The sequence below is a fragment of the Myotis lucifugus genome, unplaced genomic scaffold (assembly GCF_000147115.1).
Source record: "Myotis lucifugus unplaced genomic scaffold, Myoluc2.0 scaffold_541, whole genome shotgun sequence".
Lineage (NCBI taxonomy): Eukaryota > Metazoa > Chordata > Mammalia > Chiroptera > Vespertilionidae > Myotis > Myotis lucifugus.
The window spans coordinates 193,364-250,849 of record NW_005871589.1 but is presented as its reverse complement, the minus strand read 5'-3'; the positions used below and the strand labels follow the sequence as shown (position 1 = coordinate 250,849).

Sequence of the window (57,486 nt, the reverse complement as noted above, 5' to 3'; positions counted from 1 at the left end):
TTTGAAAGAAAACTGAGGAGGGAAAGAATTCACAACTTGCTTGGGGCTTTACAGGGTTTGATTTCCCCCTCCGGTCTCTCTGATGGTTATGTCCTGGAATTACCTTATTTGCTTACCAATACTATCCCTGTCCCTTTCTTTGTTTTCTTTGATATTTTTCATTTGAGCAAAGGAGAGGGTAGAAGTTAGAAACATCTGGATCCAGCTGCCTTCCTCAAAACTTCTTTAAGCCGGTGCAGGAGGCAGCTGACCCATGATACTCTCTCATCACTGATGTTTCTCTCTCTCAAATCAATAAAAATATATTTAAAAAAAGAAACTTCTTTAAAATCCTCTAGATTCTCGTAGTCACTTTCTTCAGCAGACTCATTCAAAGCTGGGCTCGGAAGGAGAGTTAACAGAAATGCAGAACGATTTTGTTCATTTTTTTCCTGAGTTTTTATTTTAACGAAGGGAAGACATGGGAAGGGTGTGTTCGAGGCATGGAGAGAAGAACTGATCTGCAAGCGATCGGAACAGTGTCTGTTTTAGGATTGTTTTAGGTTACCAGTTGTAGAAAGATTTTGGTCTAGGGAACTGAAACAGGAGATAGGTATAGAAACCCCAGAATATCGTAAAAGTCTCAGTTACTCTGGGTGGCAGATAGAGTATTCAGAGGGGCAGAGAGTGTAGGAAGGAAGCTGAAATAAGAGAAAGAGTGGAAGGCAGCATTGAGAAGGGGCGTGGGGGTCAGAGATTAGTGTTAACATTGTTTACTGAGCTAGGAATAGGAAGGAATTTCCATAAACTCAAAAACAGTATATCTACTAAAAAATCTAAAAAAAATGTTATCCTTAATGGTGAAACCTTAGAAGTAGCATTAAATTTAGAGTCTGATAAGGATACTATCAGTAATGGTTTCTTTTCAGTATTGTACTGGAGGTCCTAGTCAATACCATAAAACAAGAAAAATGAGGTGTATGAGTTAGAGAGGAAGAGAGCAATGCTTAATGCCCTGCTTACTATTTAACCATTAAATTAGGAGAGGCCCGGCTGGTGTGGCTCAGTGGTTGAGCCTTGACCTATGAACCAGGAGGTCACAGTTAGATTCCTGGTCAGGGCATATGCCGGGATTGTGGGCTTGATCCCCAGTAGGGGTCCTGCAGGAGGCAGCTGATCAGTGATTCTCATCATTGATGTTTCTATTTCTCTCTCCCTCTTCCTCTCTGAAATCAATAAAAATATTTTTTTTAAATAAAGGAGAGGATCGTGACTTCCCAAATTTGAGTCATTTGCATACTTCTTCCCAGCTTTCCGTATTTGTGTTAGATCAGTATTATGATATTATTGTTTACTAGATACAATTCACTTTTAAAAAAATTCTCACCTGAGGATATGGCTTTTGATTTTAGAGAGAGGAAGGGGGGGAGAGAGAAACATGGGTGGGAGAGAGAACCATCCATTGGTTGCCTTCTGCAGGTGCCCTGATTGGGGATCAAACCCGCAACCTAGGTATGTGCTCTGACCGGGAATCGAACCTGCAACTTTTGGTGTACGGGATGACACTCTAACCAACTGAGCCACTTGGCCAGAGCTCTACAACTCACTTTTTAAAAAACAGCTTATCCTTAAGTAATAATTCCTGTGAAACTATGGGTTAGGTGTGATGATTATATTATAAAGATAGAAAAGTTTGTGAACCAGCTAAAAGCATCCTGTTTATCATTAGTTGTAAGCCTTTCTCACTGGCCTAGTGGCAGAGAATCAGGGTTCAAGTCAGATTCCTTTCGTTAATCTTCACCCAAGGATATTTTTCCACTGATTTTTAGGGAGAGTGGAAGAGACAGGGAAAGACAGGGATATATCGATGTGAGAGAAACACATCGGTTGGTTGCCTCTGAACGCCAGGGCCGGAGGAGATTGCAAGCAAGTTACATGCCCTTGATCGGGATCGAACCTGGGACTCTTTGGTCCTCAGGCCAACGCTCTATCCACTGAGCCAAACCCTCAGGGCTCAAGTCACATTTCTTTACTCACTGGCTTGGTTACTCTGGGCAAGTTGTTTGCCCTCTCAGAGACTTATTTTCGTTTCTGAAGTAAAAGGCGACATGTTTTCTGTTGCCCGGTGGTGATTCAATATAGGCAAAACTTTGTACTGATGTAAACCAGGATAGTTGTTTCAAAGGAGAGAAAAGGTAAGGGGGCAGATAAATTGTGGTAAAGAGTATTTTTCATTTCTGCACCTATGTGCAGAAAATGCAAATGGGGGAAAATACCTTTGTAAATATAGTTATTTTGAAAGCAGTGAGGGGGCAGAGGCCATGGTTGTCCAAAGTGGTATTTTAAACCGTATTAATTATTCTGCCAAAAGGTTTCTGTAGCAGAAAACTGTTATCTAACCCTAGCCGGTTTGGGTCAGAGGATAGAGTGTCGGCCTGCGGACTAAAGGGTCCAGGGTTCAATCCCGGTCAAGGGCACGTAACTTGGTTGCAGCCTCCATCCCCAGTAAGGGGCATGCAGGAGGCAGCCAGTCAATGATTCTCTCATCGTTGATATTTCTATCTCCCTCTTCTTCTCTGAAATCAATATGAAAAATAAATAAAAAGAAAAAACTATTATCTAAACTTAAAGCTCAAGTGAAAAGCGTTGAGCCTACCTAAATTTAGATAACTTTAAATTTAAGAGAAATAGGCTAGGATCTTCCCAACTAGTGTGACTGCATTTCGCTTCCTGGGGAATATTGTTTTTTGGAATCATTTACCCATGAGCCCAGTGACTCGCCATCCCCTGTATAACAGTTGTCTAATAGCAGTTGTCTATTTTTGTGTGTTTACCTCAACACTGATAGGACCGGATCCTTCCCAGGAGTAAAGAGGCTTACAGAGGCAGTCCTCCTCAACAGTGAGGATGCCCACTTCCACCACGTGTAGGTGTATATATTTTGATAACGCCAGCCCCAGTTGGGATCCACCAACCAAGAGGGTGAAGTTCAACTCTTTAGCAAGGTCTTATCTGACTGCTATCTGGGTTTCTAATCCAATTTGTTCACTTATTGTGTGTTTCAAGACATGTTGCTTAAGCCTTTCTGTGCCTCATCTGCACAGTTGAGTTATTAATAGGCCAAACTCATGGGATTAAATTAGTGAATATATATGGCATAGAACAGCGACCAGTACACAGTAAGCAAGCAAATGCTCATTGTGTGTTATTTTGAACCCGGTACCCTTCAGTCCGCGGTCTGATGCTCTGTCCACTGAGCCAAACTGGCTAGGGCTTGTGTGTCATTTTGTATGTACATATTTAGTTACAGATCCTCCTATTAGATAGTAAGGAATTGGGGTGGTGGTTGTTAAAAAGAAAGAAAGAAATCTTGTGCAGAGTGGCTTAACACATAAGAATAGCTGTTTCTTTGAGATATCTGGCAGGGTTTCTAATGTGCTTGGACCCTGGGGCAAGACTGCTTGGCTTGGATCTGGCTTCCAGGAGTGTCAGGCAAATTTTACACGTACTCAGTACCTTATTTTCCTGATCTCTCATATCAGGATATAATAATGACAATTTTATAGGGTTCCTGAAGGGATAAACTGGTAATCTGTGTTATTTTTTTTTCCTGTTAATCCTCACCCGAGGACATTTTTCCATTGGTTTTTAGAGAGAGTGGAAGGGATGGGGAGAGACAGAGAGAAACATAGATGTGAGAGAGAGACACATAGATTGGTTGCCTCCCGCACACACCCCGACCTGGGCCAGGGGTCAAGCCTGCAACCAAGATACGTGCTCTTGACCGGTAATGGAATCCATGACCCTTCAGTCCCAGGGTCAACGCTCTAACCACTGAAATAACTGGCCTTCACCTGGTCGGGTTGCTCAGTTGGTTGAGCCTCATCCCATACACCAAAAAGGTTTTGGGTTAAATTCCAGGTCAGGGCACATACCTAGGTTGCAGGTTTGATCAGGTTGGGGTGCTATGGGAGGCAACCAATTGATGTTTCCCTCTCCCTCTCTTTCTCTCTCTCTCTGAAAAAAAAAAATATCTTCAGGTGAGGATTACAAAATAATGTGGGCTTCATTACTGTAATAGGATTCAGGGATTCTGTAAATCCTTGAAATTACATAGAAGATTCTCTGAATTTTTTTCCTCACTGCAGATTCCTAACCCAAGGATTAAGAACCATTTTTCTAAAAAAAGTACATGGTGGCATTCTGATTGTCAAGCATAATTCATATAAGTAAGGTATAGAAGGGTTTGGGCTAGATGATCACTAAAGTCACTTCCATCTGATTATCTGTGACTTTTACTGGCATGAGCTAAGTGCCTAATACTGCGTTAAGTACTGTGGGAGTTATAAAAGCTATTAAATATTTCCTATCTTTAGGTATAAACATTTTATTGGAAAGAAAACAATACAAGATGGTTTGGAGTCAAGTATGGTTCACATTAAGTTGGGCTAGGTCACAGTGGTCGGCAAACTCATTAGTCAACAGAGCCAAATATCAACAGCACAACGACTGAAATTTCTTTTGAGATCCAAACTTTTTAAACTTAAACTATATAGGTAGGTACATTGTTATTAACTTAATTAGGGTACTCCTAAGGCTTAGGAAGAGCCACACTCAAGGGGCCAAAGAGCCGCATGGGGCTCGCGAGCCGCAGTTTGCCGACCATGGGGCTAGGAGATGGTTCAGAAAGCTGAAAGTAAGGTTGAACTTGCTCCTGAAAAAGTGGGTGACGTAGGTGGATTGGGAATAGCCAAGAATAGCAATGTCAGTTATGACATCATTTGTAAACTCCTTATGCAGGAAACAATGGATAGACTGAAACTTGAAAGAAGAAGGAACTAGGAATAAAATTAAGTCCATAGTGCCAGGGAGACAAATTATTTAAAAGTTGAGTATGAGACTTTTAAAACCTAACTTAGATTTTTGCTAATACATTTTGCTAGCCTCGTTTATTCTCCCAACTCTTTCCTGTTCAACTACTATATATTCAACAACTTCCCAGTGGATTTGGGAAGGTATGAATGGATCAGACAGATGGGCAAACTCTTAGCTGTTTTGCCAGTATAAAGTGGGGGTTCTCTGTTTTGTTTCAAGAGCAGGCTTCCAACCTCTTTTTAAAAAGCACGGACAAATGAAATAAATTTTCTACAGGAAATGATGCTGAGAACTTTGTTCTAGTAATTGAACAAAAACTAACTCAGCATCAATAGAGTGCTACCTTGGATGTAAATTGATTTATCGTTCATTTGAGGGTTTCAGAAGGGACAATTCAGGAGATAAAAATGAATGTAAAAAAGTGAAGTGTTCCTGCTAAGTTTTGTCTGTTACTGACGATCTAACAATGCTACTCTTAATAAAGGTAATAATTCCGGTTAAATGTAAAAACTTTGAGAGAAAGGGACCCAAAATGGAAAAGAAACAGGAGACTTCTGAGCCAAGGGGACTGAACACAGGAAAAACCTAACACAATATGAATAACATTAGAAAAGAGGGCCTGGCTGTCACTGAAAGTCACATGTGGTTTGGAGGGATGCTTGCAGAGTTGCTTGGAAGTAAGTTAAAGGATGATGAGCAAGACTTTCCCCCTTCCTGTTTCATTAGAGCTGTGGAGGCTCACTGGTGTCTCCTAAATAGGGAATCAGTGAGTCCATAAAAGGGAAATGTGTTAGGCAGGATGGCAAGTGTGATTAAGACAGGAATTAAGATTTCGATCAAGTAAGGGAGTAAGTTGGGATGGGTGTGCCTGTTTTAGAGGCTGTTGTACAGAGTGGAAAGGGAGTTTCTGGAGGAAAATGACATTTAGGCCATGATTACAAATCATCCAACTATGACTTAACAGAAATCTAAATTTAATTTAGGGCATTGGTTTGTGAATTCTCTTGGAACCTTTATTTTTTTAAATATGTTTTTATTGATTTGAGAGAGAGAGAGGGAGAGAGGGAGGGAATGAAACATCAATCAGCTGTCTTGAGCCCACAACCTGGGCATGTGCCCTGACCGGGAATTGAACCAGCCACCTTTTGGTGGGACGATGCTCAACCAACTGAGCCACACTGGCCAGGGCTCTCTTGGAACTTTTAATCCTGTTGTCCTTTTTTTGAGACTTGGCTTTTATCCCTCAGTGCTCAGTACCAAGTATTGGTACAAAGGATATCCATTTGCCTTATTTGGTTTGTTACTTTCCTTTATTTAAAATATAAAGCCAGGAGACTATATTAGTCTAAATTTATGAAAATAACAACTTAGTGTAGATAAATAAGACTATATCTGATAGTTATGCCAAAGATGGACTAAGAGGATCTTAAATTTTAACGGTAATGTTTTGAAGAAGTAACGATTTTAGAAGCAAGGCCATGTTCATCAAACATATATTTTGTCTCAATAGATTCCCCCCCTTTTTTTGTAATAAATTTATTACTTCTAACTTTACATGTGAAATAATTCCTTTTCATGAAAAAGATTTAGTTTTCACTATAATAGAATTGTAAAAATGTCAGTTATCTGTAATAATCTAAGTATTGAAATTTACCACCATCTAGCATAGCTATTTATTGGTTGTATGAGAGAAGAAAAAAAGAATCTGAGCAAACTTTGGAGAATACAATATCAAACAATTCATTGAAAGCAGAGGTAATTAACTTATAAAACTGTGTGAGTTCTGTGCATGTTTTCCTTCTTTAACTACTTTATTTTGGACATGGAGACCAGATGGTAGATTACCAGGGTGAAAGTTCATTAAAAACTAAAGACAGCCAAATCAGTCTGTTGTGCTACTTGGGAAAATGGAGGAGTGGTAGCTGTGAGACCAGACTACATAGACTAATCGGGAGAAAAAGAAGGTGGTGCCCTGGCTGGTGTGGCTCAGTTGTTTGGAGCATCATCCCGTGCACCAGAAGATCTCAGCTTGATTCCCAGTCAGGGCGCATGACGAGGTTGTGGATTTGATCCCCTCCCATCCATGTATCTCTCTCATGTCAATGTTTCTCTCTCTCAAATTAAAAAAAAAAAAGAAAAAAGAAGCTTGCTATTTAAATGAAAATTTGGCTTTGAACATATATATATCCAAGACTAAATTGAAAAATTGTTAGCCCTGGAGGGGTGCTCAGTTGGTTCAAGTATTGTCCTGATATGCCAAGGTTGCAGGTTCGATCCCCCTTGCTCCCCCAATCAGGGCACATACAAGAATTAACCAATGAATGCATAAATAAGTAGAACAACAAAATTGATGTTCCTTTCCCTCCCTTCCTCCCTCCCTGAAATCAATAAATTAAAAAAATAATTTAAAAAATTTTTAAACAGCCCTAGCTGGTTTGGCTCAGTGGATAGAGCGTTGGCCTGTGGACTGAAGGGTCCCAGGTTTGATTCTGGTGAAGGGCACATGCCCTTGTTGCGGGCTCGATCCCCAGTGGGGGGCGTGCAGAAGGCAGCCGATCAGTGATTCTCTTCATTGATGTTTCTATCTTTCTCGCCCTCTCCCTTCCTCTCTGAAATCAGTAAAAATATATTTAAAAAATTTCAGACATAAACTTGAAGACTGTGAAGTTTTATATTATTTGATGTTCTAGGTCACAGCATATTTTAGTTAACACAGGAATCTAAAATTTTGGTTTAAAAATTAGGGGTTGTTGATTCTTCATTAAATCATGTAGAAATTGTTGTTAATCCTGAATAACAGCCTTCATTTACATTTTGTAATTGTCAGGAGGAGTCTTGATTACAAATATACTTAAAAAAATGGCTTAGCATAAGTGGTAGCTAACCTAAGTCTGTCTTAGCTTAAATATTGGCCCTAAATTTGAAAAACAATTTTGTTTCCTTTTGCTTCCTAGTATATTCATTTGCATGTATTATGCTCTTTTAAAAATGTTTTTTTTCCAATTAAAAAAGTTATACGTTCACTGTAGACAGCTTAGGAAACACAGAAAAGCACAAATATAATAAAAATCACTTAAAACCTTCCTTCTAGAAGTGGCTGCTGTTACCATTTTGTTATATATCCTTGTCTTCTTTATAAACTTGCATGAATTATTATTTTTTAAATATTTTTATTGATTTCAGACAGGAAGGTAGAGGGAGAGAGATAGAAACATCAATGATGAGAGAGAATCATTGATTGGCTGCCTCCTACATGCCCCACACTGGGGATTGAACCCGCCACCCAGGCATGTGCCCTGTCCAGGAATCGAACTGTGACCTCCCGGTTCATAGGTCGACGCTCAACCACTGAGCCACGCTGACTGGGCCCTGTTTAATCTTTGCTGGAAGAAAGCAAGCTTTTATGTTGTGAAATCTGCCAACACGTAGAATTGCTCATATTATAGATATTTATTAAATGGTTTGAAGGTATGCCCTTCTTTTTTGCTTATAGGAGAAATCTGTTCTGAAAATACAAATTATTTTTTAGTATTAATTGTCCCCTTTAATAGCTATGTAGTAGGTAAGAGATGACCATTTTATAGTTGGTGTATATAAGATACAACCTTGCCTGGGAACAGTTGATTGCAGTATAGGGATCATAATAGAAACAAACATTTAATACTTTCTGCGCACTGAGTGCTGGGAAGAGAAAGGAACAAGAACAGGTCCCTTGTCTTCAAGAAGCTCACAATAGCCTAATGAGTAGCCAGAAAGTAAGTAAATGAGCCATCATGTATGATGGCTTTTTTCCTATATGATACAGTGACTTCGTCTCATGTGCTTTTTAAAATCCAGTTGAATTAAGTCCATAAGAAATTATTTATGTGGCAACCTAAATAAGATAATTGACTTAGAAATGAGCGAAATGTTTACATTGTATGCCAGGGGTCCTCAAACTACGGGCCGCGGGCCACATGCAAATACAAATATTGTATTTGTTCCCGTTTTGTTTTTTTACTTCAAAATAAGATATGTGCAGTGTGCATAGGAATTTGTTCATAGTTTTTTTTTTTAACTATAGTCTGGCCCTCCAACGGCCTGAGGGACAGTGAACTGGCCCCCTGTTTAAAAAGTTTGAGGACCCCTGTTGTATGCTAGCAGATGGAGGGTAGTTTGTATTACCGAATCTATAAGTATGGTGTTTTATCAGTTGTTTAAAGAAACTTTCAAGGCCCTGGTCAGGTAGCTCAGTTGGTTAGAGCATCATCCAAGGTTGCAGGTTCACTCTCTGGTCAGGGTACATATAAGAAGTAACTAATGAATGCATACATAAGTGGAATAACAAATGTTTCTCTCTCTCTCTCTCTCTTCCTCCCCCTTCCTCCCTCCTTTCCTCCTCTCTCTCTCAAATCAATACATATATTTTCAAAAAGAGGATGGCTCTGCACCATCTTTATAAAAACCTTTATTTTTTCCCTCAATAATTGTGTCATATTCTGTAATTTTAATAAATTTTTAATTTATTAAAAATAAGATGGATACTTCTTGTCTCAAATCTTAAATGGATCCTGCTTTCTCTAATTCTTTATTGAATTAGATACAAACTCCTTTATCAGGCATTTAGAGTCTTTCAGATTATGATCCCAAATTATGTTTCCAGGTTTGTCCCCCCCACTGCAGCTACAAATTTACTTCATGCCCTGTATTTTTCTGCCTTCATGGAAGATTGTTGCTGGTGTTTCCGTTATTTGAAATGTTTTTGGCTTCAACCTCTCCCCCCACCTCCAATTTCTGCTTGCTAGAATAATATTTGTACTTCTTTCATGCAATCATTTAACCAATATTGAGGCATTGTTCTAGTGGCTTGGATATATCAATGAACATTATGGTGTTCTTACTGAATTATGGGAGATAAACAATAAATGTATATCTACTAATGATAAGTGCTCTGAAGAAAAATGAAGCAGGATAAGGAGTATAGAGAATGATAGGGGGTGCTGTTTTCTGTTTAACGACATTCTGGTAGCCTTATAGGGAACAGCACATAGGAAGGTAAGGACAGAAGCAGGGAGACTAATTAGGAGGCTATTTATTTTTTTATTTTATTTTTATTTTTTAATATATTTTATTGATTTTTTTACAGAGAGGAAAGGAGAGAGACAGAGAGTTAGAAACATCAATGAGAGAGAAACGTGGATCAGCTGCCTCCTGCACACCCCCTACTGGGGATGTGCCCGCAACCAAGGTACATGCCCTTGACTGGAATCGAACCTGGGACCCTTCAGTCCGCAGGCCGACACTCTATCCACTGAGCCAAACCAGTTGGGGCAGGAGGCTATTTATTAATTCATGCATGAAATGATGGTGGCTTGGACTAAGGTGAAAAGTGGTCTGATTCTGGATGTATTTATAAGATGGAGATATATTTATTTTGATGGATTGAATGTGGAATGTGAGAGAAAGGAGTCAAAAGTGATTCTGAGATTTTTTTGTTCTGAACAACGAGAATAATGGAATTGCCATTAACTGAGATGGGAAGATTGGGAAGAACTAGTTCTAATGGGGGGAGATCAGAAGTTTAGTTTTTGACATGTTAAATTTGAATGTGGTAAGAACGCATGAAACTATCTTTTTCTTGGGGTTGCACTACTGTCCAGTGAGCATGTAGTGAAGCCAGTACTACTAACGCCTAAGTAACACACTCCTATCAACTAGAGCTCTGCTTTACTTTGGTGCAAATTTTTTGCGGGGACAGGGGGAAGAAAAAAGAGCTCCCGGAACCTGTTGTTTAGTAAGAGCGGCTTATGTTAAAGAAATACATAAAGACAGTATATAATTACATTAAGGGCAAGAACAAGGCATCTTGAGAAAGAATGAGAGGAATCTCAATCTAGATGGAAGCTCCGTGGGGGCTTCTGAGAAATTACATGTATGACGAGTAGTATTATAGAAAAATGAGGGGTAGAGCATTCCAGGCTGGAGGAATTGGCATATATAAAGCTGGAGATAAATTCAACAAATTGAGAGTGTGCCTGGAATAGAGAACAAAAGTGAGGTGTATAGTGAGTAAATAGATGGGCTGCATCATGGAGGTCCTTGTATGTCATGTGAATTTTATCCTTAGTATAAAGAGCAGTTCTCAACAAGGTTTAGGGAAGGGAGTGTCATGGTTTGATTTGCATTTTAAGATTAGTCTGACCACTCTGGAAAATGAATTAAAGAGAGGCAAGAATAGAAACATTGAAAACTAATTGAAGGCCATTGCAATCAAGAAAGACGATGGTGGCTTGGATTAGGGTGATGATGGAGAGAAGAGAATGGATTTGAGATAAATTTTGAAGGAGGGGTCACTAGGAATATATTGAAGGAGTTGATTGAGAGAGAGAAGTGTGAGAAATGACTTAGGTTTCTAATTAGAATCACTGGTTGATGAAGATGCTTTTTATTAATATGGAGGGGAGGATAGAATTTTCAGTTTTTGACTTGAGTTTGACATGATGGAGATGTCAGGTGATGTCTCCTAGAAAGTTGGATATACAGATCTCATGGACAAAAAGAAATTTAGGACTTGATATATAGTATTTAAAGTGTGGATGAGTGAAGAGTAGGGAGAATGCCCAGGACCAAATTCTGAGGGACTTTCAATACTTAGGGGTTGGGTAATGGAGGAGAAGCTGACAAAGGAGAACAAGGGGGAATTGCAATAAAGCAGTAATGAATGGGAAGATGAAAACTTATGAGTGAAGTGCCATTCACTCTTATGAGAGAGTTTTAAGAAGGAAGGAGTGACCAGTTGTGTCAAGAAAGATGAGTATCTATTTGATTTATCAGCCTGGAAGCATTGGTAACCTTACTAGTAATAGCTTTGGAGTGGTGTGGGCAAAGCCATAGTAGAGTGTGTGGAAGTGAGAGTAGAGCCACTGTGCAAAACCGACTCTAACAGGAAACTTGGCTAATTAGAAGAGACAGGTTGGTAGCTGGAAGGGGATACCTGTCAAGGGAAGGCATTTTTTTTTTAAAAGTATGAGCCATAAGAACTATAATTTTGGAAGAAACACTATACACCATCATGTTAGAAAGGAAAATATTTTCCACGAGTCATAATTCACTGACTGGAAGATCTGGTTTATGTACGTATATTTAGAATTGATGCTTATTCCCACTGACTTATATTTTTGTTGCATTTCCCAAATGCAGAAGATAGAAGAAATATATAGAAGAGTATTTCATAGTTAATTAAAATAACATAAACATTTATGGAGTGCTTGCTATGTACCAGGCACTGTGTTAAGTGCGATACTTGTATTAACTCATTTGATTGTTCTTTAATAAAATGTTTGCTGAAGGAGTACACAGAAGCTTCCCTCACCCCCTTTTCACAGGGCTGGTTCCAGAGGCGGCTGGTGGGAAAATAAATAAAATATTTGGGGAAAAGCAAATGCTCATTAAATTCATAGAAATATTCATACAAGAAGCCAGAGAAATAGGCTGAGAGTATAATGCAAATCAATGGGTTCAGTTCATAATTGCTGTTTTGATTTAGTGCCTCAAAACGACTCTTATTTTAGATTGAAATGAACATAATTACTTTTTTTCCCCTTGCAAAAAAGATCAAATGGAGAATCCACAACTATGATCTGGCTCTAGGTATGTCGACTGCCGCTAGGATGAAGAGCTGCAGTCTTTGTCCTGAAGACTCAGCAGGGACCCCAATGCTACATTATGGGGTTGCTTTGGTATTGCTTGTAAAAAGATTCAAAAGTCACACCCAGGGAATGGTTGTTGACTTGAAATATCATTTGTGTTCCCCATGGAAGGCACTAAGTGGTCTATTTCAGAGTTGACGATGGTTAGAATTAATATTTCAAGTAGGCAGTTGAGTTGTGATTTGGAAGAGTGGATATTAGTGTCATGTCATAGTGTAATGGTGAAGAGCATGGTTTCTGGAGCCATGTACAGTGTTTCAATCCTGGTTCTACCTTTCCCTAGCTGCTTTCGTGTCTCCACTGGGGTAATAGTAGCTACATGAGAAAAGTTCTTAGCGTTTGACACATAGCGAGCATTGCCTTATTATTCTTCCATGGGCCTTTGGAATGCTGAGTTAAGAATGTATTGGCCCACATTACTTTATATATTCAGTATATGTGGTTCCAATCTCCAGGATGTTACTAAGAGAAGCATCTGCCAGGCTGTCCCTACAATAGGTGGGGTTTCCATTTTTTTTTTTTTATCAGAAGAGCAGGTTTAGTGCAGAAAATTTCCAAGATTAGACTTGAATTTATCCCTGAATTAACGTCAGTGAACCATGATCCAGCTGACATGTACTAGGTAACTAAAGGATAGTTAGATTGGACTCTGCCGTCTTAGACCATCTGCCTCAGCAACTCTTTCTGGACTTGTAGCTAAAGCTGAGAGTTCATTTCAGTAGGAATGTTTTCCTTGTCTCTTTTCTTTCCAACTCCTCCCCCACCCCCAGCATCCCCTGACTTTTTGTGAGAGCCCAAAAGAGGTAAAGAATAATCTATGGCATATAGGTAGGTTTCACAGAAGTTCTTTTGAATTACGGATTTTGGCATATATATTTCACTTATTTCCATGCCTCCCACTGGGGCATGTGCTTTTTTTAAACTACTGGATCGAGCCCATAACCCAGGCATGTGCTTTTTTTTTTTTTTCTCTTCGGGCATGTGCCCTTGACTGGAACCAAACCCGGAGCCCTTCAGTCCGCAGGCTGATGCTCTATCCACTGAGCCAAACCAGCTAGGGCTCTTTAAATATATTTTTATTGATTTCAGAGAGGAAGGGAGAGGGAGAATGAAACATCAATGATGAGGGAGACTCATTGATCAGCTGCCTCACGCACGCTCCCTACTGGGGATCGAGCCCATAACCCGGGCATGTGCCCTTGACTGGAATCGAACTTGGGACCCTCAGGCTGATGCTCTATCCACTGACCCAAACTGTCTAGGACCATAATGTAACTTTAAAAGCCTTCCTTTTATAATAATGTTATAAGCTTTTTGAAACTACTTAATTTATTCCTATATAAGATAGAGTACACTGATATATAAAAATGAGCAGTAGGTTTTTTGCTTTTCTGTTAAAGTTAGAGTAATAATCATAAGGTAATATTAGTAAGTGCACAGTATGGTCCAGGCACCAGAACGTATGTGCCAAGCCCTTTACATATGTTAGCCAATTTAATCCTCATATAAACTCTGAAATAGGTGCTATCAGTACTACATTGAAGCTTGGAGAGGTTGCTTGTGTGTGGTCGTGGGGCTAGTAAGTAGCAGTATTGGAATTCGCACCAAGGTCTTTGTGACTTGGAGCCTAACTCTTAACCACTAAGAGTTGTTGTCTTATCTTGTTTATATTCTTTTTCTCTATTGAAAGTTGAATGTTATCTACCAGAGTTACTATTTGCTCTTTTCAGTCATCCTGCAAAATAAATAAATCAGATTGTTTAAGGATATTTCTAAAACATGCTAACAACCAATGAGTCTTGATGGTTCTTTAAATGAGTTTGGTTGCTTTCAGTTTTTGGTCACATTGGAAAGGAAACTGTAAAATTTCCATTACCTCACCTCTGTGCATTTTTGGGCTTGGTTAATTAGTATTTTATAAAGTCTTTAAAGGGTTATTTATAAACTTGTTAAGGAACTTAACTTGACCATCACATATTTGATTTTAGAAGTTTTTTCCAATTTAGAAGTGTCAAAGCAGTCCAAGTTAAAAAAAAAGTACTAAGTTGTTAATTGTGTGTGTGTGTGTGTGTGTGTGTGTGTGTGTGTGTTTAACCTCTCCCTTCAGAGGAGCCTACACTACTAATCTTTGCATTGTTGATAGAAAAAAAGCAAGGAAGTTTCTTTTTGTGGAGAAAGGAAATGGCTGTTAGTTCGGGACTTTATCCATATTAGGTATAAACTAAATATAGACGTGTAATCCAGGAGTGAAGTCACATCTATAAAGTTTCTTAAGCAGAGCTAATGAGATCAGCCAGTGCTTTGGCATCTGGGTGTTTTTTTGTTGTTGTTGTTTCTTCTTTTTTATTTAACTTTTGGCTCACTTAAACAGTTACCAAACTGTTTAGTCCTGTGGTCTGCCTCCCATTGTCCCTCAAAAAACCCAAATCCTTTATTTACAAGGGATCTTTCTGTAAAACAAACACAAGTAAAAAAAGAAAACCACTTGCTTATTTCTCTTTTTGAAGCAGATTGTTGATGTTTCTTTAGGTTTTTTTTTTTTTTTTGACCTATGGCTATTTTCGAATCACCAGTTCTTTTCTTTTAGTTATTTTTATCCCTAAGTCTTTTTCACATATATTTTTGCTGTGAGGCTAGACTCTTGTTGTCTAGTGTAAGAAACATGTTTTACTTAGTGTTTTCTTGGTTTATTAGTTTTAAGTCAGATCTCAGTGTGTTCAAGTGGTAATAGGATTCTTCTGCTTGATTGGTTATAGATACTATAGAACAGAGTGAAGGACTCAGTCTCCTATTTATGGCCAAAAACTCATGTTCTCAAATAAGGACTTTTAAAAGCATTGCGAAACAGTGCGAAAGCATTGTTAAAATAACTGTTTTCAGCTTTTGTGCTCCTTCTCAGAGAGAGCCCTTTGCAAGCGTGCCAAAAACATTCAGGCACTTAGAAGCGAGCTATGCTTCTGAGGAGAATGATAAACTTTTATGACATATTTTACTAGAAATATTTTGGAACATAATTAAAAAGTTGCCCTCCGAAATTGAGTTCAAATATCTTCAACACCCTTCCTTGACCCTCAGTAGAGCTAATCCTTCCTACTACCTGTCTGGAGCACTTTGTGCTTTTGCATGTTTTGCCACTCCTCTGAATTTTTCATCATCTGTGTTCCAGGCTAGAATGTGAATTCCAGGAAATCAGGGATCAGGGACTATTTTCTTTATCTTTTATATCTCCCACCTAACATACATCTTGTTATATAGGAAATAACTCATTAATTCAATAAGTATCTCTTAGTGTTTGTTTTTGGGCAAATGGTATGCATAGTCTGTGGATAGAAGCATGTAGAGAGAGTATTGTCTGTTTCTGGTGTTGTCTTATACCAGAGGTAAAAATAATTCGTTGTTGAACTTAAGACATATAATTTGCTTACTAGACTGATAGCCATGGATCTAAACGTAATAGATTGGCTTAGAGGTCTATAATCTCCAAATTGCATAATGGAAGAGGAGGTTCAAGTTGTTGTCGCCTGTAAAGTGGGTGTGTGTCTTAGGAGTGATGTTCAGTCTAATCCAGATTTACTTTATGTACTAAAGTAGGTGTTTAGGCTCAGACAGAAAGTTGAGATTTCAGAGTCAGATCCAGATAATTAAATTCTCATAATTAGCAGCAGTTTATTAGACAACAAATATAAATGGAGCCAATAAAAATTCTCAGTGACAATGGGAACAGTTTGCCAGAAAAATGAGAACTATTTCAAGAATGACTTTTTTTTTAGTAGAAAATACAGTTTCCACATGAACAACCTGAAAGGTAAAGGGAAGGTTTTGTTTGTTGTGTCTAAAGTAAAACAGATACAGAACTATTCTCAGTTAGAATTTGCCTTTATCATATTTAAGGCATCTGTGCATTGAAATGGTAAGCAAAAATTTTAATAATAAGCAAGGTATCTAGTACTATTCAGATATTTTAAATTTATTTTAGGCCAGCTAAAAAGAGAGACAAGAATTCTGAATGTTAACTTTTCACAGTTTCAATGTATTGCTGAGTATATAATTTAAAAAAACAAACTTTGTAATAGATTTTAATGAGAATTTTAAACACGGATAATTCAAAATAAAATACCAGCAAAAGATTCATATCTATTGAGTGCTAATATTTTATATTAAAACATTCTGTAGCATTTTCATGACTGCAGTTTTTCATTGTTCATTGTTATCATTATTAATCCACTGTTCGTAGTCATTTAGAGGTCCAAAATTTAGCAAACAGTACTGTGATGTGTACCTTTATAGTCAATATTTTTGTACATAATAATATAATGCAATTCTGTTTTTAAAGTTTCTTACATATCTCATTTATCCTCTGAATTCTTTGTTTTTTTAAAAAAATACAGTGGGGCCTTGACTTACAGTGTCCCGACTAACTAGTTTTTTGAGATACCAGCTGTCTCTCGGCCGATTTTTTGCATTGAGTTGATAGAGTAATTTGAGTTAACGAGCTCCTTAACGAGCTCGGTCTCGGGACGAATTAAACTCGTAAGTCAAGGCCCCACTGTACATGCCCTTGACCGGAATCGAACCTGGGAGCCTTGAGTCCGTAGGCTGACGCTCCATCCACTGAGCCAAACCGGCCAGGGCTGAATTCTTTGTTTTGTTAATGAAATGAAAGGAGGGGTCAGGGAGGAGAGGAGAGAGAGAGAGACATCTATGTGAGAGAGACACACCGACTGGTTGCCTCCTGCGTGTGCCCCCACTGGGGGCAGGAGCAAACCCCTCAACTCAGGTGCATGCCCCTGACTGGGATTCGAACCCATGACCCTTGGGTGTGTGGAATGACTCTAACCATTGCACCGTACTGTCCAGGGCTATCCTCTGAATTCTTTATTTTCTTTTTCTTTTTTTAAATTTTTTTATTGATTAAGTTATTACATATGTGTCCTTATCCCCATGTTACCCCCTATCCCTCCCACTCATGCCCTCACCCTCCTGTTGTCTGTGTCCATTGGTTATGCTTATATGCATGCATATAAGTCCTTTGGTTGCTCTCTCCTCCTTACCCCCACCCTCCCCTACCTTCCTCTGAGGTTTGACGGTCTGATCGATGCTTCTCTGTCTCTGGATCTGTTTTTGTTCATCAGTTTATGTTGTTCATTATATTCCACAAATGAGTGAGATCATGTGGTATTTATCTTTCTCTGACTGGCTTATTTCACTTAGCATAATGCTCTCCAGTTTATTTTCTTTTATTTACCAAAAGTGTAATCTCTTAAAAACAAACAACTTTCTGGAGAATTTAGATTTTTTTTTTTTACAAAAGGACAAATTGGATTTTTTACTCTACTGCTGAATTCTTTGTGGAATTTCTAGGTCTGGGAACTTGCTTATAAAGAGAAATAGCCCTTACCCACTAAAGTTAGGTAGCAGCCATAGCACAGGTCTGGGAAGAGTGTTTTTGAATACTTAATTGTTTTCTTTCACTCCCAGGACTCTTTCTGGGACTAGTTTGTACTACTGCATGTGCATTTTTAAACTGCTCTTGGGGAAAGTGGGCTGCTGGATTCTGACTTACTAAGAATTTTACCCACCCACAATGTATTTGGCTTCTGCTGATAAACAAGGGAAGACTGGCAGTGAATTTATCTTTGGTTAGAAGATGTTTAAAGAATAAGGCTTTGAGTGAAAAAAATTAAGGTAAAAATTTTTTTGTATGTGACCAAAGTGAGAATAAGTAATTTTAAAGGGCACATGTTTATTTTTAATAGTAGAATCATTCCTTAATATAATGAACACATTGGTTTTCTACATTCCTGAAATTAACTCTTTTAAATGCCAAGCATTTACATTCTACTGAGTTTTATCTGAAATTGTCTTGATTTGACTTGATTTTCAGCTAAACTCAAACTTGGGGTTTTAGGACTCCCTCTCTTTGGCTCTCTTTTTTATGGTGTTCTACCTTCTTTTCCAGTGCTGATGGTGGCTCTTCACTCTGTCCTTTGTTCTTCAAGCCAGCAACATTGTGAATTTTCCATTGGAGTCTTAGCTGCCCTGCATGGTACAAGGTTAAAAGAAAAAAATTGGGGCAACTTGTCTACTCTATTTCCCTTTTTCCAAGTGTCCCCTCCCACATCTGCCTGCTTTTTGTTCATTCTCCAGTGCTGTCAAGTGGGCTATTTTTGTCTGGAAGCTGTCACTGCTCTGGGGCAGAGGGTTGATCCTATGGGACCTACCTAGTCATACTCAAAGCTTGAAATTGTGTTTTTTTTTTAAAATTGATTTTCAGAGAGGAAGGGAGAGGGGGAGAGAGATAGAAACATCAATGATGAGAGAGGAACCATTGATCAGCTGCCTCCTGCACACCCCAAACTGGGGATTGAGCCCACAACCGGGGCATGTGCCCTCAACCAGAATCGAACCCGGGACTCTTCAGTCTGCAGGCTGATGCTCTATCCACTGAGCCAAACCGGCCAGGGCTGAAATTGATTTTTTAAAATTAACTTTATAATTTTAGAATAGTTTTATATTTATAGAAACATTTCAAAGATAGCAGAGTTCTCAAATTGATTTTAAAAGAAAATGTTTCTAAAACATATTGTTTCCGTGACTTCTTAAAATGCTGAATTTAACTGCCAGTTAATGTCAGCATTCTGAATACTAATTCAGTCCTGCAGCAGTGGCCTCGGGAACTCTGGCCTGGGTAAGACTACTTTTGCCTTTCTGCTAAAGTGGCCTCCGTTGTTACGCTTTTTGAATCTAGATCTCCTTTGTGTGAGTTCATGGGTGCGTGTATGTTTATATGTGTTTTCTATTTTTTCCTTTGCCAACTTAGTTCTATTGATGCAGCCCACTTCCTTTCATTTTCTATTGTAATCTGTTGTGGTTGGCTAAGCCAGATAAGCAAACTTGTTAAAATTTGTTTGAAATAAGAATAAATAATTTCTGAGAGCTTGAATGTTGAGTTGATGGGTCAGGTACATGACCATTGGTTTTTCAGAGGTTTTTTCCTCTGTTTAATATGATAGCCACCAGCCATATGTGGCTATTGAGAGCTTGAAATGTGTCTAGTTTGAATTGAAGTGTACTATAAGTCTAAAATATACACCAGATTTCAAATATTTACTACAAGAAAAGAATGTAATAACATTTTTTGTTGATTACATGTTGAAATGATATTTTAGATAATATAGAATAAAATATTACTTAAATTAATTTTGCCTGTTTCTTTTTTATTTTTTAAAAAATAGAGCCACTAGAGTCTTTTTCGCTCCTCCTGTTTTAGGCTTTTGAGGAGTGAATGTAAACTTCTCAGAACTTGTTTTCATTATGGTTCTGTTGTGCTTAGATGGAAAGTCTGGTCATTGTATATCTGACACTTTGTTTTAATAAAGTATTCCTGCTGAAACATTTCAGATTTTTAAAAAATATATATTTTATTGATTTTTTACAGAGAGGAAGGGAGAGGGATAGAGAATTAGAAACATCAATGAGAGAGAAACATCAATCAGCTGCCTCCTATACACCTACTGGGGATGTGCCTGCAACCTAGGTACATGCCCTTGACCGGAATCGAACCTGGGACCTTTGAGTCCGCAGGCTGACGCTCTATCCACTGAGCCAAACCGGTCAGGGCTCAGGTTTGATTTTAATACAGATAGAGCCATTGTTTTCATTTTCAGCATATGCTTCAGATATGTAGCAGGCAAAAGTACTCAGTAGGATCTTTTTTTTTTTTTAAATATATTTTATTGATTTTTTACAGAGAGGAAGGGAGAGAGATAGCAAGTTAGAAACATCGATGAGAGAGAAACATCGATCAGCTGCCTCCTGCACATCTCCTACTGGGGATGTGCCCGCAACCCAGGTACATGCCCTTGACCGGAATAGAACCTGGGACCTTTCAGTCCGCAGGCCGACGCTCTATCCACTGAGCCAAACCGCTCTATCCACTGAGCCAAACCGGTTTCGGCGGTAGGATCTTTTTTAACTCATTGTTAGTTCAGTTAGTGGTTTTTGACTATTTTGCATTCAGCATTTTTTAAAGCAATATGAAGGAAAAAGCAGGTCTGTATTTAAGCAGTTGACTATTTTGGCAGTGATTAGGGACAAGAAGATTAGCATGTGTAAACATTTGCAATATTTTCTTTACATTTTTTTCTTAAATCAAACAAGATAAAACAGTGCAGAGGTGTATAAAGTTAACATCCCTGTCCCTTCCTCTCCCCAAATGTGTCCTGAGATATAGACAGTGTTAATTTTGGATTATAGCCTTTCACACCTAAAAATATTTTCAAGCCAAGGCTAGTACAGCTCTATGGTTGTTACCTCCTGACGGGATTTTCTTTTTAACTTGCAACAAAGTGTAGACACATTCACCCCTGTCTTGAGGCTTTCCTCTACCAAGTTGTTCAAACCAGAAACCTAAGAGTTATTTGATTTCTTTCTTACCCTCACTTCCCACATCCAAACCATCCACAAGTCTTTAGGGTGTACCTTCTGAATTCAGTTTAATCTATGCATTTTTTTTCACCTCCATTGCCTCTACCTAATCCAGGCCACATTTTGCTGGGACTACTGCAGTAAGTCTCCCAGCTTCCATTCTTCATCAGCTCCATGCCCCCAACCTGTTTTCCATATGGTAGGAAGTGTTATTTATTGCCTGAAAATGGAAATTGGATTTCATGCTCACGTCCCTACCCACCAAAACCCATCAGTGGTACCCCATTCCCCCATTCTGTAGTACCCCCTCCCCCAAGCTCCATGAAATCAGGAATATGTTTTTCACTTGGCATATACTTTGTTACTGAGCACTTAACCACATGCTGGGCTATATTTTAAGAGATTTTCATATATTAACTCATTTAGGCTAATAATAACTCTATGGCCCTAACCGGTTTTGCTCAGTGGATAGAGCCTCCTCCTGCAGACTGAAGGGTCCCAGGTTCGATTCCAGTCAAGGGCATGTACCTGGGTTGCGGGCACATCCCCGGTAGGAGGTGTGCAAGAGGCAGCTGATCAATGTTTCTCTCTCATCGATGTTTCTAACTCTCTATCCCTCTCCCTTCCTCTCTGTAAAAAATCAATAAAATATATTTAAAAAAAATAACTCCATGATGTAGATATTATTCCCCATTTTACATGTAAGGAAACTGAGTACATGCCCAGCATCACACAAGTGGTTAAGTAGGAGAACCCCTGTATTAAACCAGGGACTCTGCTTCCAGAGTCCTTGCTGTTAATCATTGTGTCCAATGATTTCTTTCTATACAGTAGGTACCTGGTAAACGTTTGTTCAGTGAATGAATAAATTGTTCCCCCAGGAAGCATCAACGGTTATTTCACATAGGTAAGGGCTTCAACTGAAGAACAGGTTGTTAGGCTGAGTTCTGTGCAAGAAGTATCTTTAAAGTTAGGTAACCTTTACTAAACTCTTATCATGTGCCAGGAACTGTGTGTGTACCCTAACTAATTGGATCCCCATAATAAGAGGTATATGAAGTCGAGTTTCACAGATGTTAAGTAATGTTAAAATGAAGATTACATAGCTAATAAGTAGTGAAATCAAGTTCAACTCCAGGTTTGTCTGATTCTAAACCTTGTTATTTCCCACATACTCTGCAGACCCTGTAGAAGGATAACAGCTTATTAAACAAACCTTTAGACTCTAGACCTTGGTTTCAGCATGTGTGTAGCAAAAACCAAAGAAATAGATAATAGAAGCCAGGTGACTGCCCATTTATCATGTTGTTTTGTGACTTTTAAGTTAATCTAAATCAAAGCAAGCCCTTTTGTGTATTTAGATAGCTAATTTAGATAGAATCCACACTAAAAGTTAAATGAGGTCTTTAAATTTTGAGTGCATTTTTTTTTTGGCAACACGTTGTTTTATACATTTCCTAGAAAATGTGTCAAAGGAAATGATTTAATGGTCAGGAGCCCATTCTTACCCTCAGAGGCAGCCTCTCTTTTCCCTACTCATCATCACCCCTCACCCCCAGTCCCATAAGCACAAAGAAATAGAGAAGAATGAAGTTGAAGATCTTTGGTGTTTTAAGGTCTGACTTTCTATAAACTGCTTACGCTGGGTTTTCTAAGTGAGCAGTTCCTTAACTTTGAACTAGTAAAACATTAAAATATTTATGGCATCTACCACTGACCCCTTTTCTGCAATGTGGGAGTTAATCCAGCAGTTTCTGATTAAATAGTGGTATTAGGCAACTCAAGAATTACAACAGAGGCCCTGATGGAGGAGGGTGAGGAGGAGTTGAGTGTGTGAGAGGAACCCCAGACAGCAAGTTAGTCACAACGACCCCCTTTATAAGAACAAAACCCAAATGAATGCTAATTCATCTTTTATCTGGAAATTGGTGATTATTTCTGGGCCAGTGGGATTATTCAAGTTTTTGCTTTGATTATTTGGGTTTTCTGATTTTTAAGAAAAATTATAGACATTAATTTTTTATAAGATGAAATTATAATTTTAAAACTATATATTCTAAATTAAAATCTTGTCCAGTATATGTATATTTATACTTAAAATTTGTGTCTATATATTTTGGAATCAGCTTTGTTGAGGTGTAATTCATAGACCATACAATGAACCCATTTAAAGTATACAGTTCAGTTGTTTTTAGTCTATTCAGAGTTGTTCAACCATCACCACAGTCTAATTTTAGAACATTTTTATCATTCCAGAAAGAAACTTTGTACCTGTTAGCAGTTACACCCTTATTTTTTTTTTTTTTACCCCCCCCCCCCCCCCCCCCCCCCCCCCGCCCCATAAGCCCTAGGCAACCACTAATTTACTTTCTGTCTCTATGGATTTGCCTATTTTGGACATTTCCTATAAATGGAATTAGGTAGCCCTGGCTGGGTGACTCAGTTGATTGGAGGGTTGCCTGATACACCAAAAGGTTGTGGGTTTGATCCTGCGCCCTTGATTGGAATCGAACCTGGGACCCTTAAGTCCATGGGCCGACGCTCTGTCCACTGAGCCAAACCGGCTAGGACTCAGTGAGTATTTTGAATGAATAATAGGACTTACGTTACTGCACATTTCCATGCACGGATGAAGCTCAACCAACTGAGCCACACCCGCCAGGGCCCAATTTAATTATTTTAACACTGCTGTGGTAGGTAGTTTGGGAAGTTGTAGTTAATTTTACAGATTAAGTAAATGGAAAAGGATGAAGACCTTAGTCAGACTTATACTTTGTTTACTAAACTTTTCTGTTTTTTCAGTAAGTCTCAAATTTGGTATCCTTTTTTTTTTGTATTTATGCTTCTGCTGCTAACCGTGTTAAAACTTGGAGAAAAACAAAAACAAAACAATGATAAAAGTTGGTTATCTAAAGATACAAGCTTGTGTGAAAATATCAATCACCAAGCTATTTAGAAAGGTAGTGTTAACTTTTTCTGATCTGTAATAAACTCATTTGTATGCTGTCAGTGCTCCATATGTGTTTGGATGGTGAGCACCTTCCAAAAAGCAACTTTGAGTATCAGTTTGTTATATAATAGGATGACTTAGTCCTAAAAAACTGACTTGTGCTCTAAAAAACTTAGTCCTAAAAAACTGACTTAGTCCTAAAAAACCATCATGCCTCTGTGGTTGAGCGTCGACCTATGAACCAAGAGGTCACGGTTCGATTCCCGGTCTGGACACAGGCCCGGGTTGCGGGCTTGAATCCCAGTGTGGGGCATGCAGGAGGCAGCCGATCGATGATTCTCTCTCATCATTAATGTTTCTATCTCTCTCTCCCTTCCTCTCTGAAATCAAAAGAATAAAAATAAATAAATAAATAAAGGAATACTGTCCTAACCTTTTCACATCAGTGTTCCTCATTGTGTCCAGCAGATGCCTCTTTGTGACCTCTGGGTGTCCTGGGCCTCGCCCTGGGAATTCTTCTGCAGCAGAGTCTCTGGATGTAAGGCACAGAAATCTTCATCTTAAATGCTTTCTCTACGTTATTCTTAGTCACTCTAAAGTTTAAGGACTTTAGGAAGTAAATTTTGTATAAGTTGCAGTATTAGAAATTAATAAGATTCATTCTGGCTACAATTCTGTGTATGTTTTGTTTCTGATAAAGAATGACAATTTTTTCCCTCCAAGCTCAGTTGTAACTATCCCATACTGTCTGGTTAGGGTAGGGTTTTGGGGTCCTTATATGCCTATGCGTTTTGCTGGTTATATTATGTGTAATCAGCTAACTGCTTTTATCTTTTTACACCCTCCTGCCGCTCCCCTCCCCCCCATTTCACCATTAGCTAGGAATTAATGACTTAACTGGATATAGCATTTTACTGAAATGGCTTCTGAGTTTCTTTGAGAGTTACTTCAGGATAATAAACAGTACTTTTACCAGCGTCTTTGAATGACTTGTTGAAAGTTATTTCTGGCTTTCTCCATAGACCTCTTGGTGAAGAGAGCTGTGTTGGGCCCTAGCAAGTGTCAGAATGTTCTCTTCCAGCAGCTGGCTCTCTCCAACCCCCATTTCCCATTCCCCCTCCTTCCTTCTTTTTAAACTTGGGGACCACGTGATGGAATTAAAGATTTGTTCCACTCTGATTTTTAGGAAAATTCTACTTCATTGTTGAAGTCAACTGCGGCATTCATTAATTGGATTACAAATGGCTTATTGTAAAGCTATGTTTGTTCTTTCTTTCCTTGAAGGAATGTGTAAAACAGGGTATGTAATTTTAATAATGAATATTTTTTAGAATGGGGGGAGGCTGGCAGTTAATTTAACTCTTTGGACACACCTACAAGTTTCCCTTTATATGTTGCCCTATAAAGAATATTATCTTATAGAACAAAACATGATTTGCATTTTATAAAACCCATGATAGACTTTGTCTTTGCCCTGGGGCAAGGATGTATGTATCCCCTAGGCCCTAGGGGCTAATTAGACCTATGCTGTCCTATTATGCACATGTGACCTGACCATTTAAATTGATTAAAAGTAAATAAAAATTTAAAAATTTAGGTCAGTTGAACTAGCCACATTTCAAGTACTCATGAAGCCACATGTCACAAATGATTACCATATTGGACAGTGGTAGTAGAGATAATTCCTATCGTTGCTGAAAGTTCTCTTGGACAGTCTATACTAGACTGGCCATTTTTTAAAAAGAGAAAGAGGCAAATGAAAGGGAAAAATATTAGACCCGAATTTCTACCCTTCTTTCCATAGTGCCACATTTCCTGTCTCCTTGTACTCTTGATTAAAGTTCAGAAAAAGGTCTATTTTGAGTGCCATCACTTTGACCTTGTTTTTTCATGTTTCTGTTTCCTAGGCTGGCAGTGATGGTGAAAGCATAGGAAACTGCCCCTTTTCCCAGAGGCTCTTCATGATTCTTTGGCTCAAAGGAGTTGTATTTAGTGTCACAACTGTTGACCTGAAAAGGTAAGACGTGGTCGCGGTTATCTGAGTATATGTAGATCACTTTCAGTTTGATCCTCTCCCCGTCCCTCACTTTGTTCGCCGTATCTTCTCTAAAGAAAGTATATTGTATTAAAGTTCAGCTGATGTGTGGACAAATTGAACTTATATTAAGTATTATGGTAATTCACAATATCAGTAAATTGCATGTCGCCATTCAGTCTTTTAGGAACTCGTTGTATGTTTACCTTACATTTCAAGAGCAGCACCAGGAGCGAAGTTTTGGTGTGGATCAGTGAAATCTTCGCCATTTCTGTGTAAACATGGGTCTATGAAGAACTTTCTAAGCTGACAGCTTCTTGAGCTCAAGTTTGCTGATAAACACGTGGCCTATATCATCTAGATCCTTAAAGGCAAGAATGGGATTTTAGGAGGATAAATACAGCTAGGTCTATTTTATTTAACCTCCTTTCTAGGAATTAAAATAGGATTTTTTAATAATACAATTTCCACCATATTTGGTTAAGTATTATTGTAAAACTAGAGGCCCAGTGCACAAAATTTGTACACGGGTAGGGTCCCGAGGCCTGGCTGGCGATCTGGGCCAGTCAGGTTCCCTGCCTCCTCCTTCCCTCCTCCCTCAGCGCCCTGCCGCTGCCACTGGTCGCCTGCCATGTTCCGTGCTGCTCCCTGGTGGTCAGCGCATGTCATAGCGAGCGAGCGAACTCCAGGTCTCCCGGTTGAACTCCTGAAGGGACACTTTGCATATTAGCCTTTTATATATATAGATAAGAGCAATTATCCGTGGCTGTGATTATTCTTGCTAGTTGAAGAGTTGTTTCTAACTTTTGCCATGGAGCACAGTGGAGAGGGAGAAGGCTGAGAAGAGCCCTGATAGGTAGAAAGGTCTTTTCACTCAGGAAATCCTGTTCCTCCTGAGCTGAAGAACATTCATACTTAAAAGAAAAAAGATTTAAATCAAGGGTTAAGAACAGTTGTACCAATAGACAGTCTAGGACTCAGCAATGGAAATGTGTTCCTCTTGACACAACATGGTTTGCTGCTTATTTTTAAGCATATCAGTCATGAACAGTGTTCAAGAAAAAAACATGGATAGGCTCTCCCTTAATGGATGGCAGAATTCCCTATGTTATCCCTCCAGGCATCACAGAGAGAGAGTTTCGTGAGAGCTGTGAACTTACTCCCCGTTCTAGGTTAGCATTCCCTGGACACCTGTCAGTTCCTTACAGTTTATTCCTTACTTACTGCTAGTGCACTTATTTGAAAATATGCAGACTTAGAATTTATATATTGAAAATAAGCCTGAAATCTTCCAGGAACCCCATTAGTTATGTATATGAATGTAGAGAAGGCCTTTGGGGATAGTGAGAGTTAAAACTACAGGTTCTTTGGAAGACCTAGCTCATATCGGACAGAGCTATTGTAAGAATGAAATGATTCATGGAGTTATCCTTTGATTACTGTTTTTTTCCTACATGCATTCGCAAAGAAGTTTCCCAATATAACTTCTAAAAATAGACCATGCTGCCAGGCACACACCCTGACTGTGTCCTAAAATACATGTATTTCTGCTATTCCATTTTTGGGTTGGAGCAAGTGAGTTGACTGCCATGCTTCCAAAAATCCTTTCAACAGCTCAATACAGTGCTCGATTGGGGTACATACCAGTAATGGTATCATAAACGAAGACTGTCTGGTTCAGGAAAGGAAGTTAACACATAATGGCTATTTCAAAGTCATTGGTTTCACTTTTCATTTACAAACTTCTTAAAAGGCATTATTCCTGTAAGTTGGTTGATATTTGAGCATATGTTTAAGTGTAATGTACCCTACATGTCAAAAGTGACACATGGACCCCCAGTGTGGCTCACTTGTTGGGAGCATCGTCCTATACGTGGAAAGGTGGTGGGTTCGATTCCCCATTAGGGCACATATCCAGGTTGTGGGTTTATTCCCCATCTGGGCTTGTATGGGAAGGCAACTGATTGATGTTTCTCACATAGATGTCTCTCTCTCTCTCTCTCTCTCTCTCTCGCTCTCTCTATCTCTCTCCTCCCTCCCTCCCTCCTTCCCTTCCTCCCTCTCCCCTCACCCTCTAAAATAAATTAAAAAAATTTTTTAGAAGTGACACATAGGGAGTACAGTGAAAAATTCAGGGCCTCCTATTAGAAAATACTACCACTCAAAAAAAAGTATTTTATTTCCTAGGACTTTTTGTAAAATCAACAGAGTACACTAACATGGGAGCCTATATTTTTTAGTTTTCTTTAGAAATCTTAGATCTATAGTATATATATATTTTAAAATGGTTCTTAAGGCAATTTAAAAAATATACAAAAGCAGTACATGATAATGTGTCCCTCCACCCCTAGTCATCAACTTCTCTTCACAGATATCATTGCATTTAGAGTTGGTTTTGCCCTAGCCCGTTTGGCTCAGTGGATAGAGCATTGACCTGGACTGAAGGGTCCCAGGTTCGATTCCAGCCAAGTGCACATGCCTTGGTTGCCGGCTCAATCCCCAGTGCGGGGAGTGCAGGAGGCAACCGATCAATGATTCTCATCATTGATGTTTCTATCTGGCTATCCCTCTCCCTTCCTCTGTGAAATAAAAAAAAAGAAGAAAAAAATATATATTTAGAGTTGGTCTTTATCTTTCCAGTCCTTTTCTATGAGTTTATTCACTTATAGTCTTTAGTTAGATTTCAAAGAGAAAGTGAACATTGGCTCAAAAAAAAACCCTGTAAAATCAAATTGTCGCAGAGGAATACAGCATCCTGTAGTGAAAAGTACCTTTCATGATATAGTCTTAACTATGACTAATGATAGGAAGCTGTGTGGGAGAAAATGCCCGTAGTGCTTATTTTCCTGCTTTTTTCTGATGAATTGCCTAATTCCTCAGTGGGAAGTACTGATCCCAGAAGAAGCGTGGTGAGCAATAGAACTTTCCTGAGAGCTATTTAAAAACCCACTCTATGCTGTGAAAAAATTATTGTTACATGACATTTCATCCATTACAATCAAGCCAGGTCTGGCACAGTGTGACGCGTTCTCTTTGAATCTCAATTGGTGTTAATGACTGTGCTGGTGGTATTCATGTGCCCTGTGAAACTTGGAACAATCTCCCACCGCTTGCCTGCTAGTGCTGCCTTCATGCTTCAGTGTGGGAGTCCGTTTTAAACCTAATTTCCTGTTCATGCTACAATCGCATTACAGAACTTTTGGATTCAAAACAGTGCCCAAGCTTTAGGAGGAATTTAGGTTTTACATCAACCACCATTTGAACAAAAAGTTCAGATAAATAAGTGGAAATATTAAAATTTGGGGCGAATGTTTAAAGATGTTATCACATATCGTCAAAGGGGAACAACCGTGCATAGTAGCAAGTATCAGGGGTAGAGACCTGGTTCTGTTTGGAGAGAGCCCTGGGACCTTGGGCAAGTGTCTCATCTGGGAGGTCAGTTGTCTCATTTTTAAATTCAGGAAAAAGGAAGAGAAACTAACATTTCTTCAGTCTATTATGTGCTAACCATTGTTCAGGGTACTTCTTACCACTCTTACTAAACCATTTTCAGACCTGCTACTGAGTGTAATTCTTTTTTTTTTTTTTTTTAATAACATGGCTACTATAGGGTCTTCCTGGCTGACAGGTTCCTGGCAGCGATCAAGATCTTTATTTGAAGACTTACACTATCTTCATTATGCCCAGAAGTTCCTAAATCAGAGATTAGCATCTTTAGAGCCCAGATAAACCTGAGATGTAGGCAAGGAAGAGAAAAGAAAGTATGAGAACGGAGAGGGAGAGAAAGAGAGAAAAAGAAAGAGAAAGAAATTGAGACACTGACTTGGCAATAGCTGGGTGTGGCCATATTTTGTCACATACTTGTTGGGGGAAACTCTGGTTTTGAGAAATGAGAGTAGAAATGATAACTTTTAAGGAATTAACTTTATTGTAAAAGCAGTGATATCTGCTATATTACTAGCGAGTAAAATCTCCCTCCATGGTATTCTCTGAGAAGAGAAAGTAAATTGGAGACCACTTTTTAAAAGTCTGAGAAATACATGTTTCCATTTCCTCATCCCCACCTTAAACACTGAAACTATTTCCTCTGCAGTGTCATTACTGATTCTCTTGTTTCAAATGTCAACATACCAAATGGTAACATATTATGTGAGTCAGACTCACATGTAAGTTGCCATAATAATGACATAAAGGTTTAGAAGATTATGGTAGTTTAATCTTTCACAATTTAGTAATAGTTTAAGATGTTACAATGAAATGATAAAACTAATAGTTCTGCATATCTTAAGGGCCGTTATAAACTTAGAACAACGTCTGATTTCAAAATAGATCCCTTACATAGTTTGCTTTCATTATCATGTCTCTGTGGTTCTAACTTTCTGAAAACAGCTTTCAGCAAGTTGAGAGGTCAGTTTGATTTCCAGGTAGTTCCTCAGAAAGAGCCGTGTGACTGAGACACACAGACTAGATGGATGGAACAGGCCAGCCTTTTAGAGAGATCATCCACTTCCTACCGCTGGCCAGTCAGGAAAGTACAAACTCCATTCTTCCCCTTTGTACATTTGATTTGAGTTACAGGAAGCCCTGTTAATCCTAACAATCCAAGATATGTGTCTCACCAATGCATCCTGAACCATGTATATTCCGTGTGCACATGTGTGTGTTTGTGTGAGAGAGACATACATAGAGATAGACAGAGGGAGAACTTGGCTCCCATGTGGCTTTATGTTGTTTTTTAAGATAATTTCAAAGATGATAAACCCTGTTGAGGCCACTAAGAGCTGAATTAGAAATATGTTAGTGGATATTTTTCTATTGGAAAGTAGCAAAGCTAGTGAAGAATAATTCATAGGAGTACATTGAAATAAATAAAGGATTTGTGATGTTAACTTGTGTTTGCCTGTTTGCTTTGTAGTGTCCAGTATTCTCTTGATTTGTGTGAATTAATATTATGCCTTGAAACTCGGAGCCTTCAAAAGGAAAGGGGAAGTTCTACATACTTAGTATTTTTTCTCCATTTAGTGAGTCACCTAATTACAGACAGGTCATCTTAAGAATCAGCTTCAGTGTCCTGTGGCTGTGCCGCACTCCTCTTACACGAGGCAGCTGGAACTGAGCCACCAGCCCCACGTCCTCCAGTTGTTGCAAGTGTACCCAATTAAATTTTAACTGACATTAAGCCACTTAAGTTGCTTAAAGTATTAGCTCCGGTAAGGTTCCTCCTTTGAATTTCTTTCTTTCCCTCTCTGTTTATTGTTTGTCTGTTTCTCTTTATTTTATTTTCTTCACCTGGGAACAAAATGGGAGAGAACAGAATATATTTTTTTTTAATCTAAAATATTCCTACTATGAAAAAAAAAAGGTCTACTTTGATAAGTAACATTAAAAGTAAAAAAAAAAATCCAGCCCTGGCTGGTGTGGCTCAGTTGTTTGAGTATCGTCCAGTGTACCAAAAGGTTGCTGGTTGATTCCCGGTCAGGGCACATACCCAGGTTGTGGGTTCGATCCCCAGTTGGGGTGTGTGCCTGAGGCAACCAATAGATGTTTCTCTCTCACATCTGTGTTTCTCTTTCTTTCTTCCCCACTTTCCTTTCCTCTCTAAAATCAATAAAAACATTAACAAAAGAATGAAAAAAGTCCCCCAAACATTGAAGTATATTTTTTGCTCTTATCTCAAGGCATGAATTCTGTGTACTTTGCTTTTTCTGGATATGTCACACAAGGTAAACATTTGAATGAGTTTGACTGAATTGTTGAATATTTATTGAAGGCCTTTCATGATATAAACCAAATATTTATACATTTTTAGCCATTTCCTATCAGTTCAGTTTCATTTATCTCACACTGCAGTTCTTGAAATGTTAAGTGTTTGTAAAGCATCTGTAAAATGAGCCTTTGTGGGTCAAACAAAACACCCGAGGCCTCTGAGTGCCAGGTGAGAACTAGAAGTTGAATCTTAGATTCTCTTTGCTTGATGACTTGATACACCTTCTGTCCAATTTGACCACTGTTTTTGTTTAACAGGAAGCCTGTAGACCTGCAGAACTTGGCTCCTGGGACCCATCCACCATTTATAACTTTCAACAATGAAGTCAAAACAGATGTAAATAAAATTGAAGAATTTCTTGAAGAAGTCTTATGCCCTCCCAAGTGAGTATTAAAGAAAAATGCATGGAAATTCTTCCATCTCTTTAAAGCTTTGTCTTGACTGGTACTTGAGTTAAATTCTCACAGTGTTAAGTTGGAATGACCAGGACTTCCCTTCATTTATTATAATTCCACACAGATGTCAGAATTGGCTTCTGGCGAGGCCAGTAGCTACATTAAGAAAGGTAGGAATCTAATTAGGTAGGATGCTGTAGAGGACATGGTGTAAGATAGGCCAGGAAAGACTGGTTATTAGAGGGACATTGGTTCTAAGTTTAAAGAGAAGTTTAGGGAGGAGAAAAGATGGGGAAAGACAAATTTAAACTGAACTCAGCCAGGATGTATAAGCAGGTGTGTGGTGCAGGTTGCTGGGGGATTTCTTACCAGGTCATTTCAAAGGTAACGTTCTGAAGCTACCACCCAAGGGAATTGACTTTTTAGACTGTGTCCCTGGGATTAATTTTCTATTTATGTATTTCTTTGAGGTGTTCTAGATCCCCAAGTCCTACATGGTTAACAGTTTTGTAGGTCTATTTCCTATAATGTAAAGTACAGTTGTAGACTAGATGAACTCTCATGACAGTTACCTAAGATGCAGATAGGCAGTTTTGCATCATACTGTAATCTTGGCATAGGTTTAAAGAATTACTGAATTCTTTTAGGCTTTTCCAGTTTCATTATCTTCAAAACTGAAAAAAAAAAAAAAATTCCCCCCCCCCCCCCATGCCTTTCTTGCTAGTTACCATCGTTTATCTTCTATATCCAGATAAATTTCCCAGGAATGGTATTATTGAGTCAGGTTTCCAAAATAACTAATGACTCAATATTCATTCATTCACTCACTGTGCAAACAGTTATTGGGCAACAGAGCCTTGTGGACACAATAGTGAATAAGCCATAGTTCCTGCAGCACAAATATGGATGGTGGTAGTGGTGGTGGTGGTGGTTTGGGAAAGTGAGTCGATCAACTGTAACTGAAAAATAAATGATTAAATGGCAAAAAAGAAAGAGAGGGAATCGGGAAAGGCTTTATAGATGATACTTGAATTAAACTTTAATTTTTAAAAAGTGGCATTCACCAGGTGAGGGAAGGAGTGGCAATCATTCTAGGCAGAAGAATAATTTTGTATCAATAGTGGTTTTTTTGGAGACCTGGAGGTATCTAACCCATCTTCCATTATGAACAGAATTGGCCTCTGTTTAGCAATCTTGTACTAAGCTTAAAATTTCATTTTCTTAATCCTGTATTATAAAAGCTTATCCTCTGCCTTCCTTCCTGTTTTTCTAAGAGCTTCAAACTTCTTTTACCTCTACTTATCAGGAGTCCAAACCTTCCTTCCATCCTAGTAAAGTTTCTTCAGACCAACACTAATAAAACTGTGTCTTGCCTTTTCTTCCAGACCTTGTATATAAGCAGAATACCAATAAATCAAAACTGGGATCTTTGTATTTGCAAAATGTAAATTGTAGGTTTATACATATTAGTAAGGAGCTGTTACAACCGTATATTCAACTTAGTAGAAATAACTTATGAAAGAATGTTGCATCATAGAACCTACTAGATCCCTTTTTATTTTTAAAAGTCTGTCAGCCCCGAGGGAAGTTCCACATTTGTCTGCTTGTCCTCAGACAGTAATGAAAGCGATCCTCCTCTCCTGTAACTGTAGATCATTGTATCAACATTACATTATAAACAGAGGAACAGTCTGAATGAATGACTTGCCATCCTCTGTGAAGAAAACTGTGTTTTGTCTGAAGTGTTTAATGTGTAAATTCTCCCAAGATAGGACATTTTCTTATATTTTCATATAGTCTTCATCAACAGCAACAACAAAAATAAATTTTTTTTTAAAGGGGAGAATGATGATTTTCATTTTTATTTTAATATATATTATATTGATTTTTTACAGAGAGTAAGGGAGAGGGATAGAGAGTTAGAAACATCGATCAGCTGCCTCCTGCACACTCCCTACTGGGGATGTGCCTGCAACCAAGGTACATGCCCTTGACCGGAATCGAACCTGGGACCCTTGAGTCCGCAGGCTGACGCTCTATCCACTGAACCAAACCAGTTAAGGCCAAAAATAATTTTTTATTAGACCTTCTTGTTATTTTTCTCAGAGGAAATGGACATTAAGATAATAGATCTAATACCAGCATATTCCGGTTTCTTCACGTCCAGTCCTCTGTAAGACATCGGTTTTTGAATTGGACCACGGAAATAAACATTTTCACTTTGCTTTTTATACATAGAAATTTCAGCCTCATTTTGTTTGGATGTATTCATACAGATACTTTAACCAGAGATGGTCTTTCCTTTCAGTTTAAATAATTTAATTTAAAACTTGGAGATCTTTCTGTTATAAAGGGTTCACGGTGTGCTAAATTCTCTTTAAGGGTAATTTCTTTGCTTTTATGTTGTAGGTTATAATCTAAAGAGAGTTCCTAAATAGTTTTATAATTCACTTAATTTAGAAAGGAGCGTTTTTGATGTTGCTAATACTTCTGCTGTTATTAACTAACATTCAAGTGCCATTATGTGCCTTGTGTACAGTGCATTAATGGATTATTTTGTGGATTATCTCAGTCTTCAAAGACTTCGTGAAGAACCCGAAGATGAGTAATCCAAACAATTTGTCCAGGGTTAATGGTGGCAGAGCTGACGTACTTATTCCAAAGCCAGGTCTATGTAACTTCAAAAACCTATGTTTCTCCTGTTGTCTTCTTTCTGATTCTCATTTCGTTGAGTTTGACTTTTATAAGAGGTGAAATGTGTCTTTAAGTGGGATTGTGCATTAAAGAGTACCAAATTGAAGGCTAGCTCACGCTTAAAGGAAGGGTCGAGAAATCCTAGAAAATTTACTTTACTCTGATGAGCAGGCTGGACTGAAGGTGGTTGTCACACTGAATTTAATGAGTCCTTTTTAAAAAGTAGGTGAGGTTTAACTTCTGACGAGCTTTTGTTTATATGCAGTGCAGCAGCATGTTTGGATTGGGAATTCCTTCCCTTCCGTGGGCGCTGCAACCCGTGATGTGAACTGCTCAGCAGGCAGCATAGTCGTCTCTGTCACGCAGAATTGTATGGAGAGGAGGACCAGGAGGAGACGGGTTTCTGGGACTGTGACCTGCATTCCTCTCCCTCTCCTTTGTTGTTCTGTGGCATTCCGGGACCATCCTGCTCACTGTCATTTCTCTAGAACAGGTAGACCTTCAGGTCCTTAACTCTGCTGATCCTCCTCACAAAATTGTAAGCCTTCTTGTTTCCAAATAGGATGAGGCGAAGGCAGAATTGTTGTACAAGCTGGTAGACTAAAACCTAGCATTTCTAATAAATGTTTTTGGCATTTGATGATAATGAGAACAGAGTGTTTTTATGTGAGCACTTCTGGTTTAGCCATGACAAATATAAATACAGGCAACTGTCTGTTCTAGAGTTGTTTTGCATTTACAGACGAAATGAAAGCTTAACTCAAGCAGCTTTTGCTGGTCAGTGTAACTATAGGTTTTAAGAAGAAACTCTCTTTTTTCTTCGATGGGGAAAGTGTTTATGGTTTTGTTTTTAGTTCCCCTTGCTTGAATGAAGGAACTACTTTGCCTCCTCCATCCCACCCCCCGCCCAAAAAAAGCTTTCAAGAAGCTTTGAAACTTGGAATTTTAACTGAAGCAGGACTGTACACTTGGCTAACTTACTGATAAAAGGATAGAAGGATAGAGAAAGCTAGATAATTTTGGAGAAGAGCTCCCAAAGGTATTATGAAGCCTTTTAAAAAAATGAGAAATACAGGCAATGAAAGTTGAATGTATTCACCTGGAAAGCTGATGAATATCCTTTTGGGATCCTCCCCTGCGACTTCCAGATAAATACCCTCAAGACTGAGGACCCAGCCCGGCCGGTGTGGCTCAGTGGTTGAGCGTCGACCTATGAACCAGGAGGTCAGGGTCTGATTCCCAGTCAGGGTACATGCCCAGGTTGTGGGCTTGGTCTCCAGTACGGGGCATGCAGGAGGCAATCGACAAATGATTCTCTCTCATCACTGATGACTCTATCTCTCTCTCCCTCTCCCTTCCTCTCTGAAATCAATTAAAAAAAAAAAAAGACTGAGGACCCAGTGCTGCTGTCTGTAGAGTTTCCCCCCACCTTTCCCCTCCCTCTTCCCTTGGGGGCATCATCTTTGTCTCTTTTTAAAAAAATATATTTTATTGATATTTTTACAGAGAGGATGGAGAAGGAGAGGGATAGAGAGTTAGAAACATCGATGAGAGAGAAACATCAATCAGCTGCCTCTTGCACACCCCCCACTGGGGATGCACCCGCAACCCAGGTACATGCCCTTGACCGGAATCGAACCTGGGACCCTCCAGTCCGCAGGCCGACGCTCCATCCACTGAGCCAAACCAGTCAGGGCTTCCTTGTTGCTTAAGTTCCAGGGGCCCTTTTTTTTTTTTTTGCCTCTGTAACTTGTTTCCTAAGCTGATTTCTTCTACCTCTCTGATTTTCTAAATAAACTTTCTCAGACAAAAAAAAACAAAGTTAAATATATAAGGATAATTTAATAAGCTGTATAACCAGACTTTATTCTTACATTAGTACGAGAAAGGAGAAAATATATGAAACCTTTCCTAAAATGATGGAAATATTATTAGCTAGTCTACCATTAATACAGAGTAAAGAACTAATCTAAAAGTCTAAATACCCAGTATGCTCATGTCCATTCTATGATTGACACATAGCCTTTTATTAACTAGTTGCCTTCCTTTTGTTAAATGTTAAAATGAATGTTCACAATAATTGAAAATTATTGTTTTATCAAGCTGTTAAAACTAATAATAATTGATGACTTATTAAAATCCAGTGTTATGTTTTAATAGTTTTTTAAAATATATATTTTTATTGATTTTAGAGAGGAAGGGAGAGAGATATAGAAACATCAGTGATGAGAGAGAATCATTGAGCCGGAAATCTGGGCATGTGCCCTTATAGGAATTAAACCATGACCTCCTGGTTCATAGGTCAACACTTAACCACTGAGCCACACTAGCTGGGCTGATTTATGTTTTAACAACACTGCACGTGAGGACTGGAAATACGTGTGTTTTAGTTTGGGGAAACTTTTAATCTAGTGACTAGAGCTGGAAAATAATTCCTTTTAGGCAAAATGAAACATTGAGAAGGTCTCTTGTAGCTATAGTATTGTATGCATTAAGTTAACACACACTTAATGGTTTGTCTTGGAAGGGAAAAACAGGGCATGTTTAACCTGCTTTAGAGACAGTGTTTAAAAAAAATTTTAATAGCGTCTCTTTCCATATGAATAAGGATATGCTGATTGACAGTCCTTCACTCTTACCTGTTCATCAAAATAGATCTCTACCAAGTGTGCTCATATAGAAATGCTCATCATTACATCCCCAACACTTAGTACAATGCCTGACACATAATAGATAATAATTAGAATTATTATGTATGAATAGTGAATATATACATGATCTGTAGAAATATCATGTATGAAGGGTGAATATGTACATGATCTGTAATGTAAGCCTGCCTTCCTGTAAGTTATTTTGGAAATTATGAAGTTTACTTTAGTAGAAAAAGTTGGTACAGCTAAATATTGGTTGGGGAAAAGAAGACTAATTTTGGAAACTTGGCTAGAGAAAGACATAAATGTATTTGGATAGGCATTTATGTTCCTTGCACTATTTTTTTTTTGTTGGAATGAGTCAATGAAGGTACTGTATTACCAGTGGTGAAAGCATTTAAGTTGGAAGTTGGTTGTTTTTGTAGTTAAGGGAAACCCAGGGATGTTGAAGAAGGGATTAACTGTTACAGCTCAGGTAGGGAAACAAACAAAAAAAAGTGTGTGGGGATAAGGTTTTCTATAGATGGGAAGAAAAAAACATACATACGCAATATATATATGTATATATAAAAGCTCAGGAGAAATTAACTTACTATAATTTTTCACTAAAAATAGTTATTTAAATACTTTTGTTTATAAGAGAAATCTTTAAGCTTAAAAATTGAGAGATATTAAAAAAGAAAGATAGCTTGAACATATAAATGTTTCATAGATATTTTATATTCTTCTTACCCATATAGAATACTGTGTCCTATCTATCTATCTATCTATCTATCTATCTATCTATCATCTATCTATCTATCTATTTATTTATTATTTTAAAAATTGATTTCAGAGAGGAAGGGAGAGGGAGAAAGAGATGGAACATCAGTGATGAGAGAGAATCATTGATTGGCTGCCTCCTGCACACCCCCTACTGGGGCCTGAGCCTGCAACCCAGGCATGTGCCCTTGACCAGAATTGAGCCTGGGACCCTTCAGTCCGCAGGCGGACACTCTATCCACTAAGCCAAACCAGCTAGGGCTACTGTGTCCAATTTTTAGAAAATATATTATTTCTTGAATTCAAAATAGTAAAGTGTAAAAAATAATGACTATAAGAACTAACCTGAAACCACACCTCGCAATTGAACTAAATTTCTATCTAAAAATACCTCATCTTCATCTTTAATTTAAAGTGGTAAAACAGTACCTTAAAATATATAAATAAATCTAAATTATAGTTCAATATAAGATATTTTTCTAAAGTCGTACTGCCCCGAAAGCCCATTTTCCGGTGAAGTTTTGGAGGGCCTTTTAGCAGATAAACCTTTCCTAAAGTGGTTCTTTGAGTCTGAATTCCTTTAGCTCTGAGTCCCTGGAGCTGATGCCAGAGGCAAGAGCAAAGTGTTAAACTTTTTTACATGTACTTTCCAATTTGAGGAAAAAACATATGAGTATGTGTGTTTGAAATTGAAATATGTAAGATACACATTTGTGTCATTTTTTTTTTGAAGCTGTTGTGTCACTAATAACTTCTCCAAGTAGGAAAACTTTGTAACAACACAACTGAGCACTTGCTAGCAAAATTCCCGCCATCTTATTTTTCTGTTGCCCAGTGCCCCTTACAAAATTTAATATAGAAGAGGTTTTGGAAAGTCCTGAGTAGGGTCATCTGAAGTGAGTGATCTGCCTTTCGCTGCCTTTGCCCCTAACCCTCTGGATGAACAAGATGCTGACCAGCCTAGACTTTGCTGCTGTCAGGGTTCTCTGGCGCTGCTGCCCAGGGCTGGTTCAGGGCACCACACACCAAGCATCGGGCTAGCATTCCTACTTAAGAAAGCTCTGCGGCTGGAAGAATGTGAATTCTTAACTTGATTTAATTGCTGTGACTCTAAATTCATGTTCAAATAGCCACATATCACTAATGGGATACCGATTGGACAGTTCAGATACAGAATATTTCCATCGTCACAGAAAGTTTCCTTAGCGCCGCTCGAGGGATCTCTTTCTAAAGTGCCCACTGGCTTGGCACAAGTCTCTGAACAAGTAGACAGTCTCCTCAGCATTTTAGTTTGTAAAACGTAGGTGGAGTGCGGATACCTTTTGATTGCCAAGAATATTAATGTGTGAACAAAAACACTGTGCAGAGCTTTGTTTCCTAAGGAAAAAAAAATCTTAAAAATATCCTAGAAAACAGCCCGACTGGCATGGCTCAGTGGTTGTGTCGACCTATGAATCAGGAGGTCAGGGTTTGGTTCCCGCTTGGGGCACATGCCCAGGGTGTGGGCTCGATCCCCAGTGTGGGGCTTGCAAGAGGCAGCCAATTGGTGATTCTCTCTCATCGTTGATGTTTCTCTCTCTCTCTCTCTCTCTCTCTCTCTCTCTCTCTCTCTCTCTCCCTCTCCCTTCCTCTCTGAAGTCAGTAAAAATATATTTTTAAAAAGTATCCTAGAAAACAGATGATGGTATTTCTTAGAGTAATAATAACTATTAAAAGATGTCTAGTAACTGCTAGCACAATGGTTTGTTGATTGAGGGGATTTATGCTAACGTATCTTTGGGGGATCTGTAATACATTATCACTTTTCCATTTAGGTACTTAAAGCTTTCGCCAAAGCACCCAGAATCAAATACTGCTGGAATGGACATCTTTGCCAAGTTCTCTGCATATATTAAGAATTCAAGGCCAGAGGCTAATGAAGGTAAAAAAGAATGTTTGGATTATCACTGCAAAAAAAAACCAAAAAACAACCACCCCTATTATGAGAATGATTATAAATGAATACTTTGGAGTCCGGACATTCCCATATGTGTTAAAAACTGGCTTTCACAGTTGATCAGAGATTTGAGAAAAACCAGGTTAAGTCCTTAGCTCATGGGACAGTACCTAGCAATATAGTAGGTGTGTGATAAAATGTTTATTGAGAGAATTTGTTCTCATATTGTGTGAAGGGAGCTATGCAAAGAACTAATGGCGCATCAGAAACAATGGATTGAGCCCTAACTGGTTTGGCTCAGTGGATAGAGCGTCAGCCTGTGGACTGAAGGGTCCCAGGTTCGATTCCGGTCAAGGGCATGTACCTTGGTTGCGGGCACATCCCCAGTAGGGGGTGTGCAGGAGGCAGCTGATCGATGTTTCTCTCTCATCAGTGTTTCTAACTCTCTATCCCTCTCCCTTCCTCTCTGTAAAAAAATCAATAAAATATATTAAAAAAACATAAACAAACAAACAAAAAACAATGGATCGATGGCGCTTAATTTAAACCATTACTAAATCTTGTTTATTGTTAGGTGCCAGCATTCTAAAATCAGCCTCAGTGGGTTTTTGTGCTAATTATCCTTACAGAGCAATTTTTGGATTTGCTCTAAGAGAGCCTTTAGACTCACCAGCCTTTCAAATTTCTCTGCATCCTAAAAGTAGGATTTTAATTTCAAGTCACATTTTCATGGTGAGAATGGTTTAGGTAATAGGGATGAGATTTTCTTTTATTTATTAAAGGACACACTCTCTCATTAGTTCATTCACCAAACATACCTGCAGCTCAGGCATGTGTCCTGATCAGAATCAAATCGTTAACCCTTCAGAGCACGGCAGGATGCCCAAGCAACTGAGCCACATTGGCTGGGCTGAAAGAGGTCCCATTTAATGAACCTGTTTAACCCCACCATCCACTAATTTCCCTTTTTCTTTCCTTTGGGATGTTAAGAAACTGTATAGGGAGAGCATTAGTATTTAATTAAGACTAACAACAATAACCAAAAAGCTAGCTCCTAAAGGTTTTAATCATCATTTTTATTTTTGTTTTTATTTATTGATTTGATTTTGTTCCACTTATTTATGCATTCATTGATTGATTCTTGTGCCCTGGCTGTGGATGGAACCAGCAACCTTGGGGTATCAGGATGACGCCTTAACCAACTGAGCCACCTGGTCAGGGACTCCACCATTGTCTTACAGGGGTGGGGAACGTCCTGTCTGTGGGCAAAGGCCCGTGAAATCATTTGGTCTGGCCCTGCCAAGGCATTGGGGGTGAGTTAATTAAATGTTTGACCAAATATAACAGGCTAATTTTTTAAGCTGATAATTTTGTATGGCCCTCGGATAATCTTATAAATATCCAAATGGCCCTTGGCAGAATAAAGGTTCTCCACCCCTATAGACTGTTGAATTTTTTTTTCATATATATTTTCCTATTTAAAGAAGAAATATATGAATATGTGATACTTAAATATATAAAATATACATTTGTGTGCTTTTTGAATACAAAGCTGTTGTGTCACTAATGACTTTTCAAAGTAGGAAAACTTTGTAACAACACAACAGAGCACTTGTTACCAAGATTCCTGACATCTTATTTCTCTGCTGCTCAGTGCCACCCTTACAAAATTTAACATGTGGGAGAAACTTCTGAGTGTAGGGTGATCTGAAGTGAGTGATTTGCCTCTTGCTGTTTTTTTGTCCCTAACGCTGTGGGTGACCCTAGACGGGTTCTTTTGGGTAGGAGTTTATGGCAGCAAATGGCCAAGAGTATGAAAGCGGGGTCGGGTGGGGTGGGGGATCAGAGCTGTTTAAGCAAGAATAACATTTTTAAAAAAATTGAAACAGTTGCTGATTTCCTTATCATTTAGACAGATTTCTAAGCTTTTCAGGCTTTTAAAAAATTATGATTACATTTTATAAATTAGTATTGAATTTCAATGGTTCCTGGAATAATTCATATTCGCTGCATGAAATGTTTTTCTACAGTGAAGGGAGAAAAGGGAGAAGGTCAGTGCTCAGGCCTGGCTTACATCTGTTAAATACGTTCGAGAGGCTGTCTTGTTTGGGAGCAGCTCTCCTTCGTAATTGATTTTTTTTCTGACTCGTGTTTCTGTCTAAGCCTTTTCCACACTAAGTAAACAGTTACACTGGAGCACGCTCTGTCTGCAGTTTCTATACTCTTCTACCTTTCCTTTTCTTTTTTTTTTTTTCTTTTTTTTTTAAAATATATTTTATTGATTTTTTACAGAGAGGAAGGGAGAGAGAGAGAGAGAGAGTTAGAAACATTGATGAGAGAGAAACATCAATCAGCTGCCTCCTGCACATCTCCCACTGGGGATGTGCCCGCAACCCAGGCACATGCCCTTGACCGGAATCGAACCCGGGACCTTTCAGTCCGCAGGCCGACGCTCCATCCACTGAGCCAAACCGGCCTCGGCCCTTTCCTTTTCATAAAACTGTCTTTTATATCCAGATGCTCTTGCTGCATAGTTCTTGGAATGCTCTTAGTTAAATCATAATGTTTTCATTTCTCTTTGTGGCTTTTGGAAGCTGGAGAGTGGTTGAATTTCTTTTGACACTTGGTGGGGAGGAGAGGAAAAAAATGTGTTTGCTTAAAAAATTGCTTTGGTGGACAGGTTTGGGGGCAGAGAATGAGTCATTTAAGTATAGCTTTGTATTCTATTTTTTCCTAATAATTTGTTACTGTCTTAAGTAGCCACCTATGCTTACTGTCCTGAGAATTCTGTAACCAATAAGAACAAACAACAGTGGATTGCACAGTGCATAACTTAGAAGGCCTTATATTAAATTACCTGTTGGTAAATAAGAATTCCAGTTGCTAAGCAACTTCTCCCCACAGGGGCCTGTCACTGCCATGAGACTTTAGAAAACAATGTTCCAAATAATTTTGTACCTTAATGGGTCTCCCTTATGTATATTTGTTGCAAGTCTCTTACCTGTCTCATACAATTAAATGCCTTAAATAAGCACAGTAAATGAATGATCCACCTCCTTATTTCTCCAAATAATGAACAACTTACATAGAGATGGATTTGTTATTTTATATGGTAAGTCATTATAGGCAGGTCTTTGATTAGTTTTACCAGCCTGTGAAATATTTTATAAACTCTAATATTTTACAAAGCTTTGGGCAATTTTAAGACCTCATTCTCAGTAAGGGATTAAATGCCTAGATGCTACAGTATTTTAGGTTGGGGTCCAAAGTAAACATAAGATTTAAAGAATAAAATAAACACTGATGATAGATAAATTGAGAGATAGAGAGATTGATAGGTAAAATATATAATTCTTTTGGTAACACGTCCAAGTTGGTTGGGAGTAAGAGTTTGTGAAATCTTTTGAAGCATTAAAGGAGATTAATGAGTAATTCCTTTTACGGGGATGGGTTAGGTACGACCTGTCCCAAATCTGTTTATCCCTCCAGTTAATTTATATAACTTATTAAGCCCCCAAATGTAACTAATAGATAATTTATTAGTCTGTTTGGTATTTATAATATTCTTCATTTCCCTGAATTTACTAGTGATGAAAACCTGCCATTATATGCTCTGAAGCATATTCCTTAATGTCCAAATTCCTATTTTTAAATGGAGGAATTGAATCTTTAGGTTCTAATGAGTTCCTATTCATTCAAGATTCATTCTCCTTCCCTTCCTCTCTTTCTGGAAAAGTGGAATCAGAGGATGATTGTTAATCATTATAGCTATGAAACTGCATTATATATTTAACCATCTTTAAATACGCACTACTTCTCGTGTTTTCCTCTAATGTGTTACCTAGCCTTTAAACATTGTTTATGTCAGATTATCCTTTATTAAAACTAGCAGGAGATTTAAAATATAGTTTTATCCATGTAAGTGTTCATAATTTCTGTTTTCTTCTTTGTGAATTGTATTGTTTTCTACAACAATTAGGGACTTGTTACATTTAATGGTTTCTGCCTTATGTTTACTCATTCGAATTATGCAGGTAATAGAGTTATGCCTGCTTATTTAAAAAGTTCAAGTAGTATAAATACAAATTTAATAAAATTTCAGTGATCCTTAATCACATTGTGTAATCTCTCCCCAACAGTACACATCCTTTTTTCTATGTAATTTTGCAGTGTACATAAATGTGTGTTTATATATTTACATTATGCACTTGTCTTTTTCACATATTATGTGGCGGAAATTCTTTAGAATATCGAACTTTACTTCATTGCCTAAGAAATGCTGCTCAATATTTCATAACATGGATTTTTAACCATATCCCTGTTGATAGACATTGAGATTGTCTCCGGTTTTTTTCATTATGACAAACAATACTGCCTTGTACTAGATCCCAAATAGGTTAAAACATTTTATTCTCCAAAAGTGTATACCAGTTAATATTTCCACTAACGTGAAATTTTGTATTCATTTCCCCATACTTCTGAGCCTGGTGTGTGCATGTGTGCTAATCTTAAATTTTGCTGTGTTCTCTTAGGCAAAAAAGGGTGTTTTGATTTCCATAATTTAAAACTGACTGTATGGCTTCTATTATATGTACTCATTTTTTTGAGAGCCTTTGAAAGACCTTTTTAGAGATGCGAGTGTTACTACAGCAGGGGTATTGGAGAACAATAGTGCTACTTATTAATTACAAAAGACAAGGAGCTACTTTCTGGTGGCTAGCTACTGCCTCCTAGTGGTTAATCTTTACATTTTCTTATTCTCAACCAACTTCAAATTCCTTTGTGATGGTTTCAAAACTTGTTTATTAAATGATGCTCTTTAGTGCCTTTCGATACTTCTATTTTTCTTTATTTTGTTGGCCATCCGTTATATTGACACATAAAAATTGTAGCAAACTAATTCAGCATTCTTTGTGTTCACTAATATACCTTTTATTCTGACATTTTTAACTTTGAAAAATTACCCAAGATTCTAGTCAGGTACAACAATTCAACTTGATTGCAGGTGCTGTGCTAAGCCCAGAATTATAGAAAGAACAATAATTGTAATGTTTTGCTATCTTAATTTTAGTTCGTGCCTTACATCTGGGATCCTAAGCATCATATGACATAAACCTTGTAAATTTAAGATATTTTATTTTCTATTGGATACATTTGAAAATTAATTCATAAAAAGGATTTATTTAGAATAGGTTGAAGATTACTAGCTTGCTCACTTGCCAGACCACTCAGATCCATTTCAGACATCATTTCAGTGTTTAAATTTAGGCAATGTTATCTTCCTTACTGGCCATGCTTCTGTTCATTGTAATCATACAAGGGAGAAGTTCATGATTTAGTAGACTATTAGTTTAGTGTAAACCAGCCCTGAGTTTAAAAATATAAAGGTTTTAAAATGTAATAGTAATAGAAAGTACCTGTATCAAGGACTGAACATAACTAATAAATTTTTCTTTCTTTCTATTGAATTGATTGGAGTGACACTGGTTAACAAAATTATATAGGTTTAGGTGCACACATCCGCACAACACATCATCTGTACACTGTATTGTGTGTTCACCATACCAAGTCAAGTCTCCTTCCATCACCATATATGCCCCCTATACCCTCCACCTCCCTTCTGCCCCCTCCGCCTGGCAATTACCACACTAATACATTTTTAAAAAGCATATTAAAAACTACAAGATATTCAGTGATACTGCCTTTTTTGCATTTAAAAATTTTTTTGTGCAGTCTTTTATTTTTAGCTCTCATGGAAATTTAGACAATTATAATCATTATCCCAATGTTTCTGTGGTAAACTTGGTCTGTAACATTACATTCGTTTCCAGGTGTACAACATAACAATGTGATCTTTGTATATGCTATAATCACCACAATAATTCTAGTTTCACCCTTCACCAATTTTGCCCATTCCCCAACCTCCTTTCCCTCTAATAACCATCCATCTATTCTCTGTTTCTATGAGTTTTGTTTGTTCATTTGTTTTGCTCTTTAGATTCTACATATAAGTTAAACAATATGGTCCAGGCATACCTCAGAGATACTGTGGGTTCTGTTCCAGATCACTGCAATAAAGCGATATCTCAGTAAATGAGTCACATGAACTTTTGGCTTCCCAGTACATATAAAAGTTATGTTCCTACTATAATCTAGTGAGTGCACAAGTCTTTTATGAATCATAATCTTTTTGCAGTGCAGGGTCTTGACTCCATGTTGGCAGCTGACTGATCAGGGTGGTGGTGTGGCTATGGCAGTTTCTTACAATAAGAACAATGAAGTTTGCCTCCTTGGCTGATTCTTCCTTTCCTGGACGGTTTTTCTGTAATATGTGATGCTGTTCGATAGCATATTACCCACAATAGAACTTCTTTCAGAATTAGTCAGTGCTCTCAAACCCTGCTGCTGCTGTTTGAACTGAGTTCATGCAATATTCTAATCCTTTGTTGTCACTTCAGCAATCTTGACAGCATCTTCACCAGTAGATTTCATCTCAGCAAACCACTTCTGCTCATGCATTTGAAGCAACCCCTCATCCGTTCTATCATGAGATTGCAGTGATTCAGTTACACCTTCAGGCTCTGCTTCTGATTCTAGTTCTCTTGCTGTTTCCTCCACATCTGCAGCCACTTCCTCCACTGAATCTTAAACCCCTCAATGTCATGCACGAGGGCTGGAATCCACCACCTCCCACCTGTTAATGTTGGTATTTTTTACCTCTTCCCATGACTCATGCATGTTCTTAATGGCATCCGGAGTGGTGACTCCTTTCCAGAGGTTTTCAATGTACTTTGCCCAGATCCATCAAAGGGAGCATGATTTATGGCAGCGATAGCTTTACAAAATGTATTTCTTAAATAAGACTTGACAGTCAAAATTACTCCTCGATCCATGGGCTGCAGAACTTCAAGAACTTTCCTTTGCATGAATTCACAGCGTGGCTAATTGTTTGGCGCAAGAGGCCTAGCTTTTGGCCTACCTTGGCTTTCAACATGCCTTCCTCACTGAGCTTAATCATTTGTAGCTTTTGATTTAAAGTGAGAAATAATGTGACTCTTCCTTTCACTAAATACTTAGAGGCCATGTAGGGTTTTTAATTGGCCTATTTTAATATTGTGCCTCAGGGAATAGGGAGGCCTGAGGAGAAGGAGAGAGATGGGGGAATGGCCGGTCAGTGGAGCCGTCGGAACACACACAACATTGATTGATAAAGTTCTGTTTGATATGGGTGTGGTTTGTGGTGCCCCTAAATAGTTACAATATTAACATCAAACATCACGAGTCAGGTATCACCATAACGAATATAATAATAATGGGGAAGTTTGAAATACTGCAAGAATTACCAAAAATGTGACAGAGAGACATGAAGTGAACAAACACTGTTGAAAATGGCACTGAGCCCTGCCAGTGTGGCTCAGTGGTTGAGCGTTGACCTATTAACCAGGTCACAGTTCGATTCGTGGTCAGGGCACATGCTGGGGTTTCGGGCTCGATCCCCAGGAGGGGTCATGCAGGAAACAGCCAATCAGTGATTCTCCCTCATTATTGATGTTTTTCTCTCTCTCCCTCTCCCTTCCTCTCTTTGAAATAAATAAAAAATATTTTTTAAGAAAAGAAAAATGGCACTGATAAACTTTGCTCAACACAAGTGGCCACAAACCTTCAGTTTGTAAAGAACACAATATCTGTGAAGCACAGTAAAGCAGACTCAGTCAGATGAGGTATCTCTGTATTTGTCTTTGTCCGACTTATTTCAGTGTAAAATCCATCATTCCTTTTTATCTAGTTAAGGCCACTGTCTATTGTCTGAACTACTTGAAGGGACCAAGGGATGAGTAGGTGGGAGCATTTTGGAAGAAGAAGTGTTGGGTTAGGATATATTTATGTTGCTGGTGAAATATCTAATGGGCAGCATGTGGAACTTGCCTTTTCCCATAATAGATCCAACTTTATTCAAATTTATAGCTAAAAAGGTTGTCAACTCATAATATTTAACTTTCTTTTACAACCAAGGACTGTAATCATTTGTGTAAGTTTATATATTCTGGGAGTGGGGGGTGAAGGTGGATTGGGAAGGTTAAGGTTAAGAAAGGAGGAGAGAAGATCTGTCTATATTTATTCCATATTCCTTTCTAATGGTGTCCCCGCCTCCTCTCTATGAAGGTCACTAACTTGACTTTCCAGATACACAGGGTTGGCTCTGCCCCACTTCTCTCTAAATCACGACAGTTATAGCATTTTAATCTATTTGTCTAGAGACACCCTCAGTTCAGCTCTAATCTGACTTCTGTTTTTCATGTTAGTATGCAATACGCTATTCTTGACTTTCTGTGTAATATTAGTGCAAAAACTCCAGGGTTTTTGCTCAGATTGTTTGCATTGGGGTTTAACAACACATTTTGTGGTGAAAAATCCAAATATTCTTAGGGGAGTAGAACTTAAAATTGAAAGTAAAAAGTCTGTTTCAGCAGGATTTTCTTCCCTAGAATTGAACTAGAAGGTTTGCTCTTTCTCACCAATCTTTCCAGTTTATTATTTTTATTATCTTTTAAAATATATTTTTATTGATTTTAGAGAGGAAGGGAGAGAGAGAAACATTAATGATGAGAATCATTGATGGGCTGACTCCTGCAAACCCCATACTGGGGAATGAGCCTGCAACCCACGCATGTGCCCTTGGCCGGAATCCAACCCAGGACCCTGCAGTCCACAGGCTGACACTCTATCCACCGAGCCAAACCAGCTATGGCTAATCTTTCCAGTTTAAACATCATCTATGCTATGTATTCATATGTGGGCTGTTGAGCTATTAACAAGATTTTAGACACCACTGTCTGGAACTGTCATGCTTGTTTTGATATTTATCTGAACAAATCTGTCTCACGCCCCTGCCCCATGTAAGTAAGCCCAGGAGGGCAGGCACCTTGTCTGTTTTGTCTTTGTGCTTAGTGTCAGAGCGAGCATTTGACAAACAGTTACTGACTGAAGGTAATGCTTCTCCTTTGGGCTTGGGTGGGCTCCCTTCTCATCGTATTCCCATCTTTCTTTCAGCATTGGAGAGGGGTCTCTTGAAGACACTGCAGAAACTGGACGAATATCTGAATTCTCCCCTCCCTGATGAAATTGATGAGAATAGCATGGAGGACATTAAGTGTTCCACACGTAAATTTCTGGATGGCAATGAAATGACATTGGCTGATTGCAACCTGCTGCCCAAACTGCACATTGTGAAGGTAGGCCCGTAGGATGTGGTGTCTCATTGCCACTAGACCTAGTCAACTGTGTACTAAGACAGAGCTTCTTCGTGCGTAAACTTTTCTGATCTTCTGACATGACTAGGACCGCCCCCCCACCCCAAATAGTGTACTTTAACGCTGCTTAGGCCTTACACATCATAGAGTTAATGAAATGGAAATTATGTCTGAAAATTGAGGTGTGTGAGAAAGAGGGACATTGCATTTTTCTCTGACTGCATAAAAATTCAGAGATGTAACAGGTAACTTTGGATTGGAGTTTGCTAACTGACATGTAATCAGATTCTGCTCTGTGATCACCTGGCTTTTTCTATCCAAGGGAAACATGCTTATTGAGCATGTATTGTATGAGACACTGCTAAATAGAATAGTAATAAACACTAGTTGTGCAGTAAAGGTTGAGATAGAGGAAAACAGATCTAAAATAGTGTGTGTGTGTTTTAAGTATCTGCCCAGGGATTTCCCGTGGCCGTCTCTGGATGGCCAGAGCAGGTGTTTGCAGTCAGTGTCACATTTCTCAATCTCTGGTGTGGTTTGCAGTCCTCGTCATTATTTAAAACTAGAGTCCCGGTGCACGAAATTCATGCACTAGAAGGGGAGCTTCCCTCATCCCGGCCTGTGCCCTCTTGCAGTCTGGGACCCCTCAGGGGATGTCTGCCTGCTGGCTTAGGCCCACTCCAGTCAGACATCGCTCTCGCAGTCTGGGACCCCTCGCTCCTTACCACCTGCTTACTTGCCCCTTACCACTTGGCTCGCTGCTCCTTAGCGCTGCCACCGAGGCAGGAGAGGCTCCCGCCACCACCACTGCACTCGCCAGCCCTGAGCTCGGCTTCTGGCTAAGTGTCTGCATTGAGCTTCTGCCCCCTGGTGGTCAGTGCATGTCATAGCGACTTGTTCCACCGTTTGGTCAATTTGCATATTGGCCTTTTATTATATAGGATTCGAGTTAGATTGAAGGTGACTTCTAACTTCATTCTCCCCCTCTCTGATGGAATTGATAGAATGGTATAGAGGACATTAAGCTTTCTTTCAAATAGAAGGAGTTCTCAGAGTTTCACAAAATCAGTTTTCATTAAAATCTAGAGATGTTTCTGGTTAACATGGAAAATAAATGTTAACTTTTGATCTCTTTGTCTTTCAGGTGGTGGCCAAAAAATATCGCAACTTTGATATTCCAAAAAGAATGACTGGCATCTGGAGATACTTAACTAATGCTTATAGTAGGGACGAGTTCACCAATACCTGCCCCAGTGATAAGGAGGTTGAAATAGCATATAATGATGTAGCCAAAAGACTGACCAAGTAAAACAGCACTTCTGAGAGAGGTCTTCACATCACTTCCTGATTAAGAATATGCTTTTTCTAACAGACTGCTCCTCTTCCTATAAAATAGAAATTTTATTTTGCATGAACATGGCAGTTATTCAAGATTAGGATAAAGGATAGATAAGGTATAGTAGCTATCTTTAAACATACACTCCTAAGCAGTATTATTTTAAAATTATTTTACCCTGCCTACCTCCCCTAACTCATATCCTCCTCTCTTCTAATTTGGAGACAGTTCATCACAAACTTTTGTACTTTAGAGGTAGTTTCCTATCTCTAGAGCCCTCCCCATTTTGTCCTTTCACTGTGTTATAGATGGCAGGACTTTTGAGGTGCAATGTTTAACTGTTAAAACTGGTAAGCATGACCTCATCAGTCAGCCCCAAACTGGTGCATAATGCATGGTACAAGGGATATTTATGTATTTTTGGAATTTTATATTTAGTAAGAGTATATGAAAGGATTGCTACTGTATCAAAACCCTCTGTTTCAGTTTAGTCTATCCTGGAGAAGTGCTAAAGGTTTCACCACCAGAGGAGAGAGCCTTCCACAGGAAGTCACTACAGATTTTGCTATTCTGTTTTGTACATGGATTCTCACGTTTCCTAAAAGCATTTATTCTTTACACCAATGATAACATCTGACACTATGTAGAAGCTAAAAGTTCAGAGGGAGGGATAATATTCTCAATCTTTTTTTGAGCATCTTATCCATAGAAACTAAACCAACGGGCCCCTTGTACCTGTCTCAGTGTGGTGTTTGCTAACGTGCTTTGCCCAGTGCCATTCATTTGGAACGTTACTGCTTTATTTTAAAACGCTCCTTTTTAGGTCAGCATAGATCTTGCTGTTGGTAGATCTTTTGAGCAACACTACATAAACTACTATTTAGTTGACTTAGCTATAGCAGTACAATGAATAGGAAGGTAAAAATTAACACAGAAATTAAGGTTTGTCAAAATATCAAATCGAATTTTGTTTCTAAAGCTTATGTGGGAAACCAAAAAACCCATTCTCCATCCTATATTGAAAATAAGACAAAACACACAGATTAGCAGCTGTTCCATCCACCCCTATTTACTGTTAGACTTTGGGCTTACGCCTTTTGGACTAAATTATAGTTGTTATGGTGAGTGCACATTTACAGCAGTTTTGCCTAATGTCAGCCATTGCGTTTCCTTCCATTACATTTTTCCGCAGCCACGTTGAGGAGTAGCGTTCTGCATGTTTGTTTTTTTAAATTGAAGTTCTAAAGCAGGAATTATTTGTGCTCTAACAAGGGAGGATGAGCTTAGTGAAAACAAAACGAGTTTGCTGTTTACTCATTTTTTTTTTCAATTGGACTTTCTGGATAGAGTTGTTACTACAGAACTTTCAGTAATTTTTTTATACCTAACTTGTTTAAGAAGCCTATTTCTCATAGGCTGTTTTTGGAAATTTTAAGTATATTGCTTTAAAATGGCAATGATTTCCTCCCTTTGATATGCTAACATTTAGTAAGCACTGGCTGTATGGAAGCAACCTGATTTTTATAAGCATACTGCATTTTTTTTTTTTAATGTACCAGTAATAAGTACAAAAAGATAAGTAAAGCTCCATATTGTATCTATTTGGCTCAGGGAGATTTTTTTTTTTTTTGCTTTGTTTTTCTTAAAATTCTCTATTGCTGATCAAAAGTTTGAGCACCCACCTTTTGTGTAATTAATATTGGATGCTGATTTATCTGGTTCCAGGAAGAACTACTACAGGTTATCTATTGAGAAATTCTATAGCATTAGCTTCATTGGGTAGAAATGTTACATCTGCCACCACTACACAGACAGCCATCGTCACTTTCCCTATTTTTAAATAGTGGTAACTTGGCATCCGGGTAATATTGAACCTGCTTCAGAGCTTAGAGGTGAAAAAGAGTCAAAAGAAGGGGTGTTGTTCTCTCCAGTGAATGGTGGACTAAGTGGTGTGGAATAGAGAGCTAATGAGGAAAGAGCATCATTCCTTAGAACAAATAGAATGATGAAAAATACAGTCTAAAACTCAATTGTGAAGTATTTTACCTTGAATATTTATTCTCTATCTTTGAGAAATGTATCCGATGACTGTTCTCTATCTTTAAAAAATGTATCCCATGATGCATCCCTCTCAATGTCCAAGGAACAGGTAGGACTGTTACAACATTGATGAAGGCAGAATGATTTTTTCTCTGTAGAAAGACCTCATTGCTTTTATCAGGGAAATTAGTTAATGAAATTGAGATTGGCAAATGGACAAAAGGCAGTAAATAGGGTGATCCCAGCAAATGCTCTTTTACCCCATCTTATATTTGTACAAAGATTATAGCTTAAATCTTAGAAGATTTGGGAATAAAAGTTTACATGACAATTCATGTGGTGTATGGGTTATATAATGGAAATCATCTGTTATTATTTCGGCAACTACTGAATCATTTCCCCCTTCACTTAAACCAACAAGGAGATTAGAGTCTGAGTGGAAGCTCTGTTTCCCAAGGGATTCTGTGAAGTTTTGTGTTCAACAGTTGGAAGTTCTCCATTTCAGTTGATGACTTCCTTTAAAAAGAAAGAGTAAATGCAGTTTTTCTGTACAGCTCTGTTACCTTTTACTAGGATTGTTGACTTGTGATGAAATTAATATGACTTTTTTCTTGGTAACTTTGGTTTAGACAACTTATCTTTAAGCCCCTGAGCAATCTGTATACAATTAAGACATTTCTGACACATACTCTTACCCTAAATTGATCAACTCTAGAATTTAGGCAGTCTTACTTCTGTTGAGTTTTGAGTCTCTCCAGAGTTGCATGTAAATAGCTTTTATTTCTGTGCATTTAAAATATCCATTTAGAAAATATCTACAAGGTAAACATGATAAGAAATACGTATTTTTTTCATGAACATTTTGATAGACATTTCATCAAGTTGATTGATCAACCAATTTCTTATACTGGCTGTAATAGTATTTGATTCAAAGAGAGGGAAGCATTCATTATCTATATACTATGTGGGCTATTTTATTCCATTCTTTACAAAGTATCAAATGTTGGGGCTGTCAAATTTATATTTTTATTATGGAAAAATGTTTCAACTCCCCAGGTCATAATGTTGAATAGAATTGGAGTATTTCCTTTAAAATTATTTGAAAAGGCAAATGAAAGCCTATTGAAGAATGCTTGTATTTTTCTTTTGTCTCTGGACCCAGTATATTGCTGGCAGCTATTGTATTAAAATAAAGTATATTTTCACTATCATTAAAGGTTCTTTTTTCTCCCCCCTCATGAAAATAAATGATAATTTGGGGTAAAAGTGTTTTATTTGAGACTTTTTTCCCCCACGAGTGGGTGATTCAGCACAATTAATACATTAAAGAGGAAAACCCATATGACCTCAATTGGTGCATAAACAATTTCATAAGAACTGTAATGGTACTCATTCTTAGCAAAATAGAACAGAGGTAAAATTTTAACAAATCTGATAAAGACATCTGCCAAGAACTTCCAACAAATTTCATATATAAATATGAAACAGAAGCCCTTTCATTAAAGTCAGGAATAAGACAGGATTGCCCTCTATCACAGCTATTTCCAGCTACTTTATTAGAGCAGTATCCTAGCCAGTGCATTAAAATTACTGAGACGAATTGACCAAATGATTGTTCTTTGCAGGTGAATGCATATACATAAAAGAAACCCAAGACCAACCTACTATTAGAAATAAGAAAATTCAGCCAGATTACTTAGATACAAGAATGAGGAACAAAAAAATCAATATAACTATATATATAAAAGCCTAAATGACCAACCGATCAGAATGACTGGAACAACAGGTTGCTATGATGCTCAATGCAGGAGCTGCTCCCTGGTGGTCAGTGTGCTTCCAACAATGGCAACTCCACTCAGCTAACCAATCTGTCCCAGTGGCCCACCAGGCCAGCGGCAGCCACTCACTCCCTCAGTAGTCCTACAGGTCCAATCTCCAGAGAACGGACCAGGCACTGACAGACCAGTGCCGCCGGCATGACCCCGACAGCGCTGCCAGCCTCCTGGAAGCCAGCGTTGGGCACCATGGCTGCTTCCCTTCTCTAAATGCTCTGCAAGGAAGAAACAATATAAAAGCCACCAGGTGGCTCCCAACAACCAGCGCGAATGTCAGCGGGACCGATCCGGATCCCACGTTGGCAAGGGCGTCCCACCGCCTCCCCGGAGGGCCGAACGTGTGCTGCCGCCCCCCACCCCCTGGACCCCACCCATGCATGAATTCATGCACCAGGCCTCTAGTATACTAATATTTACCACATTAAAATTAATAGATAATCTAGTAACATTGGTTTCTTCTGGAGGAAAACTGGGTGACTCAGGAAAATGGGTGGGAAAGTGTCATTCCATTTTGCACTTTTAGGATTTGTAACGAACATCACCCTAAAAAAATAAAAAAGGGCTTTAAAGGATAAAGTAAGATATTTAGGATTAAATCTAATAAAGAACGTACAATTCCTTTATGAAGGAAAGCACAAAATATTAGCGGACCTAATAGAAATCTGTTCAATGGATAGGTGTACCATGTTCATGGATGGACAACTTGAAAGCATAAGAATTTTAATTCTGTCTCAAGTAATTGATAAATTCAATATATTGTCCAACAAAATCTCAAGTTGGTTTTTTTTGGGGGTGGGGGTGGGGAGACTAAATAAATGGATTTTTAAAATTCATATGGGAGAATTTATGTCTCCGAATAGCTAATGTTTCTGGAAGGAGGAGGGAAGGGAAACTTGCCTGAAGATACAAAGATTTGGAAGCTTACAGTAATGATTGCGTAGGATATAGTAGGCCACAGCAACACAACACTCCTGCTGCAACGACCAGAAAAAAAAAAAAAAAGATTTAAAACACCAAAATAAAAAATTTAAAACACCAGAAAACTGGAAGCAATAAAGACTAACTGAATTGGGGTTTCAGAGGAGGAAGTCTTTCTGAGGTGAGCTGATAGTCTGGCCATTTTCTCCTCTGGGGGCTTTAGCTGGAACTGAGGTTTGGATTTGGGCCATGCAGAGGGACTCTACTGGAGAAAAAACCACAAGGTCCTTGGTCATAGGGCACACGGGAAACCAGAGACACCCCAAATACATGGCTGGTTTTCTCAGAAGACATTTGCTGAACTCCAGAGCTGGACATGACATTCTAGAAGCTAAGCCAAGGGCTTCCAAAAGGCAGAGTGAAATCTCAATTGCACAACATTTAGGAGACAAAATTTCACAAGGGAGGGGCTTTCCCAAAACACAGAAAGCCTTGTGGTTGCCTGGCACTGAGGATGAGAGTAGGAATTGACCTCAAACAGGCACAAGTGGTCTTTTTGGGAGGTAATGGAACTGTTCTAATACAGATTGTAGAAAACGGTGTAGTATCCAGTTATACAAAGAATTCCTACAACTCAAAGACATCCCACTTTAAAAATTAGCAAGGATTTGAATAGATGTTTCTCCAAGGAAGATATACAAATGACTATTAAACACATAAAAGACACTTAACATTACTTAATCAGGGAAATGTAGATCAGAAGCACACACAAAGAGATACCCTCGAGGATGGCTACAATCAAGAAGACAGGTAATTATAAATTGTCAATGGTGTGAAGACATTACAACTCATTGCTGATGGCAATGTAGAATGGTGCAGTTGGTTTGTAAGACACTTTGGCAGTTCCTCAAAAACTTAAACAGCCCTCAGTTCCTCTCCTAGGTTTATAACCAGGAGAATTTAAAACTTACATCCATATGTCTTGTACAAGGATGCTCATGACATCGTCATTCATAATAGCCATAACAACCCAAATAGTCATTAACTCATGAATGGATAGAATGATATACTCCAAAATGATATACTATTGAACCATTAAGAAATTGATACAAGCTGCAATGTGAAGACCTTGAGAGCATAATGCTCAGTGAAAGAAGCCAGATACCAAAGGCCACATACTGTATGATTCCATTTATGTGAAATTTCTAGAAGAAGCAAGTGTATAGAGATAGATAGTAAACTGGTGTTTGCCAGGAACCGGGGGAGGAAAGAATGAGGAGTGACTGCTGGTGAGTATGGGGTTTGTTTTTGGAGTGATGAATATGTTCTGGAATTAAGTAATGGTGATGATTGCACAACTTTGTGAATATACTAAAAACTACTGACTTGGATAGGTTGGAAGGGTAAACTCATGGTATATAAATTATATCTTAAAAAAATTGAAGGGGGCAATTCTCCCTTGCTAAAGTTTTTGATAATCAGTGTATTGAGAGGTTGATTGGCAAAATTAGTGATGTGTCTGAGTTAAAGTTCAAACTAAATGTCATTCAAAATATATTCTTAAAAGGAAAAAAGCAAAGAAAGAATTATGCTAAAGGTTGTTCCACTATAAATTTATTAAAAATCATGTAGTTTTCTTCACCTAAAATGGGTGAATTCGCTACAGATTATAAATTACTAGAGGCCTGGTGCACGAAATTCCTGCACTGGGGGGGGGGGGGGGAGGGGGGGTCCCCCCACCCCGCCTGGACCCCCTCCAAAACGAACCCTCGGGGGGAGTTCCAACGCTGGGGGAATGGGGGCAAAACCCGCATCTCGAACACCCCTTTACATACCCGGGAATGGGTAGCCCAAAAAGTCGCACACGACCGCCATGTCTGTCACCCTTAACAATTACCGCGCCACCTTATATACCTCCAGGTTTTTTTTTTGTCTTTCTTTTTTCCC

The 57,486-nt window shown here is 38.5% G+C and overlaps 1 protein-coding gene and 1 non-coding gene across 2 annotated transcripts; both read left to right on the top strand.

Moving 5' to 3' along the window:
* The first annotated feature begins 10,459 nt into the window (after positions 1 to 10,459).
* LOC111823540 lies at positions 10,460 to 10,586 on the top strand. Its single transcript, XR_002826578.1, has one exon. It is a non-coding gene; the product is annotated as a U4atac minor spliceosomal RNA (small nuclear RNA).
* A 15,208-nt stretch (positions 10,587 to 25,794) lies between these two features.
* Positions 25,795 to 53,997, top strand: CLIC4 (chloride intracellular channel 4). Its single transcript, XM_023745426.1, has 5 exons — positions 25,795 to 25,936; positions 31,979 to 32,104; positions 40,038 to 40,144; positions 49,211 to 49,392; positions 50,555 to 53,997. Exons 1-5 carry the CDS (start codon positions 25,881 to 25,883, stop codon positions 50,717 to 50,719), a joined length of 636 nt encoding a protein of 211 aa, XP_023601194.1. The 5' UTR covers positions 25,795 to 25,880; the 3' UTR covers positions 50,720 to 53,997.
* The last annotated feature ends 3,489 nt before the right edge of the window (positions 53,998 to 57,486 follow it).

What these genes read in the sequence shown, in the direction of transcription:
- CLIC4 (XM_023745426.1), top strand. Translation starts at nt 25,881, where the DNA reads ATGATTCTTTGGCTCAAAGGAGTTGTATTTAGTGTCACAACTGTTGAC. An exon ending in ACAACTGTTGACCTGAAAAG is followed by an intron (nt 25,937 to 31,978) that starts GTAAGACGTGGT and finishes TTTGTTTAACAG; the next exon opens with GAAGCCTGTAGACCTGCAGA. An exon ending in CCAAACTGCACATTGTGAAG is followed by an intron (nt 49,393 to 50,554) that starts GTAGGCCCGTAG and finishes TTTGTCTTTCAG; the next exon opens with GTGGTGGCCAAAAAATATCG.